Source organism: Mugil cephalus, chromosome 5 (assembly GCF_022458985.1).
Source record: "Mugil cephalus isolate CIBA_MC_2020 chromosome 5, CIBA_Mcephalus_1.1, whole genome shotgun sequence".
Lineage (NCBI taxonomy): Eukaryota > Metazoa > Chordata > Actinopteri > Mugiliformes > Mugilidae > Mugil > Mugil cephalus.
Genome location: NC_061774.1, coordinates 6429932 through 6502020, shown reverse-complemented (window position 1 = coordinate 6502020; position 72089 = coordinate 6429932). Strand labels below are relative to the sequence as shown.

General features: G+C 39.5%; 1 protein-coding gene and 1 long non-coding RNA gene across 4 annotated transcripts; both read right to left on the bottom strand.

The window, feature by feature from the left end:
- Positions 1-23994: 23994 nt before the first annotated feature.
- LOC125008329 lies at positions 23995-26873 on the bottom strand. 2 transcript variants are annotated; one of them, XR_007112875.1, is made up of 3 exons: positions 26285-26873; positions 24414-24679; positions 23995-24271 (listed from the first exon to the last, which is right to left on the bottom strand). It is a non-coding gene; the product is annotated as an uncharacterized LOC125008329 (long non-coding RNA). The 2 variants fall into 2 exon arrangements; XR_007112874.1 differs by having other exon boundaries at positions 26348-26873.
- A 23023-nt stretch (positions 26874-49896) lies between these two features.
- On the bottom strand, positions 49897-71125 carry LOC125008286 (solute carrier family 4 member 11-like). Of its 2 annotated transcripts, none has more exons than XM_047585461.1 (20): positions 70974-71125; positions 62425-62475; positions 61545-61625; positions 61318-61358; positions 60885-61104; positions 60715-60796; positions 60470-60593; positions 59569-59778; positions 58481-58565; positions 58276-58401; positions 58042-58155; positions 55992-56124; positions 55628-55701; positions 54860-55139; positions 53834-53940; positions 53375-53540; positions 52988-53161; positions 51533-51728; positions 50867-51036; positions 49897-50492 (listed from the first exon to the last, which is right to left on the bottom strand). In XM_047585461.1, the coding sequence occupies exons 1-20, from the start codon at positions 71032-71034 to the stop codon at positions 50426-50428; spliced, it is 2562 nt and encodes an 853-aa protein (XP_047441417.1). In that variant the 5' UTR covers positions 71035-71125; the 3' UTR covers positions 49897-50425. The 2 variants fall into 2 exon arrangements, with proteins under 2 accessions (XP_047441417.1, XP_047441418.1); XM_047585462.1 differs by lacking the exon at positions 70974-71125 and adding an exon at positions 66392-67091.
- Between the last annotated feature and the right edge of the window lie 964 nt (positions 71126-72089).

Below are 72089 nucleotides of genomic sequence, written 5' to 3'. Positions count from 1 at the left end.
GGGTGATTGTTCAGATTCCCGTGTTTGTTAGAGTTGAAAAAGCCTGTTGTGTGTAAGTGTGAATCAGCTCTTGGATTATCCTCAGTGCATCAGTTAGGTGTTGTTTACATCACTGTGTCTGTAATAAGACAAACCACTTCACCATCTTTACACAAGACAGATGGCAGCAGAGGCACTTCAATTGAAATCAAATAGCCTCTCCTTGTTTGTGTTTATCTGATTTAATTTCTTTATTGTGCTATTTATTTATGCAAATGCATTTTTATCCATGTTTTCTCTGGAGCAATATATGAGATGTATATGCTACACATTGCATTTATTTTCTTTTAAGGAACCTTTATGACTCTTTGTGAATCCTTCCAAAGATAACTTAACATGATTTAACACGTTAACACATTATTATTATCTGCATACACAGCACCAAACTGAGGTTGGAACTAAAGGGTCTGCTTGAGATACATTTTAATGGTAGGTCTAAATACACATACTTTTAGCCGGCCAATTGTGAACAGGGCTACAAAGGCTATGATGGCACCTGCTAAGTGTCAGCATGTAGGGATTGTCCAAGTTCAGCTGCCCTAGAGTTTTTGTAAGAAGTAGGCAAAATTAGGGTGTGGTGCCTCCACCCCCATAAATATACATTAATACACAAGACGAGATGTTACGATCCCTTGTACCATGATCTGAGGCAAAACTCCTTTAGAAGCCCAGTCCAACTGGAGAACTGACCAGCAGACCAGTGGTCAGCTAGTAACTAGCCTAGCCACGAGCAGTAGGTAAGAAACAATGGGAATGTGACCACACTCCAACCAAACATTTCTTCCTTCTGCCTATATTAGAAATAAGATACAACCAGACACCAGCTACATAGCCTAGTCCACAGCAGGAGGTAATGATGACATGCCTAGCCAACAACGGTAGGCAGTGTGCAGTGTGCAGTGTGCGGCACATCATTGGGGTTTTCAAGTGGCTATTGCACAAATTATATAGATGAAACCTCAGTATATTATACATCATGTAGCATTGTTCTACAGCATCCACGAGCAAATACAACTCCATGTCACATGCAACAAAATATCAAAAAATAAAAACCGTAGTAACCCTTTAACGGTCTATTGGGTGGAGGAAAATGGAGTATTTTCCAAATATAACATTTAATTTATTTGGAGAGGACCAAACACTGTGCTGAAGAATAACAGGAAGAGATGAGCACAGTACGGGTAAGACAGGCAAAAATAACTAGGAGGCTAATTTTACCTGAATGAAATCTCCTTGAGTCATTACTGTTTATTACTATAGACTGTGTACTTTGATATAAAAGCAGCTTTAGGCCTACGCAGAACTTTATCAGAGCTGAATACTTGATAATGACCTGCAATGTTAAACATTTCTTGATATGAGTGTGTACAAGGGTCATTTACATTTTTCCAGTTATTTATCGCACCTGTAATTAGATATTGAGAGCTGAAGACAGACAGGAGATGGAGCAAAGGGCCATGAGCAGGAATCAAACCCATGCTGCAGTGAGGACCATAGCCTGAGTGAGCTATTCGGAGATAAGTTGTAAATGTCGTTCAAGTAAGTAAGTCAGCTTTAATCACTTTAAACAGAATTTCCCAACAACAACATTGCAGCTAGTGAAAATGCTGAGTGGTTAGTAACTTTGGGGAAAAAAAAGTAGTCACAGTGACTGGTGAACAAAAAAGTTAATGTCAAGCCCTGAGGATGATATATGTTAGTTTCTATTATGAGAGACTGCTGACCAGTGGTTTCTTGTTTAAATCTATACCCACTACCAGAGCTGTTACCTTGGTTGTTATTGTGACCGTGACAGTAAAGCTTTAGTCATTTTAATAGAAACCGTAATCTGAAAACTTTCTGTGTCTACTTGAATACATTCAGATAAATATTTACATGGTTTTGAATGTGACACACACTTTTTAGTATTATACATATTACAATACTATACTATATATACATGGTTGGCGTTTTGTTGGATGAAATTAATTGAATTTGCAGATTTGCTGAAAGGCCTAAAGTTCTGAAAAATTAGTAAGGATCATATTAGTGTTCAGGCTGCAGAGAAAATAATCTGCCCAGACAAACATTATGTTGCTCCTCACCAAGGTGAACACAATTATGCATTTTAAGTTTTTTTTTCTTTGACATGGCACAGGAAATTGAAGTGGGCAATAGAAAAGTATAAGGCAAAAGAAAAGAAATGCAGAGCAGTCACCAATATTTTGTCACTGAGTGTCTGTCTTTGTGTTATTCTGCTTCTCTCTTTCATTAAAGCAAAACTGAATGATGTTGCAGTTGTTGCAAAGATATGAAACAACCAGACAAAGACACAGTGTTAATGGCAAGAGGCTGGATTTATGAAGCTTTGTGATGCTTCTTGATCTTTAGCTCTTTAACATTCTCAGTAATCTGTTTTAATTCTGCTGTTTTTCTTTATCTGTTTTATACTTTCACACTGCAATAGACCAAGGAAAAAGACCCTCATCTTGATTTTATTATCCATTCCATTACCCATTGCAATAATTAGCTATCACACTAATTACGATACCAAATGATATTATGTGACACATTATGATACCTGACAATTCAGTATGATGTGAATGAAAATTGAAACGCAATAAAAAAAGTAATGCTTAAGAGCTAAATAAAATGAATTAGTGAGTGAAAAATGCCAACCTTAATCTACATAATGTCTTTAAAAACACAATAAATAGTTTTGCCTCATGTACCCAATTTGTAAAGAGTATATTTTTGACCTAGAGGTAAAAACATTTTCGCTTAACAAACTTACTGAACCATGTGCACTCACTCTGTCACAAGCTGCCTGACATATATACATCCTAGTAACCTCCGAATACAACCTGTATATATCTGACTGGTGACATCTGACAAATAAAATAGTCATTGAATGAGTGAGTTGTGGAAACAATTCTGGAGCGGCTGTCATTTTTGGGGGGAGTTTGCACTGCAGGTGGTTATATTTTTTGGGGACTGATATCATAGCTTTTACCCAGGTACTGCCTCTGAAACTACAAATAATAAATAAAGTGTGTACGTGAGAGGGAGTGATGGTAAGATAAATTATTTATTTATTTACTCCACCCAGTCCAGATGTTTGTGTTTTGCATGTCTGCATGTCAGACCAATATTATCCTTAAACTAAAACCCTGCTGACACTAAACAGATGGCTGTGTGTGGTGATGACTGGTTTGCATATGTCTGAGGAGTGAAAAATAAAACGGTGTTTTAGCAGAACACTCACACCTAGGGTCACCAATTAGCCTAACAAGCATGTCTTTGGAGGTGGGAGGAAGCTGGAGTACCCAGAGAAAACCCACACAGGCACAGGGGGAACATGCAAACTCCACTGAGAACAACGCGAGCTGGACTCAAACCTGGACCGTCGCTGGGAGACATCAGTGCGTACCACTGATCCGCTGTGCCGCCCAAAACACATAATACAATACATTCACTCTTGATGAATGAATAAGCTGTAGACGAGCTATACAACAAAAACACAAACAAGTTTCTGTTGAATTTGAGATAGTAAAAGGAGTTTGGCATGCACAGGATCTGCTGCATTCCAAGGCTTGTGATTTCATAAATGGAAAAATGAATGGTGCTATGGCCCCAAATTGTGTTATGGCTTCAGGAAGTGGGCGTGACTCACACCATCATATCATTCTCCCTGGAGAGACGGTACAGAACATGTAGACAAAGTTAATCAAATTGGTCCCTGTGAGGGACCGAGCAGCAAAGCAAGAGGAGTCGCAGGTGGATTTTGAAAAATACAGGTTTTTCAATTTACAAAAAACAAGCAATTAATTCTAGGCCCATAAAAGAGGTCAAATTAACAAAATCAAGCTCAGGCTATGATGCTAAGGTAATTTGGCAAACCACGTGACGTAACAAAACTCAACTGACCTAATGAACAGAGAACAAAGGGGACTTAGAAAGTGGCTGATCAGGCCAAGTACACAGAAAGGGGACAACACAAAACACTAACACATTATCTAACAATAAAAGAAACAACACAGGACAGTTCTTTACCAGTCAAATAAAAATCATATTAAACCCAACCCAAACTATTCAAAAAACAAATTTAACCTAATGAAATACATCAAAATTGTTCAACCAAATAACCCCAATCCCCCCCTGTTGTAGCAGGCTCTTGGTATGGCCTTATCGGCACTTCCTGTATTTAAACAGACAGTTTCCTGTGGCGCGTCCTTTTGCCAGATGCAAATACTAAATAAACCATAAATATGCTATATGAAATGAGAATGTATGTGTGGTCATTTAAGTGTTTGTGTATGTGCAATATGAGTGTAAAAGTGTTACAAATCTACAAACTAAAGTGTTTTGGCACACAGGGGTTACCAGCTCTGTTGTGGCTGTGGGGCTGTTGGTGTGGCCATCACAGTTCCACGAAAAATAGCATTGTAGCCGTTTGTCACAAACTGCAGAGGTACAAAAAAAAAAAAATAATAATCCTACAACTACAAACACTCACATGCACACAGACTCGGGCATCACTTCTGAAAAGGACCAGTAATCTGATATTAGAAAGACGGAACACAAGAAGAGATAAATAAAGCGTGCAGAACAGGAAATGGAGCTAATCTTTTAATCTATTTTTCTAAAGGAACATTTTGCCCTTTAGGCTTCATATTGCGAGAAGCTTTTTTATTATTACTACAGTGAATCTCTGTACTGATGTATCTGATATGAAGGTGTGTGTGTGTGTGGGGGGGGGGTTATATAATTAAACAGGGAATAACTCTAGTATTACAGCTTGCTTCAATAAAAATATGTCAAATTGGAATTATAGCTGGGTGTACAGTACACGGTGTACACAGGCACAGTAATACAGAAGATGGTGAAAAAGAAATTTCAGATCTTAAGGTGAGGCTGAGAGCTTTCTGTCAGAGCGCGCAGGTTAATGGGAGAATAAACTACCTCCTCCTACCATGGGATGCATGTGAGTGCATGTGTACTGTTAGTAACACTCCTCACCAGGGGAACTTCAGCAAATATGGGGAAAATTGAGCAGAATCTGGGGCGACTGTTGGCTTTCCTTGGGCAGTCAGTTTATAAACTCGATTATCAATACTTCCCTGCCCTCTCGTCTTCACTCTTTGGAAGAGAGTGTTTTGTCTACTGGGAGAAAACAAGGACAGACTATGGCACTATGGCTGAGGACTTAATGTCCTTCTTAAAACTCCCATGAGTTAGTAATAGAATCCTTTTTAGTGTATTTTTTAACACAAAAATATTCATGTGACATTATGGGAGTATTTTCAAATGTACATTTCAAAGTGCAGCAGGAACACATCTTCTCCATCTAATACTGTGTATCACTCATGCAGTATATTTAATGTATATGATAATTTTGCTGTTTTTCCTTCCAGATCATTTCCTACTGGCACCATCTGGACGAAATATTAGACGTCTCATTATTGGGTGTCTGTGTGCTTTGACTGACAGCAGGCTCATATTAAAAAAACAAACTGATTAATAGCAAGAAATGTGAGTGTTGGTAATACATCCCACTCTACTCCGTGTCTGTAGGAATAAACCGTGGCATTTCTATTTTTGTTCTCGTCTAAATCCACAAAAATGCACACTGGGCTTTGTGAAATATTAACTTAGCCTTTACTGAATACAAATTGCGGGTCTTTGAGGCTTTTTATTCACGTTCTGTTGAGAGCACATACAGAAAATATTTATGAAGTGATATGGGAAAGACACCTTACAACATTCAGTAAAGGTGGCTGTAAATGTAAATGTGGGGGCAGTTGACAGAAAATGGTGAAACAATCACTCCCTGGACTGCACTCTGTCAGATTTTGAGAAAGGTTTTGTTTGTTGCGCTGTTTTAGTTTTTCTAAATGTTTTATGCTGCGAGTTTGATTTTTAATAGACAACTATGTGGCAGATAATGTATGGTGGTAACATTTTAATTTTAATAGAAAACTAATGAGCTAAGTTTTATTAACACTTTTAGTATCAACAGCTTTGTACGGAGCCTCTAAAGGGACATGGGGGGAAATAAAAAGAATAAAAACTTATCTCGTGCAAATATGCTCAACTGGCTGAAATCAGGGAAACTGTCAGGCGGGAGTCTGTGTTACAGTTTAATGCAAGAGCACATTGTTGTAATTGTGATTATTTTGTTATACTGTATGTGTGTTCTGGTAAGTTGGGCATGATTAAACATGAACATGATAAAAAAAAAATGTGATAAATTAATCCAGTGTGAATCCACATCTGTCATGGGGGATGATTTGCATCTTTTTCTGTCTCTTGTCACTTAAGAATCACAATGTTCTGTAAATCAAAGTCTGAAATGATGTTAGGGAGCACAGTGGAGACGTCTCTGACCTGTCTACAAGGATGTAATCATTAAATCAAGCATTTATCGGCAAAATGGATTTAAAAAATGACAGGTCTTGGTAATTTCTTCCCCTGCATAAATAGTATTAAAATATATATTTCTTCTTATTAGTTCTTATTATTTATTTTTTCCCCCATGTCCCTTTAGGGTCTCCATAGATTTGTGACTTTTGTATCCCCCAATTTGCTTTAGCACGTCTACAGGTGGACGGCAGCTAGTGTCATTAAACGTATTAAAAAGGAAAACAAAACTATTTCATTCAGGCAGCAGCTGCTAAACTCAGATTTGTTTCAAGTAATATAGATTTTTGGGGGTTTATCTCAACTGCAACTGTGTCCAAGCCTGTTCATGAAAACACAGGCATGATGCTCTGTTTGTTTCAGAGGCTTCATTAAGAGTGATGTAGAGACAACACTTGCTTTCATTACTTTCCTTATCCAGCATACTTCTTAAAATATGCATTCAAAGATCAACACAAACTTACATTATAATTAATATGGAGGAAATCAAATGTCTTGTTCACTGTTGCTTCTCAGGTTAAACCTTTTCCTGTTGTCGAGTGCAGACATATACTTTGAAGCCTCTGTGAATCAGATTCTAGACATTTATTAATATATTGAGTGTGGACTTCTGATCAGAATCAATAAATGTGCTTTGCTTTGAGCCTCACTGAGGTCTGAAAGAAATACAATACAATACAAAAAAAAAGAATAATAAAAGATGAATCCTGTTGAAGTCAAAAGCCCATTTAGAGATAAAAGGCGCTTTTGCCATTTTTTCTAAAGGGATTGTATTTCACTGACTGCATGGGAACATGATTTTTTAAAGGCTCTCATAGCCTTCATTTAGTTCAAAAATGTCAAAAGAGGAGAATTTATTGTTGGTCTAAAACTGTCAGGAGGTGGTCTCTACACTTTTCCTGTTACTCGGGTTAAAAGAAAAAGGTTTGTGGTAATTGTATGAAATAATTATTGGAAGTGCTTCTTTGTGAGGTAAAATAATGAAGAAAGATGATGGAGTTACAGCATAAAGTATTGTCTGACTGCTGCTTCAGTGTTTTTGTCACCAGTGGGTAGCTGTGGAAAATGAATGAATGAAAGCTTTATTTCAAACATGTAATAATAAAAAACAAGAAAACATTTGAACAATTTTTTTATCTAACATGTTCAAAAATGTGTAGGAAGAAGCCTTGTGCTTATTTGATCCTACTCCTTGTCCATTTAACATTTACTTCCTGTTTTTTTTTTTTTTTTTTTTTTTTAATCCCACATGCTCATAAACATGTATTTAGACATATTCAAATCCCCCTTAATCCCTATACTTGGTGAACCATGTGTTTGTACCGCTGCTTAAACTTGCTCATGCTTGGACACAGCTGTAGTTTCCCCGTCAGTCTGTTCCATAATTTCACTCCACATATAGAAATACTAAATGTTTTTAACGTTGTGCGTGCACTAAAAGTTTTAAATTTAGAAAGTGCCTTGGTACTGTAATGCTCTGTGACAATTTGTTTTGTACACGTTTTATATGAGATTTCCAACTTATTTATAAGAAATGTATTTCCTTAAACTCTAATTATGTCAACACCATCTACCTGTATTCATTTTCTTTTCACAGTTCCCAAATAGCATGAGTTTAGTTTTGTTTAGATTTAATGATAACTTGTTTCTATCAAACCACTTTTTAAATTTACACATTTCTGTAGCGATCACCCCTAGAAGCTCCTGTAAGTTCTTCCCTGAACAAAAAATATTTGTGTCATTTGCAAATAAAACCAATTTCAATATATTAGACACTTTACATATGTCATTTATATAGAGAACAAACCGTTCCGGACCCAGTACTGACCCCTGGGGGATGCCACAGGCAATGTCCGAGCATGTGGAAGTACCTTCTCCCAACTTCACAAATAGCCTTAAATAACTCTTCACCCAGTGCATTCCTCCTAATTCTATACCATTGCAACTTATTGATTAATATGTCGTCATACAGGCCTATAATTTGTGAAGCGCTGTCTATCCCCAGCTTTAGCTGTTGTCATTTTTGTTTTGGAAATTTACCAGTTTGGAACGATAAGTTAAAGATGTATGTTAGTGGTTTTGAAATCCCCTCAATGACCCTTTTTTTAAAAAAAAAAAGGTTTGTGAAAATAATTCTCAAATTTGAAAAATCTCAGGTAATTATTTGATTTATTTAACAATCAATAATAATAATAATAAAAAGTGTGATGCATGAATTGTAAACATACAGAGAGGGAATTTATTTTTTTAAGGCACAATAGAGTGTGCAGAACAATAAAGTTTGTCATTTAGACAGAAACCAAAAACTACATTCTCCCAGAGACATAACATGTCATTTTGTGTTTATGTACTGTACGAGTACGGAGGCGTATCCAGAGGAGAAGTCAGACAGGAACAAGGCGATAACAAACAAATCAGGAGTGAGTCATTCATAGCTTCTCAGCTTCCTACGATAAACTCTTCAAGGCATGCAAAGGGCAATGTTTAGCACAGTAACATGTTTACACAGAGTAAGATACAGGACATCTCAAACCAAAGACTTGTAGTTTCTGGGTTGGAGGGAAGATATAAATAGGCAACCCTGATGGTTTTCTGACAATAGAACAGATTCTGGATGAAAACTAGATTTAATGCATTAAATCAATCTGCAAATGTATCGGTTAGTATGAGCATAGACTACAACTTGAGTCATTCATTTGCTTTGACACAGTAAGTTTAAAAAAGACAGTAAATGGAACCTGAAATAGTAAACACACTAGACAAAATCAATACAGTTATAATCTGTAATAATATGCTATATAATATACGATTGTACTAATTTATTCCATACATGAACAAGCTTGGCTTGAGGATTTTCTGTAGTAATAACTAATAAGTGATCACGTCTTGATCATTGAAATGTTAGTTTCATGACAAAATGAGTTGCAGTTAAGATCAAGATCAACCCAAGAGTCTCAACAAAGTCATGCAGTTGTACTTTATTATGTTCTATTAGATCAGAGTTAAATTTGTGTGACTGTCAATGAATTCAATTCAAATCAATTGAGTTTTATTTATATAGCGCCAATAACAATACAAATCGTCTCAAGACGCTTCACAAAAACTAGCCTGCAACCTCCAGAGCAAGCCTGAGGGCAAGGAAAAACTCCCTTTTAACAGGAAGAAACCTTAAGCAGAACCCAGCTCATATGGAGGGACCCATATGCCGAAGGCCAGCCGGGTAGAAACAGAGAAGATAGAGAGGGAAGAAGAACAGCAGAAACAAGATAAACAAACTTCTGTCATAGATACACACATTGAATGAATGAATTGTAACCTCAGTGGAAGTAGAATGGATTTCTTGAATGTGCAGAAACATCTGTGTCCAACATTTTCAGAGAAGCCATTGTTGACACACTTTGTCCACACAGACCATTCAATGTGACGCATTTGGGGTTGTCACAGAAGAAAAGCACAGGTGTAGTTAATAATATGAACAACAGCTGAATACGCTTTGGGGTGGTGTTGAGCATGCTGGCTCACTGTCACACCGTCATGGCTTTTTGGGACTGTTGAAGAATAGGCCCATTGTTAATGTTACTGGTAACACCTGCTTTTTACTCTGTGACAACTCAAAACGTTTCCTGGAAAGAAAAAAAAAAAGCTTTTCAAATCAGCGCCAGTCAAATCAGCACACTTTGACTGAAGTACAGGATAAATCACTTCTTGAACCGCTCCGTCTGGGTAATGTGAGGGATAATGTGCTCTTTTCACAGATAAAGTTCAAATTAGATTAGACTGGAATTCCCAAGATGAAGAAGAACATGTTCCCTTTGCCAGGCAGCCATGAAGATTAAGATCTCTTAGACGCATGTCTCACTAAGGTCAAGGCTTCTCTGAAAAAACTTAAGGATCTCAGTTATATTTTTATGGTTTTCAAGTGATTCAAAAAATAAATATTTTTCTCAGCTAGGTTTGTTGTGTTAGCGCCTTCATATTGGGTGTATTTTCTGGGTTCATAAGCAAATTCCTGTGGACGTTTGGTAAGGTTCAAGTTCAGCAGTTAGATGCGTTGTTGATGTTTTCAGAAATGTCAGAAGCAGATCCTCAGTGAATATATTTAGCCATGTAGCTATTTATTCCTAACTTTACAGTATGTCTGATTAGCCTCATCCTTTCATCAAGTCTTTCCATTTCCTACATTACGTCACCCAGTCGTTCGCTTGCTAAACTTTCCGACACCAAGCAGCGTTGTTCTCATGACTTACAGCTGATGTTACCACTTGAATGTATTTTGTGTACAAGTGTCATAATTCCGAGCCCCCTGAATCCATGTGAAGGCAGCATTAGTGCAAGTATTTGCATGACTTTATGTACCAGTTTGTATTATAAAGATAGTCATGGTACAGATGCAACAAGGCTAACGGACCAAGTAGCTGTCCACAGTGAAACTTTTTTAAAGCTGTATTTTTCGATTGGAAAATGAATATTTTATTAATATTACAATTTAGAGGTGACCATAAAAAGTCAAGAAGCCTTGTGTTGCAAATTGCTGTGCTGTATAAATGTCCAAAGAATGCTCTTAAAATTCAGCATTTCAGTATATCAGTGTTTCCTATGTCTGAATCTGAAAATTGGGAAAAGGTCTGATCTGTATTACTATCATATTCTGAATAACAGTGGAATATTAATGCACATGTAAACCCACCACATGGAGATGGTCAAAATGGTGAAGCTGCTGTTGCAGTTGTTGTTATTATTTGTTATTATGTTGTTGTTATTTTAGCAACTATCTTTAGCAGTTAATGATATGAGCTGAAGCAGACTGTGGTGTTAAAAGAGAGTTGATCAGCTGATTTTCAGTCAGCAGTCGATAACATTGACCACCTTGTGACAGTTCAATGTTCATCTCTTGTCATCTTCTACTACCACTTATCCTCACTAGGGTCCTGGGGGTTGCTGGAGCCTATCCCAGCGGTGGCCTCCAAATTTACTAGATCCTTAACTGATCAAGTATCTGTGGGATGATCCACAGAGGACCCCCCACATACAACATTGTGTTACCAGACACCACAGGACGCCCTCAAAAGGTCCATGTCCATTCTCTGATGAGTCACAACTGTTTTGGAGGCACAAAGGAGACCTACACAGTTTTAGGAAGGTGGTCATAATGTTATGCTTGATCGGTGTAGACATGCTTCCCTATTTCTATTTCTCTATTTCTTGGTTTATACAGTGCTTTTCATCTTTTTATGCATCTTTTCGAAGCAGTGATGTGACACATGTTCAAAATGCTCCCCAGTAAATCATACCGCATTAACATCACCACCACTGGGTCATCTAATAGGTTGGTTTGGTCAGTGGCACTTCTCTGTAACTAACTGTTGATATTTGAAGAGAATTTTGGGTTGTGCCTTTACTTCTAAACATGCAGTAAAAGTTCATGGAGGAGATGTGGTTCAATTTGTAGTTGTTTGAACAAACAAAGTTTGGCATTCAGAGAAAAATTACCCTCTTTAAATGACTAAAATGGAAAAACACAGCGTGTCTTTGTGTCCTGAGGAGCAGCGTTGAGAAGCACGTCTTTAGGCCATATTTAAGAGTATTTAGCCTCAGGAACATTTAGCAATTCACATGAAAAAAGAAAACACATCCTCAGGCGGTGGTCCATTTTTCAGCTCACCTACTGTGTTGTCAAATAGCCCCAGCTTGCAGTTATTCTCTCTTAAGTGAAGAGATGTCATGGCAAATATTGTTTGCAAAGATAAGAGATTTTCTCCACTTCCATCTAATTTCACAAAGTGCATTTTTAATTATCTTCATGAATGTGTCGGCAGCAAACGCGCGCGCTACCTTTTCCCCAGTCAGTTGTTGTCCGGCCTTCAAAATGCTAAGATATTCTCAGGAGATAAATGTGCCCCATCTGCACCCACAGAATGCCACTTGAATGATTTGTGGGAGAGAACTGATGTTCACCTTGAAACTTCAGACACTTATATTGTGTTTGTTTCAGCCTATTGCCAAGTACCTTTAAGGTAATGTCATATGAAGGGAACTCTTCTTTGCCGAAGCCGTTCTCGTACATAAAAAAAATCTGACTTCTGGTTAATTATTGTATAATGGTAATCTGAGGAAGACAAGCATGCAAAAGTTTTTTAAAATCATTTTTACTTACAAAATATAGCCACCATTCGAGCCGAGTGCATCTGTTGTTTTTCTTTCTTGCAGATTCCCACATACGCATTCGGGGAGCTGCAAAGTGCATTCACAGTCTTCTGTTTATCACTGTGACAGGATTCAGTCTCTATGGATTCAGGCAGGAAGCATATGTGGACATTTGCCTCCGGTGTCTAAATTATTACAAATTGTCCACTGGTTCTGCTGTCATTGTTCTGATTTCATTGTTTGGAGGCAAGCCACTGAGTTAATGTTCCACTTTAGGGCCTATGTCTGTTGATGTGCATATCGGTGTCCTCCTTTGATCAGATTTACACCACAATTCTTCACAGTCCTTCTCTCTGGTTCACCAGTTCCGATTCATCCCTATTGTCGATTCTCCACAGCGGACAGAACCACTTTGTGCCTGTCAACACAGATATATTCTTACTGATGTTTCGGCACGTCTAAACACATTTATCTTATTGGATCATTATGTTTAACATTCACATTTACGCTTCCCAGGATGAGCAGTAAATGCAAACTGATAAGATTTGTCAAACCTCCTCCAGAGGTTATCAACGTCTTAATGTTTTGATTTACATATAACATACTCAATTTACTGAACACATTTCAGTTTATTTCTTAGTTGCATTATTTCTATATTTAGATTTCTGCTAATGTGTATGCTGCTGTCTTTTAAAAGCACCACTTTCATGGGTTTTTTACAATTTTGCAATCATAACATGTTTCCTGGACAGTGCACTCTATTTGGCAGCTTTGGAAATATTATGCCGTCATACTTGCTAATTCCAAGGTTCAGCTTCACAACTTAATTAAATTCCAATTACAACAAGGTGCAATTATTGTGTTACCTGATCAGAATTCCAAATGAAAAGCACGTTCGCACAGAACACAAATACACAACTCATTACATGTAATCAGCTTTCAAAGTCATGTTTCAGTTGGTTAGTCTGTAATATGTGGAAATCTACTAATGACCACAGGATTCGTTTACTCCAGTATTCCCACGTATGATAAAAATAATTGTACAGGCAGAACAAAAAATGTTTAATGTAATTACCCCAGTCAGATGGAAAAGTATTTTCTATCGGATTAAGAGGGCTGTTGATACTTGGTCTGATAATTTCTCTCTGGATGGATTAAATACATTCTTTCTGCACGCGTTTGTCTCACATGGGGTAAACAACAGATGACTTGATGAGCTCCCGTGAGGGACAGAAACCTGGAGGTAGCAAAGTGAGTCGTTCGAGCATTGAAGCCGATGACGTCAGAATCAATGGGCAGTGTCGCTGAAAATATGGGGTTGTCTCCAACTCTTTCTAATGAATTTATTCAGTCCTGTCAATACAGCTGGGAAAACAAACAAACACGCTTCTGTTATAATTCTGGCAGATTAAATTTTACACATTGGGAAGAACCACTCTGTGCTCACGCTGTGGTTCATGTAAACCTGTGTATCTTAGCAGATCATTATATTTAGCATTCATTCAAACATTCAGAATGCCTGAGCTATAAATGTGCTAGTTACTCTTTGAAATCTTTAGTTTAACTTTTCCTAAGATAGTGAATTGATTTTCATCAAAAATAGACCAATATATACTCATTAAATTTTTTTCTTATGTGTTTTGCCTCCGTGAGGGATTTGTGCTTTACTCTTGATTTATAAACTCTCAATTTACTTTGCTTTGTTTTTTTGAATATTTTCACTGTGATTTAGTGACACTGGCTGTCATAGTGCTCATAGTGCCAAATAGAATGACTAGATTTGCCCTATTTGTATATGAGGTGCATGGATAGATAGCAAAGTGTATTCTGAATGTAATCCGTAATGTAGACCATAACAATCCTGTAAAATACCATGGAGTAATTAGACCATTCATCTTTCCAGATAGCACTAGGAAACACATTTTTAATACTTGGTATGAATGAGGTCCCAGACATGCAGGGCAGCTCATTATTTCCAGATCTGCTTTACTGACCAGCTGAATCACTCCTGGCTCCGTGTCTCCAAAATCAGTGCTCAGTTTTCACCTCACTTGACACAAACTGCACAGCTCCACTGGAACTGATGAATTGCTCAGCATTGCTGCACCAGACGCTGATGAGGGAGCCCTTGTTTAAGATTTCTCTAACAGGAATTCCTCTTTTTGATTGACCAGAGTTGAGATTCAGGGGGTTATTCTTCAGGTTAAGTGATTCTGCCTTTGCTGGATAAAAGATCGGCACTGGGCAAACTTAGTTCACAGCATCATCACTGGCCAACCACTCTTCTTTATTAAGCAATTGATGAGAATGAGGGATGAGTTTAAAGGAGTCAGAGAGCCATAACCTGGAGGCAGGACTGCACAACTGGAAAAACACACACTACAGGTCTGAAGAAAATAGACTCACACACTTGTGAGTTCTAGCTAAATTAATGAAGAACTTTCTGAGTGCATTTGTGTTAAAATGGAAAAAAAAAACTAAAAATGTGTGCAATTTCCAGTCTAGTTAGAACAAAATTACTTCATAATGAGTTTCTGTGTATGATGAATACTGCACATTTGGAAAATGATTCAACACCCCACTGCTGACATTATTGTGGAGATTTTTGTGCATTTTAAGTGGTGTCTAGCAATTTGTCCCGAGTTCACCCAACACAGTAAATGAAGAATGCAAGTTTGCCCAAAAGGATTTAATACTTACTATGTGAATCAAGATCTGTGAAACAGAGAAAATTATCTTTGATCTGAAGATCAGATCACATTAACTGAAACAATCAGTGGCGTCTTTGCATTAAGGGCCAGTGGGACATAAGTTGACATATTGGTGCTGAAATGGCTGTTTGGCTGTGGTTTATAATGTGTGGTGACTTTGTAAATTGATTGCTGTGTGTTGGGTGTGCGCTGTTCACGCCATGAGCTGTCCATTGTGTTTTTATTGTTGTCACGTTACAGTTTATTTTGAATATTTGATCTAGTGAGATCTTGAACACTGCCGTTTGGTGGCACTATTGATGTGATAATATACAGTATGCCGTCAGATGAGCATTGTATGTGTAATGGCATTATTCAGCTGCAATTCTGTCATCAGGTGCAATTTGGTTGTCACCTGTTTGTTGTCAGATGCTGTGGTCCCCTCTCTCACTTGCTACTGTATTTTTGTTGTGAGGGTATTGATTATGATATTTCTGGACTGCATCATAAGATTTTCCTGCATAACCCCACCAGTCTGTCTAAGCCAAAATCACCAGTGGAAATAATAATTCTATATTCAGACTAGAAAATAAAAAAATTTAAAAAAAGAGAGGAGAGGAGAACATCTGCTTCACAATAAAGTTGTGAATTATAATGTGAACTAGCATTTGTTCTGCTCAAGCATTAACCTCAATGTTGATTAAATTTAAAGGAATGCTATCTTCATATAAAGTCAGTCCTCTTCACAGAGTCACCTAACGACAAACACTTTTCATGTATTTTCAGTCTGTAATTACCTTGCAAAGGTTGTTGCAGAGAAACATAAATGAAACAGGTTTGATTATAAGTCTAAGGTATAAATCATATGTCAACATTAAAAGGGAATTATGGGAATTATCTTACAGGGAATTACCTTAAGAGCCATTTCGAGTGGCAAAATTTGGAAACTGAGATTTCTCTGTGTATAGCAGCCTGGAGGCGATTCCCTCTGTATGTGTGGCAGAAGGCACTTGAGGACACAGGCAATCCATGATTCAACTTTTATACCACAAAAGTTTTACAAGAAATATTTGCATATCTTGGTGAAATTACACCCTTGCTGTCACTGCCATTTCATTCTTTTAACATTATTGTTGATTTTCCATCCTAAAATAAAAGGTGTTTTCCTCCTGGTTTTGTGAGACAGCAGGAAAACAGTGGATTTCAGAGCCAGACCACAAGGTTCAGTAACTGGTTATTTCTGGACCAGTTTTAAAAATTGACAGGGAAATAAAGAGTGTCTGTGCTCTTTGTTTAACAATTGCCATCAAAGTGACAGACAGCTCTAAAGAGGTTGCTCATAAGATAATGATGGGAAAATAAATGTGATTTAACATTGAAGTGGCAGTTTGCTGCCATGTGCTTTCCCTAAATGTGAGCACACACCCAAGCTCTGATGAGACAACTGTCCTGCGTATCACAGGAAACAATTTTGAATTTCAGTGCCTTTCGACTTCATTAGGAGGCAAACTCCTACAGCAGTGTCATTTCATCACAAGTAGCATATTGAAATCTAGCTGTGATGCAGGTGTGCTCCATTATGTCTTATTTTTTTCCATCTATTATTGGCCTGTTAAGGCTCAGCATGGTAAACAGCGGAACAGGTTGATATAAGCATGAACTTCAGGTTCAATCAACTGTGTAATTGGATAATGATAATCCTAAAATGGTACTATCAAGTGTTCCCTGATGACTGTGGTGGCTTGCGTTCTGGTATCAGGTCATCTTTTTGATCCTCACAGCCACTCAATGTGGTTTATTTGCTGACCCCAGAAGCCCTGCAGGGCTGAGTGTTGCCTGATAAGATTTCTTGCCCTTAAGTATCACTTCATTGGACACCTTGGTCCTGAAGTTCAGATGTGCATACTGCAAGTTATCTGTCCTGCAATGGCTGAAGAGGGTGAGACGTGGAATTCCTCGTGTTTAATTATCTTTTGCCCCAAGAAATATATCCAACATTTTTTATGTTACTTTTTTTGACAGGAAGATTTATGTTTTTCTATCAGATGAAAATACAATATGAGATTTTTGCATAAAGACAAAGATGCAATCAAAAAAGAAAAGGGCACATAAGGGGAAAAGGAAAGTTCCAATATTGTAACCGAATGATAAATTGTGTTTCTTACACCGATTAGGCATAACATTATGACCACCTTCCTAATATTGTGTGACCTCTCATGTGCCTCATCAGAGAATCAACATGGTTCTTCTGAGGGTGTCCTGTGGTGTCTGGTAACAGGATGTTGTTAGTGGGGGCTTTGGGTCCTATGAGTTGGGGGGAGGGGCCTCTGTCGATCATCCCACAGATACTTGATCAGTTTGGTGAATTTGGACGCTAGATCCCAAACGCTCTTTAAGGGAAGAACGCATTTTCCACCTCTCTGGTGACAACACACCTGGAGGCATATATGTCATCATCATCATCATCATGTGTTGTCCGTCACTCCCATTCTTATGAACACAATATTACAAGAACACACGGAGGGAATTTCAACAGACTGGCTACAAACATCCACTTGAACTTAATGATGATTACATTTTTGTTGATCAAAGGACAGTGTGAAGGTACGTGGCCATAACTGAAGAATCCATGGTATAATTTCACATAAATATGTCACAGCATAAAATAAACATTTTATATCCACAAGGTCTAAAGTTAACTTCACTGTGGCATCTTATTTTTATGCAGTCTGCGCAGACAAACAGACTCATGGACTGACATACAACCATGGAGCAGTAATTCTAGATGTTTTCTATGAGTCCACAGTTATATTGGCCTCACTTTTCTGCAGCCTTTCCCTCAAATAGCTTATCCATAGATACCACATGACCACCACATTTTTTTTTTTAATGTTTGCATTGGCAGCTATTTTTGGCGCATGCACAGGAATCTGGCAAAATAAATCTAATTTCTGCTCATTATTCCCTTTCCTTCTGGTTAAGATTTCTCTTTTTTATTTTTATTATCAATCTTATTATCTTATGAGATAACCTCTCAATTCAAGCAGGGCTATATCATAGAAGAGGTAGCAGGCCTTATGCTCAACTATTCTTGGACTTTCCCACGCAGATCATCATCCAACCATGAGCCGCTTATGTCACAGGAGAAAACGTCACAACCCTCCCTCTTAGTTTAAAACGTTTTCCAGACTACATGCAAACAACTGTTTGCTGCACCACCACTTTCATTTTGTGTTGTTTTCTAACTACCCTGCAGTGATAATGTGGACACTGTGCTAAACACTGCAGCAGATGTTTACATTTATTCAGCACTGTGCCACTCCTTCACTGACCTCTGTGAGCCCTGTCAGTGGCTGTAAAAGCAACATGGACAAACAGTCAGTTCAGCAGCTAATCATGATGACAGGTGATAAAAGTTTCATGCAGCGAGCGAGTGTCTTCATTTAAGCTTTAAATAATACATAGGAACACAGTGTCATGTTGGTGCACAAAGATTTTCTGTGTTTGTCGTTCATATTTATTAGTGCTGAAGACAAGAAGAATGAGTGAAAGGTGTGTATAGGCTCTTCTATCCAGTAAAGAGGAAAAGGTAGCAGCTGAACTCTGTGAGTGCTATTTCAGTGAGAACCAGATGCTTCACTCCTCCACTCCTGTTTTCTGCAGTAAGAACCCCGCCCTTAAGAAAGCCTCTACTACACATGTACAGCACACATTCCTTCACCATGCTGCGCAACCTCATCTGTCAACCCTGAACATCACACCACACTAAGAGCAGCTTCTTCATCCAGCACAACATTTTAAACCAGGACAAATAATCCATAAGTTCTCTCTGTTATCCACTTAAACGTGTCCCAGCCACCGCCGCCACTGAAAAGGTTAAAGTGTTTAACCCTCCTGATAAATGTCTCCTCTTGGAAATGTCATTTCTTCCCTAAATGGAGCCTTGTAATGTGCCTTTGAAGACTTGTCGCGTCTTAGCACGTTTCCCACAGCTAAGACTCTCTTCCAACAAGGAGTGTGTTTTAAAGTAGACGTCTCAAAACCATGCATTCATGTGCTCGTAGTTTGCACTGTATTTGGGTGCAAAGTTTGAATATGATTGTTTATAACAATCTTACAACCATCCTCAAACTCTTTCAGTCTCCTCATTAGTCGGCCCTGCTCTCTGTTGTTGTGTAATGTATTTTCACAGGTGCATTGTCTCCCAGGTGTTTTGTGCTGTCTGTATTATATTGTTTGTCTGTGCATTGTTTCTCGTTCTTGCAACGTTTGCTCTGTTTGTAATGTTTTGTATTGTCTGCAAAAGATTGCACGTGCACACTTCATGCCCTGTCCTTTGTATTGTACTTAGTCCTATGTCATCTCACTATAGACTGCATATGCTATACTTGGCTGAAATGATAATCAAAACCTCAAAAGACAGAATGAAATGGACAAAAGTGGAATATCCATTCATTGTTTCTTCATCAAGCTAAAGACAACAGAGAAGATATGTAAACATATATGGACATAACAGTAGAGTATGAATAAAGCATGAATGAGTAATTACCCAGATATTTAGAGCACACCACCTTTGTTTTGAATGTCAGATTACTGGAATGAATGTTCCCTCCATCCAAAAGGAAGCTTTTAAAACATCACTTCACCTGATCTCTGATCTCTGTCCCTGCCTTCAGGAAATGGACTGTATCTACATTAGCTCAGGCCACAGTGACTTGATTAGCCTCATTATATTCAGAATACACATCATTAAAAAGATCCCTTTGTGTGTCGCAGTTTGCTGATTTGAGAAGCAAATGTATGAGGCTACAGCAAATGACTTGAAATAAATGCTGAAATGGCCCAAATTTATACGATTAAAGCATCAAAAATACTCGTTAACGCTATAAATAAATAAATGTCTGCTGCTGAAAATGTGTCAGGCATGTGAAAGACTTTTTATTATTATTTAACAATATTGTTTTGCCTGAATGAGGATAATTATACTCAACATCAAGTGTGAAGAAACCAGTGGGAATTTTCTTTTCTGTGACACAGATACATGAAAGCATATTAACTCTCGTGCAACCACATGTTCGGGGGCATCAGCTCCTCTCCTGCAATGTGACAGTTAAGACTGGTGGATGCACTGGAAGGCAGATTACACATAATACCAGACAGAAATTCATTCACTGTGTGCATTCATGCTTCAGTGCTGCCGTAACATAGCATTATTTCTTAATAATAGGTATTTGTTTAATACCACACTTACAATATTAGTTCTATGGTAAATCCTCTGTCAAGATGTCATCTTTCATCATACTCCGGTCAGTGTGTTGTCATGTTATCACCACCTTCAGCCATGAAAGAGAATCCTCTTTAATAGTATTAAACTGTGTCATCTTGAACAGCATGTTTGTATTCCAGTGTACAACACAAAGCATCCTATGGGCATAGAAACTCTTCCTGAGCCCTGACACTTTTGGCCTTGACCCCTAGCCCTTTCCACTGCTCCGACCCCCCCAGCCTCCCCCGATTCCTCTCTTCTCACACCCTTTAAAAATTTATATGCATGATCTTCAAGCAGTGTTTACATGGTGAATGGTGAAGGACACATACCTGAGTCTTTAAAGGAAGAACAAGGAAGGAAGAAAAACAAAAAGGAAGGCAGGAGGATCTCTTTGCATTAAAGTAAATATAATGAAAGGTCATTATTTGCAAATGTATACATTATGTGTTCATATGTAACCCTGCTAAAATCCCTATCCATAAAAATAACTCATGAATAGTTTGTTTATCTTTGGTTAAAACTGTTAAAAGTGACAAAATAACATTTCATAAAAGAGTAAAAATGTAATAAATAATTTAAAATTTTTAAAAAGACACAAAGGTGCATTGTTAACTATTTCATTTTATTTTGAAAAGCTCATGGTGATGGAAAGGTGTAATCTTGATCCTTGATTGGTTAAGGTGTATGATTGATGAGTGAGTAGCTGAGTACGAAGAGTATCAGGGCCACCCATGAGAAAAAAAAATTAGGAGGTTGTTTTTTTTTTCTATCGTGCACTTTGAGAAAAAGTTGAAATTTTGAGAAATAAGTCGAAAGTAGAAAGTAGGTCCTTAAACCGACAGTACGGTACGTGTATGTGACCATGTCCTATGCCAGGAAGTCACATGCAGCCAAAACACAAACACTGCTCATGGTACACTCCCTGTAGGTCACAACAAGCGCACAGTTTATCCATCCTGCCAAAGACCTCGTGTTCGCCATGAGTACAGATGGTACCGCCAGTTTGTATAAACTGTGTGCGCTTGTTGCGACTTCCCTGACCACAGTGCGTCTGTGCCCGGCTTTGGGACTCTGTGGGCGGATACAGACACGCTCATGAGCCTTGGAGTTTGCATCTCTCCCTCAGCCGACAAGGCAATAGTGTGTGACAATATCCAGGCCACTGTTAGCATGCAACCTTCCAATACAATATATCACCAATAAAACTGAAAAAATAATCAAAATACAATTACAAATTTGTAAAATTAATTATTAATTAAGCCCCAATACTCTTCCCTGACCATACACATGGTCAGGGCCTGACATTAACAACCTGCTAGTGTTGAATCTTTTGAGTGAACAAACTGAATGGAATCACTTCACAAACTGATTCATTCTTTTCTCAGTTAAGTTGAACAGAGCTCAGGTGCGAGCATGTGGCCTTCGCGTGCATTCTCTGACTCGTGACTCTTTGTGAATTTTTGGCCAATGGCGCAGCTAGCAGGCAGATAGCGCCGGGGGACGGTGTGTGTGTACGTGTGCGGAGGTGGGGGGTGGAATCACTACATCTGGGTTCTCTGCTTCCTCCTCAGTGAAGCCAGGCAGTGCGTTTACATGCATGTGAGAAAAAACAAAACAAATTATTGCCTTAATCGGACTATAACTGGAGAACTTAAGTGCATGTAAACATGTTGCTCTGACTAAAATTGGACAACCGCTGCGCTGGCGTGTGATCCCAGAACAAAAGCATCCAAGAAAGCCGGATACAAAAGTAGAAGGTAAACAGAGCAGGCGGAAGAAGCAACAAGATGGCAGAAGCTCCGAGAAATGTACATTTTTGAAAAGATGATGAGACTGCCGTCATGCTTAACTTACTTAAAGAGTTGAACATTTTGCGTTATATAGACAGGAGGAATACAAGAAATGGAGACCTATTCAAAAAAGTTGTGGAACAGATGAAGGATTCTGGCTTTGCACAAACCCCAGAACAGACACGCATTCCCTGGAAGCATTTAAAGAAAACATAATACCAAGTGAGGGAAAAAAAAAAAAAAAACGGTAGAATGACCACAATCCGGTTGCTTGTCCGTTTGGGAAGGCTCTAGAGGAGCTGCTCGTGCCCTGACCTTTGTCCCAAGTTGACTGCCACACCATGGACATCAGACTTGAGAGTCCATTAGGTGAGTTGGAAACAAGAAGCCAGCGTTAGCATTTGTCAATTCTAGCTATATGGAGTAACACTGGTCCATTTGTTGTGGCCATTGAGGGATCAACGGATATGAGCAGACCTCAAACTCCACATTTACCAAGTGAGTTCACTTGTATTATAGCAGTATAACACACCAAGTGACTGTGCCTGCATGATTTGGTTTTAACTTGTTTCATAGCCTAGGACCCAATAATATAAGCAATTGCAACTCATGCGTGAATTCTTCTTGCAGGACCATCACAAAGGACAGCAGGAAGGAGACGTCATGTTGCCAGCATAGACAGTGTGTTAGAGCGGATGGAAGTGATTCAGGCAACATGGACGCAGCAACTCCACCAAAGCCAGAAAAGGAAAGGGAGGAACGCCTGGTTAACATTATACTGGACTGTAATTCCAGGATGGTCACTGCAGTGATGGAGGGAATCAGAAGCATTCAGTGCTTACTGACGCCACCAAACAGACACATGGGGTATGGTGACCAGGGACGAGGGAACTATACCCCTTCTTACCATAATATGTAGGGACTCATTTGCTCAGATTCCAGCACACCGTTGTAATGTAGCATTGTTTGCTGTGCAAAAGTACTTAAAGTGTATAATTTTTTTATGTACGTTTTCTTTTCTTTTTTTTACATAGTGTTTGCTGTGCAAGTGTTTCAGTACTTCATTTTTGATATACATTTTAGTTGTTTTTTATTTTATATTCTTAAGTTTGTAAATAAATACTAAAGAGCACAGTACATTACTTTAAACTATACACAACCAAATTGTCCTCAAAATCAGACACAAAATTATAAAGGGACACGCCACGCCTTGGCATAGTATTGAGTACCACTTCTGTGCAGATTTTTTGCAGACTTTAGTAGCTACTTTGCACAAAGTAATTGCCCTATCCGCTGGCTTTTGTCTTTTGGATGATATGAATAGCTTTCTGGTCGGACTGGAATGCATGCTTTACATTGTCCTCTCTTTGTAAAGATCTGAAATAGCAATGACAAACGCTAAAAGAGACGATTAGACCTTTTTGTCCTGGCTTTATTGAACAAAAAACTTGCCCATGAAACAGGTATGACATAGATTGGCTAAAACAGTGCCACAGAGACACATCCACCCATCCACTCACACAAGCACACACACATTCACATACACCAGCGCCAGTTGCACTGGGAGCAACTGGGGGTTCAGTATCTTGCTCAAGGACACTTCGGCATATGGCACACTCAGGGGATCGAACCGCTAACCCTTCGGTTCATGGACAATCCGCTCTACCTACTGAGCCATAGCCGCCGGCTGGTAGGTTGTGTTGAAGACTGAGAATGTGTAGTGGAAGTTCTTTTGAGTAGGACTCTCCAGCATGACTTTAGTTTTCCGAAGGCTTTTTCCACCGTGGTCCTTGCAGAGCTCAGACAGACATTAAATGACTCTTGTTGTCGATCAGACTGGATGAATGGGTGTATCCTTTGATGAGTCAGTCCATGAGATGGTAGGCTGGGTCTCCAAGAAGAAAGAGCCTGCCTAAAGTGCCATTTATGTCCTGTGGCTCCTACAAAAAGTAAGAGAGAAGGCTACGGTTAAGATGATAACTACAGAAATACACACAAAATAATAATATGTGGTTAAATCAACATTTGCCATGCAACAACACTTTATGTACTGAAATGAAATGCTATTAGGACATCACTAACCGTTCAACAGTTCATGTGCCTGGCCTAATAACGCTGACTGGCGTAGTACATTCGCGTTGTGGGTTCCATCGATGCACCCCGTGACTTCTGGCATGCTGAACTTCTGCTGGAACCGGCTTGCAAAGGCACAAGCTTCTTCCACAGTTGGCTCTTTTATGAGGTTGTGCCCAACTGAGAACACCATTCCTTCACAGAAACAGTAGACTGGCCAGTTTGTAAAGAACAATGGTGGTTCTCATCTTGAGTGGGATTGGTGTCCGTGTAGCCTGGGTGCTCAAAACACTTTCAATCAGTCCACACAATTTTTTGAATGATCTGCGCGTCACTCGGAAATTGTCTCTCCATTCTGTGTCTGAGAACCCTTTCATAAGGACCCTCTCCCACCAGTCTGTGCATGTAGCCCGCATCCAACAAGAACGAGAGGTCTGGGACAGTAACAACGGCACCAGGCGTAGCATTGTAGACATGCTATTGTTGAAGCCCTCTAACAGCATACGCCCTTCTTGTCTGCCTTTTGAAGTCACCATGACCACGAGTATAGCGCGCATCTCTGCACTATAAGTACCGCTTACACTACGTATGAGATTAAAGAAAGCTGCAGTTATTCATCTTGTTGTTGTTTGCAATGCCAGTCTGCCGCATGAACGACCTGCTGAAAAATTACACTTAGTGCCACCTAGTGTTGAAGAGGAAGACGTGTTTCCGTCAGTTATCCGATTTTCTCCATTGCATGTAAACTGGGACAAGGACTGCGTTCATAAATTAAAATTTTGAGCATAGCTCGATTAAGCTCTGCATGTAAACGCACTGAGGGATACACTCTCATAACTTCTGTTTATCCACGTTAACGGTTAATGTTGAGTCAGTCCACATGAAAACAAATGCACACACGCAGTCCCCTTTATTTTAAGAGACTTAGGAACACTTAAAGTAATGAGTGGACGACACAGAAGAGCGAGTGAGATTTACCGGTGAGTGTGGCAAGCTGCAGGAGCAGTGACATGCAGGGGGTGGTATCGAGAAGATTTTAATGTAGGCTGCAGAACTCTTGTTTATGGTATTTTCTCGATTTTGATACAGTATATATTTTGCAATAAACTAAATGAGACCCATTTTTAATTTTGATTGAATTTAAGTTGATATTTCATTCATATCTTAAAATGTACAGAGTTTACAAACACTATTTTGATTTTCATTTATTTTCCTGCTTTAGTAATTTCTTGTTTTCATTTCAATGCAGTAAAACACAGTTGACAACCAGACAGTCACATAGGCTACAGTTGTTTATCTGAAAGGCTGGAAATGCATACTCTTAGTGTTGGGTCTTCAGCCTTTATTGCACCAAATGGAGCAATATATTTAGTGATTGAGGAGAATGATCCAGTCAATGAACTGACTTGGAACTTTGGAAAACAACTAGCCACAGTGGCTGGTGAACAACTTTTTTGTCGAAATTTCTACTTTTTCCTCAAGTGCATGATGGAGAAAAAAAAAAAAGAAAAGAAGTTGTCTAATTTTGTTTCTCACGGATGGCCCTAATACTATAACGTATGTGAGAGTGGTAATGGAATGAAACCGCGACAGAGACACCTGGGGCGAGTGTACTAATTCTACTGAGAGAAAGTTGTACAGTATGTAGTTTTTAGTATCTAGCGACTGTCTCCTCGACATTATGGAAGTGGATATTTGAGCTACACGTGCTTCATGTGCCATCGGGGATGTTTCTGCTCTAACGTTCTACAGTAGCTGCGCATGGTTTAGCCTAGCCTAGCTTCAGAGCTAAGTTCGAGTGTGCAATAAGCATTCGCTAGCACAGGGAACGGACTTTTTAGCCGCTAAGTAGCTAAATCGGCTTCTGCTATTGGCTGTACCTTATTGCTTCAACGCGTGGCTGTGAAGAGTCATTCGGATCGCTGCCAGTGTGTGTGACTCACTATCGTCGGGACGTTGTCGCGGCCTGAGAGAGACTCCATCGGCCTGTAGACACACATCTATGGCTCCGCCGCGCTGAACCAGGTAAATCGCCGCTTTTTGCAGTTGATCTACACTTGAGATAACACGTTTCCCTGTGCTGTTCGTGGATCGTTTGGATAAAAACTGGATTTCCTTGCACTCCGACATCACAGTGTAAGGCCTGCAACGGGGTTATTTTGCTTTTGCTGGCTGTGTGTGCGAAGTGTGGACCCTGTGGAGTTGTTGTACTGTTGTGTAACCAGAAGTTAACCAGAAGGTTGAATTGAGCTATTTAAAAGGTTTTTAGGCTGGAGGAGTTTTTGGAACTTGGGAAGTATTTTATTTTACCTACAAGGTATATTTTTGTTAAACGGCAAATATTTTTGATAACTGAACCTGTTTTTTTTTTGTTTTGTTTTTTTTGAGAAATGTATTTTTGTTTTTCTAAAACTGGGTGTTGTGATATTTACTTGGTCTTGTGTCATTGAGTTGAAAGGTGAGCTTACAATCTACTGTCATTTAAGTTAATCATAAATATTATTTGGTTTTATGAGGGAAATATTAAAGAAACACAAATCAACATTACAACATTAAATTAGAGTCAGATATATTGTTGAGAGAAGTGGGCTACACATATATACAATTATATGTGTAGCGACCCTGCATTAATGTTGTGTTATATTGTTCAAGAAAATCCCAAAAACAAAAATCAAAGAAAGAATCATGGATGTGGCGCGGCGACAAAGAGCGAGGGAAGGATGAGGTAACATTAACAACGCGACAGAGCCAGAACTAAACAAAATAAAACAGGAAATACAAAACATGGCACAAAAAAAAAGACAGAACTATGACAGTCAAATCTCATGAAGACAGCAGATCTGGAAAAAACATCCCCATGCACAGAAACGAGTGGCCTAGTAGCAGTAGAAATAGCATGAAATAGCACAGAACACTCTTACTAGCCTTTCTTCATTAATGCCGTTTAATGCTGCTATTTACATTATACATATATCACAGTATAGTGATATTAACAATTAATAAAACAGTGGCAAGATTAGCAGGCAACAAACAACAGTCATTAAACAAAATAACAAAAATTCACATTTTGGACATTTTATCAATAAATATTTACGTAAGGAACTATACTAAACGCATAATAACTATATACATATCTTAGTCATGCTACTTTGGCATCCATGGATAACTTCAGATGTTCAAGAATCATCTGAAGTGAATCAAAGATGTTTTGAAGCAGTATAGAGTTTCCCTCTGCACTGAGATGCACCCTATCCCCACAAGTGTTTCAGTTTTATGTCCCCGTGGTGGATGGACATTATGTTGTTTTCTGAACCAAATCCAGACATCGCTCTATTAATCCACCTGGTCCACATGGTCCTCTCCAGTCCATAGCCGGATCAGGCTGCATGACCACTCCACTCCCAGCGGGGGACAGGAGGATCAGTGACCCGGGAAGATGCCGTTGGACCTTCAGTACATCCTCCTTCATCGTTTCAAGTAGGCGAACTGGTGTGCCCCCTCCCCCCCAAACACACCAATGTTATTTCCACCCAGGTGTATTATCAAAATGTCTGGGGGAGCAACACCGGAGGCTATCTTGGACTGAATCACTGGGAGTAAGTGGGCCCATCTCCTGCCTCCTCTGCCATCCCAGGCCACTGTGCAGGGCGGCGTGAAGTTTAAGTCCAGGCCCTGGGTTTGTACATATTTGCGTAGCCTGGCAATTATGGAACTGCTGATTTTCCATACAGCTGATTTGCGTATTGGCGAGTTTCTGTCCAACCAGAAAAAGATGAATTGATCTGCAAACACACAGTCAGACTGTCATTCTACTGTTAATTACATTAAACATGGAGCTAAGCTAGTGTACAGTTATTCACACACCATGAAACCACATGAGTCAATGGTAAGCAATGTTACCCCACATAGAGTAATAGAGGAATTTCCACATTTCCACATAGAGGAAATAGTAAGTAAGTGAGTAATTTCATAATACCTTCATATCATTGTCACGCAGGAAAAAATCACAAATGTAGTGTTACTGCTTCATCATGTTAAAAAGGTTCATCAAACAGATAGTAGGGCTGGACGATTAATCGAATTTTGATCGTGATGTCGATTTTGGCTTCTCACGATCATAAAAAGACTGTAGTCAAAAAAAAACGATTATTGTGCCGTGCGACGTATTTGCAAGTTCCTGTGCTGTAAAAGTACTGCGAACGCACCTCTGTCACCTGCAGCTGCAGCAAGCGTGTGACGTGTGGTGTGACGTGTGTGGATCAATTGTGGAACGAGTGATTGACAACACGGCAGAAAGCCAGCCTGAGCCTTTAGTTGAATAGAAAGGTAGGACAACTTCGGTCATTTGGAGACATTTTGGATTCAAATTGTCGGATGTGGAGCAGAAGGAGATTGTTTGCAAAGTTTGTTGCACCGTCGTGTCTGCACCCCAAACCATTTTAAGTTCTGCCATAAAGTGGTCTATGACATAGTATTGAAGGAGCAAAAGACCCAAAAAAGCGCATCAACTTCAGCCACCGCAACACAGTCCTCCACTGAAAACACTCTTTACAATGCCACTCCATATCCCACCGGCTCCCGGCGACATGGTAGTCGACATGGAAAATATTTAAAACTGAGTTTTGGTGGTTCAATAAATACTTTTTTTTTTTTGAAGTCGATGAATAATCGTGTTTATTAATCGTGTTTATTAATCGTGATTTCAATATCAATCAAAATAATCGTGACTATTATTTTTTTCCATAATTGTCCAGCTGTGCCCCTGACCCTGTTTTGTAAAGAGAGAACAATTTCTGTTCGATTAATTAGACTAACATTAAACCTAAAGCATTTGGCAGAGGATGGTGTCCATCTAAATGATAAGAGGAACACATTATTCTTAGGCCACATCTATTATCTCTTCAGATGACACTCTAGCAGTGAAGGTAGTCACAGTCACAGTCATATGATGTATTTCTGTCATTTTTATAGTTATTATCAAAATCGTTTTTTAGATAATTGTTGATTGCACAAAATCTTGAAAAAATATATACATTTTTAACATTTTATTGTGTATCTGTTGTTGTGTGTTAAGCAGCGGATGCTAGATATGTGACCTAGCCTAGGCCGCTTTAATGCACGCGCTTACCTGGGCTGAAGCCCAGGGGCCTATCGATGAGCTGGCAAAGTCACATAGTTTTGTCACTTGTCAGATTTTCTGTCAGTCACAAATACTGCTGGCTGCTGATTGATCCAAATTAACCCTTCACTAAGACCCGCCCCCCAGCCCCTGCTCCCCTTGGTTACTGTTACTACGTGTACTAAGCCTCTAGTGACAGTTGGAAAATGATGGGGAAAAAGAAATTTGAGAGTGGTGCGCATAAAAGAAAAGTGGTTCGCGAGAAAGAATCTAGGGAAAAGGAGTTACTGAAGAGCATCCCAAAGCTCACAGGATTCTTTAAACAACCTGCCACGGATGATGGTGGACCCACAAAAACCTAAGTATCTCACTCACTGGAGGCAGAAGACGAGGCGGGGCTCGCGCAGCAGGTAGAAGTAACGGGAGAGGAAAAGAGAAAAGGAGCGGAGGCTGAGGAAGAGGGTGAAGAGGAGAAGATGGAGAAGGAGGAAGAGTAGGCAACAAGCAGTGACCCGGGCCTCTGGGGAAACAATATTTACCGGCAGTTGCGCGCTTACTGTGCGAAATCGGAACGAAGGCGTGTCAAAATAAAAGTGCCAACTTCTGTGCATCGGAGCGCATATACAAACACCACAGAAGATTTTTCTCAAGAACATATTTCAACCGCAAACTGACTCAGATCAAGCATGCAACAAGAGAGAGTCAGTAACATTGCACTTATGTCCATTGAGCATAACACCCGTCATGATTTGGATTTCAAGGATATAATAACCAGGGCATTCTCTGCAAAGAAGACCAGACGAAAGCACTTCTAAAAGGACAATGCTCGGCCCTCTGCAGGTTTTCAGTTGTTGTGGACGGCTGCTAATTGTTTAAAAAAGAATGTTGAAAAGTTTAGATATCAGTTTTATCTTGTGGAACACAGCATTAAAGGCTATGTTACTATCCATAGTGCTGAGTGTGTGTGCAAGTGTGTGTCTGTGTGCTTGTGTGTTTATGCATTCACCAAAGCCAGTAGAAGCTCATTTTGTTCTGATGGTGTTTTTCAAACTTTCACCCATCTTGGTTTTAAATAACTAGCATAAGTTCTTATGTATTGCTTTTATACAAAGTGCTTTTTGTGTTTCTGTAGGTTAATTACTGAAGGTATGCTGGTGTTTTCTGGCTAAAGAAGCAAAACTCACAGTTGTATGTGTTAATGTGTACGTAGATTGGGACGATGGAGTAGGGCCTACAAAACCTCTCAGCCCTCATCCTAGCCTATACCTGTTAGTCTTGCCACTGTCACGTTTCAATCAGTTCTATTGCATTCACGCTCATTAGGCCTTTTATACAAGCAAATATTAAAGTAATACATACAAATAAATCACCAGTCATGATCATTTTAATAGCAAAGATGACAAAATGAACATATTCAGGATTATGCAAAATGAATACCCCAGGGTTGCAGTAAAGAATCAAAATTCTTAGTCTAGATTAAAGATCCAGTTCTTCATTTCATGTAGAACATTTGGGTCACCTTGAGGAAAACTGTACACAGACAAATACACATCATAGTAATCTGTGTTAAATGTACAGAATGTGTATGTGAACAGAGTATTATTATAAATATTCACAATTATTATCTAAGGTTAGATGATCGTCTAACTTCAACCACTAAGATATAACCTCATTTCAAGTCCTACACTAACGTTACATGTGGATGTATACTGTAATACATATTAATATTAATGTTTGAATATAGGTTGAATATAGGGTGATCAAATTTCAATAATGAAATCAGTTTAGATAAAGATGAAAAGAAGAATTAAATGTTGTGTTTTATTTGAATATATGTATTCATATGTGTGAATTGTCAATAGCAGTGTAACCGGGGGGGCAAGCTGTAGATAATATACATATATATTGAACTGTATTCAGACAAAAAAGCAAAGAACCTATGTGCAAAAATTAATAAAATAAAATTGAAATGATTCACACTCGTGCCTTCATGTAAATTGTGGCTAATATGTATGAAAACACTTATTATACTTATGTATACTTAGTATACACTTAAACAAGAGATTCATATAAATAAAAAATTAATAAGTATAGTCTACATGGCATGAAATGTGAAATGAAATTCCCTCTGTAAGTATGTTCATTTGTACATTTTTTCAAATAACACAATTGATGGAAAACAAAGAATTCCCTCTGCAGCCAAACAAATGTACCCTCTAGAAAGAGACTCAATAGGTCCCAAAAACATCTCAGAATGACTTGCAGCCATCGTATATTGGCTGAGAACAGCACAGATAGCAGGTGAGTGCACAGTCCACCTTGTGTGACATAAAGGCCTGATGGACACTGCTGTCCCCCTTTAGCTGCTGCAATGGCTTTAAACATGTCTTTAAGTTTGCCAGACTGCCCAAAAAATGTGCCAAGGTCATGTGTCCAGTCAAGTGCATTTCGCACAACATTGGGGGCTGAGCAAACTTCTTGTGTGACTAAATTGACACTGTGTTCCACAATGTACATATGGTGCTAGTGACTGTGTTTTCCAGTCATATTTGAAGCCCCATCGTATGCCTGACCTCTGAGGCTCGATATTGGTAAATTCAGCCTCAGCAGAACATCCAAAATGATCTTGGCAAGGGTTTCACCTGTTGTACAAGTTGTTTCATTCAACCCTATGAAGTCTTAGTGCACCAACAAATCAACGTCAACATAACATGGGCACAGTGCCTCCTGCTCAACACCAGAGACATCCCATGTTCCATCCATAATAATGGAATATTGCAACACTGGTAAGGACCAGATGTCATCTGCAATTTGCCTGATAAATGATTAACTCGTCAAATTTATCTGCTCATTTCGACAGTCCCTATATGTATGCATGCCTCTCTTTCCAGATAACCCCCATGTGAATGTCTGATCTTCTTCAGCTTTGTATTTTAAAAGCTGGTCAGGGTTACTTTGATGATGTTCATGACCCCTAAAGGACAATCCCTGCCTCGCCAGAAACATCTCAGCTCCTATTATTTTTTACAGGCTAGCTCTGTTTTCTGCTGACTGTGTACTGACTGCAATGCTCAGCTGTGTAGTAACAGGCCTGGTTTCATATGCAGCAGTTGTAACAGCCACTTTGTGACCCTCTCATTTTTCATGCATTGAAAATTTTTCAAGTCCTTTTGAAATAGTACTGACAAAAGCTGGGTCTATATTCTTGTCTTGTGCTGGTTTCCCTGTCTTAAAGTATTTTGAGCAGTGAAAACACAGAACACCCTCAGTACCCATACTACCATGTAGCCAGGGATACTTCTCATACCATGCTTTCTGGAATGTCAGTGTCTGCTCTTTGAGCACTTGTTTTCGCAAAACTTTAGGGTCAGGTTGATTTGGCCTTATATATTGCATCATCATGTCACAGTCCTCTCCCTCTGTGTCACCTTTTGTCCCTCCTTGTTCTCTCCCTGCTTCTTCTGTCTGTCTTCTTCATGCTGTCTTTTTCTATTGTGGCTGCCACTGCCCCCTGGCAGATCTTCTCTTGCCTGACTAGGGCCTGCCTCACTGTCATCAGGAATTGCCTGCAGGCCATGTGGACAGTGTTAACATTTAAAATTTTGTAATTTAAGCTAAAGGTTGTTTACAGAAATAACATTAATAATAATATTAATGACAGCCTAAAAAGCTTGTTATTTTACATTTAGTCTTCCTCAGGTAAGTTCAAATGCCTTCTTATTATTGTCAAAGTCTGTTTACCTACTCAACATTACAAAATGAATATCTGCCACATCTGGGGAAGTTAACAGGCAACGGGCATACGATACTTACATTGTTTGGTTAAAAAACAAAACGCTGTTTTTTTGTTGTTTGTTTGTTTGTTTCTTCATTGCTACAGCCTAGGCAAGACCAGTAAGACAATGCTAACATTTTACATCTTATAATTTCAGTTAACAGTGACTACTTACTAAAATAATATTATACATAAAAATAGCATTATAGATAGCCTATTCACCTACAGCACTACAGCAGCCACAGACACAGCAGCTACCAGCTCCTTAGGACCCTAGAGTTGAGATGATGCTTTACATTTACATTAGAAGCCCGAACTCAGAGTTCCGAACAACATAACCTCCAAACTGAGCGCTTCCCAGTTTAAAAACTGAGACATTATGGAACACGAAAAAATGTACAGTTAATGAAATGAAAAGAAACGAAAAACCCAACCTTTATGCTTGTAGATGCTAGATTGCAATGCTTTTCTGACGTAAAAATTCTGATTTATGCCCAGCAAGGCAGCACAAACACTGGGTTATTAATGGATCAGTTGTGCAGTGTTACTAACCAAGATTACGTGGAAAATTGAACACCTTGCTTTCCCAACTCAGCAAGGTTCTGCTCCAGGCTCCAGCCTTCCCCCTTCTTGAATTGGTGTAATCGGTATTGTTGATCAATTTGGGGGGGACGAATCGGGGTCACTATAAATCTGGATTAATACACCAACACACAAGACTTGAGTCTACAGTTTAAAGTTTAAATGAAGTCTCTAGGGGAAAGTATGCATGAGCAGCAGATGTTTTTTACTTTTTTCCACCCATCGCACTCATTTCAGTGCAAAAAACTTATTTTGTAGAGAAAAGTAATAGCACACCGATCCCAATCAAACCGCATGTTTTGATATACAACTCAGAAGACTTGTAGGACAAGTTAAGGGACGAAAAAAGGGAGAAAGAATAAAAAATAAGAAGAAACACGCAGTATAACAATAGTGCCTCGGTGCGTTGCCCCGTGGCCCTAATGAAAAATAAGAGGAAGAAACGCGCAGTATGGTGTGGCCCCTACAGCTATGAAATAGCTGTAGGGGCGGAGGTGACTGACAGCCCCTGTGGAGAACTCTAAATTGTTTCTTAGGTTCTGGTGAGTAAAATTAATAACATACACTCTGTTCCAAGTGAGTTGCCTATATGAGATGCCAAACTACAGGGTTCCTACACATTTGAAATTTCAAAATTTCACTTTTTCCAGACCCTTATGGAGGGCGTGCGTGTGATATAGCGCCACGTGGACATCTCCATGGTTACGGCCACTGAGTGGCAAAAATTGACAGCTGAGCATGGAGATTAACTGCATTAGTTTGAATCACAGGCTTTAATAACATCTAAACTGTAAAAAGATTGACTATACCAACAGATTTGAAAAGCAGTCAGGGATATATTTTCACAAAGAAAAGAGAAGTGGTAAATGGATCACTGCATTACAAAGAAACCACTGGAATCCTGGTACCAAAACCTGGTGTTGTGGTTTACATTTTGTGTCAGGTAATATCAATTTATGCTTAAATCATACCTTAAGTTATGTACCTTATGTTACGTTCTTGAGGGCTGTCAGAGAAATTTGTCCAAGTTCATGTTTTGACATAGTTACGGTCAACAGTGACTATTTCATTTCCAATAATAAAACAATAGTATTTTTGATTGGAACAAAAATATTTGTGATCGGTATGGCTAACGGTATTTCTCAGTAAAGCTCTTAGCATTAGCATCTTTTATTTAGCAGTTATCATAATTGAAATTACCTTAAACTAACTGAAACTGAGGCTAATCCACTTTTCCAAATCCATACGTTTGTATGGATCATTGGCGAGTCCATTTGTCCTTAATTTGACTTGATAATCCACATTCTTCCCGATCTCGCTGTATTTACTGTGACATTTCACCATGTTTTTTGCCACTCAGTGAGGTGTGGCCCCGGGCAGCAGTGATGTCAATGCATACCCTCTGTTTCCACACTTAAAAATAAAAAAATTTGGCATTTGAGTAAATATCATGTAAATATATTATGGAATTAATCATTTGTTTTCATTAATCTGAATATATATATGCAGTTTTGTCATCAAATAATTTACAAAAGACTATTATTTATTGGTAATGTAATTAATTTTTTTTACAAACCCAGATATAGTCAGTGCACGTTTTTTATTGTTGCACATGAACAGCTCAACTACTTGATATTACAAAAGATTTGCCCTCACTGGAATGCTTCGATATCAAATGCTGTTAAAAAAGTAACTAAGTTAATAAAAATACAAAACTAAATTAATAAATCATGAATTAACAAAGTGACATGAAGTTGTATGTTGTAAATTGAGTGAGCCACCTGCGTGGGCCTTAAAATGGGGTGAAGGAGGACAGGAGCAGAGGACTGGGAATTCAACTTGTCATCTCCCCAAAGTTTTTTTGGACCCATAGCCTAACATGTGCTTGCACAGAAACTATGTAGTTGTACTGCCAAGCTCCTTAAGAAAAAAAAAACTTCATTAATTTCATTCATTTTTCAGATATTCATAATTTTGTGTTTTGGTTAATAGAACAGTGGTAACAATCTTACAAATATGAATATTTTCCCATATACTAGTCCATACTTTTCCAGACCTGGAAATTTATAAAATCAAATTCCATACTTTTCATCTTGCGTAGGAACCCTGTGTCTATGATGCAATGTTGTTTCTACAGCAGTGGCTTCGAGATATATGTTTTCATATGTCAGATATATGAGAGATGTATTGATCTTGACTGCCACAGTAGGAGCCTGCTGGTTTGTCACCTGGAATTCACAAAAATAAAAAAGGGAAGGAAGACATTTACAACCGATAGTAATCATTAATGTAGAGATTGACATATCATAGATGTCAGCTCAAGTTAGAAACTTCAAGCTAAATGTCTTGTCCAGTCATTTAGAGCAGTCTCAACAAGTCTCACAATAACCTATAGATCTTTACAATGGACAACATTAATTTTTAAAAATGCAACAGCAGGATATTTTATTATGACATTAATTGTAAACATTGAGTGTATTTTAATGTAATTTACTTGTGCTAATTGCAATTGGACATGTATCTGTATTATCATGCATCAGAGAGTCACCATTCATACTAACATTAATGCATGTCTATTTTAAAGCCAACAGAAAAGACAAAGGGAAAATATGGATAGAAAAAAAAATCTTCATACTGTGATACTAACCTCAGGTAAAGGTTACTTCCTCCCACATAAAGCAGAATATTATTTAGTTTTAGGAGTCAACATGCACTGAAACATTCTGCTCATTACTTGTGAATGTGCTGGAAATTAGTGTGACCAAGCTAGCGTTAGCATCTTGGTTAGCATCTGCTCTTGAGTGTCTGTTTAGTTCTTTTCTGAAAAACGGGATGACACTGACTGTGTTGGTAACTGTTTGTGTTACACATATACCAAGACACAGATAATGGTAAATTCATGTATGTCAATAGATGCATATAGAGTCCACTACATAGCAGTCTGAACACCTGTATCCACCTCTGCTAATAGATAGCCACCAGCAATAAAATTATAAACTCATCCCCACAGGAAAACTGTTGCACTAGAATGGTAATAAAACAAACTAAAGATAAAACATGATCAAATGAAGAAGATAACCCTAAAAGATTAGTAAGTTAAACATTAACTTACCTTTTGCTCATAGCAATAAGTTGTCCAGTTGGCACCGCTTAACACTCAGTTGATTTTGACCATGCATGACCCTCGGGTCTCGTGAGATTTCTAGGCGATCGCTGATTGGCTAGAATGTTACACACTTTCCAGAGTGTGTATCGGCTGCAGTACCAAACTTCCACCACTAGTATACAGTAGAGAGCACAACATGTCGTACACACCTTTCCATATTTTGTCACCTTGTGGGCCAAGCGAGAAAAAAACATTAGGCATATCAGGGGAGCCTCCCCAGCTCATTTTAAATGAAATTCATGTGGGGCCCCACACAGTAGTTGGGCCCCACACTGTTAGTGTGCTCCCAGCAACAGAGCCCCACTAAGTAGTAAATACTAGTACACACACACACACACACACACACACATGTAACTTTATGTGATTACAGTTACAGACACACACAGGTGACTTATGTGATTACACCTCCTCAATGTCAGTGCACAGTGAAAGATGATCATAGGTCTGTCTGATTAGCTCTTATCGTTTGATTCACATGTTGACAGAGATGGCACCCCCAGCAGAAGTCCCCCCGTGGCCCTTTCAAAATTTCTCAGAGTGAATTTTTTAACTGCATTTCCTTCTCCTGTCAGTGGTTTTAATGTTGTGGATTAGCTCTGTGCTCTTTTAAAATGTTTACGATGGTGGAGCTGTATAGAGCTGATTATGAGTAAAAGCTGAGCTAGCTAGCTATAGGGTGCTGGCAAGCTAAATTCAGTTTTGCATTTGGCACGAGGACTTGCACAAAACCCTCTCAAGGGCTCAGTGTGGTGCCTCTAGCAACCCAAAAACTGGCAAAGAGGTGGAGAAGGGAAGCTACTTAAACAATATACAATTGCCATGAAAGGGTAAAGGGATATAAAAGTATGAACCCCTACCCAGTTAGAAAGATTTGAAAGTTTTTTTGTTGTGATGTTATTTTAGCTCCTTAAATCCGTAACGTCCAGTGCAGCAGTTGCTATTCTGAGACGTGTAGCCATATATTCACATTACTCACACAACTTTTCTTTTTTTTTTATAGATGACTTTGTCTCCAAACCTTGAACAGAAAGGTCCATTTGAAACTAGGCCTTCTTTGTGCTAGTGCTGCTTCTGCTGCCATTTGTGTGTATGTGTCAGTGTGCGTGTGAGAGACTCGGAGAGGGATGGAGAGGGAGATTTAGTGTGTCTGATTGCATTAGTGGGTGACTTGTTTCTCTCTGACGTTTCCTCTCATTTTTCTAATTGACTCTAGCTGGAGATTTTAAAGCAAGATGACAGAGGGAGCAAACAGAGTGCTAATCAAGTCAGTGTAAGTGGGGGAAAGAAAAACGTGAGCTCTGCTAAATGTTTGTCTGCCAGTTTTCCTTTACTTATTTTTTCCTCTCCTCTTCTCCCTTTAATGCTCCACTGAAATTACATCATTATAGACCAATCTTCACACAAAACGTATTTGTCATTGAATAAATCACCCGGGCACAACTGGGTTAGAAAATGTGCTCTGGCATATCAGGATACATATCCTGTTAATGTTCACACTCAACTACAAACCGTCAGAGCAGAGAAGAACATCAGGACAGAAGGGGAAAGAGAACACCTGTCGTCATCTTCATTTTTTTCCCACAGACATGTATGTAGCAATTTTTGTGCTACATACGCACTTGTCTAATTTTGCACTTCTGTGTGTCAGGCTGCTACAGGCTCACAGTAAACAACAGCTTGATCATTAGCACTTGCTTGTTTTGCCTTGCCCCCAGAACTGGAGCTGCTGGCCTAGTTCTACATTTCTGGATCATTGTCTTGGTCCTTGTTTTTATGTAAATTATTTTGCTTTTATTTTCTATTTTTGCATCTGCTTACAGTGCAAACATTATGCTCATTAATACATTTCTGTGCATTTGCAGTGCCAAGTAGATTACAGCATTTAATGGGAGACTGTTATTGCCCTCTATAGAGTTTAACTGAATTGCTCTGCAGGTCCATTGGTAGTGTGAAACAGAAGGCTTTTTTCAGGACATAACAGCATCATCAGCTGTGTCCTGTAGTCATGAATGGGTATGCTGTCTTACTCTATGTCCTTGTCATCGCTACGGTGACAAATGCAATTTTTATTCACAATTATTGATAATAAGATGTAACACTCTGAAGCATGAAAGGTTAATGACCATCAAAAACATCAAATCTGAGTCAACAATGAATTTATCACAACACTTTAGCCATTTAACTTATGCACACATCCAGGATGTGGTGGCAGGCCCTGGCAGGTCAGCATTCATCTGCTTTAGCAGTTAATGCACTGTTCTCCTTGATAGATACATGCTATATCTGTATCTGCAGTGACCCAGACAGTGCTACAACCAAAACAAAGAATAAAGCTATTAACATTCTGACAGTTTTCATCTGCTTTCATCTTCCAACAGCAGGTGCTATCAGACTCTGACCTTGATTGTAGTCATTTTATTCTAATTTATTCAATGTATAGTCAGGAGCTTTAGCAGCTCAGCTCCATTGATGTCAGTGTCAACTGGTCCGTCTATGAATAATAATCAGTAGGGATGCACTTTTTTTTTTTAAACCGATACTGATAACCGATATTTTTCTGCTTCCAAAGGCGGATACTGATAACTGATAACATACCTGGAAATAAGAAAGACTAATGAACAAACAGTTTTGACTCTTAAAAGGAAGATATTTATTTTTTCAGATGAAAAACTATTAGCAAGCAAACATTTGCTAAAAGATCAGGGTCAAACTAAACTATTTGATATTTCAAATTAATATCACCAAATAAAGGCCTCTGGACCTGAAATATTTGCATCAGTTTACAAGTAAATGAAGTGATACAGTGCATTCCACAAGTTCTAAAAAATAAAAAATGCAATGACACAAGTTAGAATCAAACAGTTCAATGCTAGTTATATGCTATTTGTCCCTCCCCGTGGTATTTTCTTTAAACATTTATAGCACTCAGTTAGGGATGTAACTACTACCGGTATGACGATAAACCGTGGTAAAATTCCCAACAGTTAGTACTACCGTAAAAAAACAAGATCCGAAGTCTGGGCATATGTTGGGTTTACAAAGGATGTTGACGGTAAATTAATTGAAGACAGCCAACCCTTGTGCAGAATAAAAATCTCCGTGAAGGGGGGGTACCACTTCCAATTTGATGAGCCATCTCCGTGACCACCACCCACAGCTTTTCAGCGAGTGTAAGGTAAGTCAATAAAAACGGGATTTCTGAATAGTGGTAACATGTCATGGTTTGTCTGTAAAACGTTTCTATTGTTTACTCAATAAAAGGACACCAAAATAAGTGACCTAACTTAGGTTTCAGAACACTGAATGTGAAGAAAAGTATATTTAGCTACATGCCCAAAGTGCAGTTACCTCTTATGGCCACAAGGTGCCAACTTGCACAATTTTCACATTTATTTTTATTTATTTATAGTATTATTTTAATGTTTCTGCCACATTACTTTGTTTAAAATGGTGTTGCTTTCATATGCAAATTTGATTTCTACTTAAGGTACATAAAACAGTGAGGCGAGTCGACCCGGGTCTAAAAATGCCGGGTCAACGCTGGTCGGCCCGGGGGTTACGATGTGAAAGCGGTAAGAGTTGACAAGTTGTTTTCTGACATGAGGGAGTAATGCATTTTTTTCAGTCAGAAGGTTGTTTTTTCGATTATACTGACACCACTTGAACGCAGCATTCACTGCAGGCCGTGCAGGTCTCATGTAGGAGAGGGAGTGCCTGATTAAAACGATGACTCAGAACGCAGTGCTGACAAAAATATATACATATTATATGTTATCGAGCCGATAACTCATGATATCGGACTTATCGGAATGACATCATATTTTCCTGATATCGGGCCGATAATTATCAGGCGTGTGCAATTATTGGGCGTGCGCAATCAATTGCTAACTGGTATGTGAGGAACAAAAAAGTTACAAAAAAATGTTGCGATGGGTCATCGGCACTGTTCCCTATAATTTTTCATGTGTCTGGGCATACACACAAGCTCCCTGAGCACACCGAGGACCATTGTGAGCAACATCAGATGTGCACGCTATGGCCACACACCAGTATTAGACCTGTTCAACACCTAGGATCATAGCAAGTTACATGGCTTATTAAAAGAATCAAATTACAGCAGCAATTTCCATTCGTTTACTTTTAATATAAGTGATTTGGCCCACTTAAAATGAAGAAGACAAAAATCTTGTTGTTCATGAGATGTGTAGTATGTTATTTGTGAGGGTCCAGTTGTGGCCTGGGTGAGAGTCCTGCTCTGGAAGAAATGAGACATTACTTTCAGACGTAACATTTTGTTCACATTAAAATTCGCTTGCTACTTTGCCTTCGCTGCATGTTTTGCAGAGCAGACCTTTCTCAGTCGTAAAAGAAAAAATCTCACCCAGTTTCACTGCTTGTTCTTCTGCCTGCACATACTCCGACAGCCATTCTATCTTAAAAGAAGTGTATTTCTTTTCTTCTTTGGCTTGGTGAGTAGATGTGTCACTGCCCGTTCATTTCGCAATGATAAGGGGTTAGCATCTCTTATCTCCACCACACTGTTGTTAGCTAGCTAACTTGCACGGCACCACAGCGCGTATGGGAAGGGCACCTATGTAAGCAATGTTAGTGCTATGATTGGCTGCGTAGCGTAAGTGAACCGCATCGTATCATTGGCTGGACATCTGTCACTCATCGTGTTCAATGCAAAAAGTTACAGGGAACATTAGTCATCGGTCGTTTCATTCATGCATTCATTCATTCGTTTCTATTTTATACCAAGAATGAGCCGTGAGTCAACATGGGGCACAGAAGAGACGCACTGTCTCCTCGATATATTGTCGGAGGAGACACCATATATCTGCTGCTTGACGCACAAAAATGCTGATGTCTACGGCCAAATCGCAGAGAGAATGTGCGAAGCAGACTTTACCTGGACTTCAACGCAGTGTCGACTTAAAGTGAAGAAACTTCGCCAAAGATCCCGCCAATAATTTTTATCCAGTGATTGAGCGGCTACGGGACACATGGGTTTGTTAACAACTTTGGCCCGCTTGTCAAAAAAACGGTCTGGACCAAAGCAATGAACTGGTGTGAATACGCCCTAAATGTCACATATGCACGTGAAGATTTATATTCAGTTCCTTCCTCTGAGTCTTTGGAACAGTCAAATGTATGTCCAGATGTCCAGTTCTTAGAACAAAGCAGTTATTAACTTAAAATTAGTATATGTATTTTTATGGATGCAGGGTGCTCGTGCAAATGAAAGGTTGAAAGATTTAAGACTGTTTGCATGAAAACATTCCAGTTACCTCTCAGCCCACTGACACTGTTATATTCAAATACCACAACATAACATCAACACCTGCCATTATGAAGAAATCCACACAGCAAGGCTAACATTTTTTAATTCTTAATAGATCATTAATTCATTAGCTTATGAATGTAATGTTATTAGTTTCACAAAAAGTGTACATAGTCCATAGAATGGATGGCATTGCATTGCACTCCTTTATCCTTTTTATAATACAACCACTGCATGCACTAGCAATGCCACCTCGAACACAGATGGATTTTCCTGATTTGTTTCAGTCGCTTTGAGGTAATAGCTATGCATAATTACACTGCCATTAGAGCAAGGGGAAGACGTGAAGAGAGAAAGAGTCTAATTTACTCATTAGATTACATAACACAATGTGACTTTATGATAATGGAAAATATGGCCAATGTCTATCTGCTCCGTGAATAATAAGCCAAATTATTTATAGATGTAAACAAAGCCATGTCCTATTTTGCTGCTCGATTTTTCAGCACGCTGCATTTTCACATAATTTTCAAAGATGTCCATTTTTTTCTCAAAGTATGGGCCACAAAACCTGCTGTCTCTTGTTACGGATGAAAAAGACAGTGCGGATTGTGCTGGATTTGTATTTTTGGGTCCATTTTTACCGCTCTTCCAGAAATATCTACATCCACTGAGTCACAGAAGAGTGACTGTGATTGGATCACAGGTAGTTAGGTAGTCAATGGTGCTTGTCTTCTGTTCCTGCCCTCTGCAGTTGTTTGCTAAGGCAGAGGCAGCCAACAGTTAAAGATCCTGGCACTTTCTTGTGCAAGTATCACTCTTCTTTACGTCTTGTTTGATGCCGAAGTGAAGTGAGCACCGCAGGGGAAGAAAAGGGGACACTCGTCTCTTGAGGGAAAATGTTTCATCAGAAAAATGAAGGGTTGACGCTCTTTGCCTCGTCTTTCCCTCCATTCGGTGAATGCAGATGAACACAGCTGCATAATCTTTGAACTGTTCCTTTCAAGAAAAATGAGAAGCGAAAGTATACAAGATGAAAGAACATTTGGTTGTATTGTAAAGGTCTTTTCTAAGCATGCTGTGTTTCTTTCAGTAGGAATTGCTGTACATCTGAAAACACTATTCAAATGAAATTTTACACAAAGTTACATTCTGATATATTCCATTTGTACCAGGGCAACACCCAAACAGTTCAAAGATTCAAACTACTCTTCATGTCAAGAGTGGAAAGAAATCACACTAAACAGCCCTAAACAAACTTTTAAAAGTATAGTTTCAACAGTAGTTCTCTTTACTTCTAAATTGTCCTGTCTAAACGTCTATTACAGTCTTTTGACAAACATCCAGGTGGCACTGCTACATTTCAGAGAAGGATCAGAATGTCTTTATTTTCATTGCATGCCCACATAAAGCGAATCATAATGGATCTCCTAGAAAAGACTACAAACATTAACATATAAATTACACTCCCACCCACCCTCCTTCCCTGAACCCACGTAGTAATACCACATCCACATACCCTTACAGTCTCTGTCTTACCTGCGTACACACACCCACTCACTCATCGGGAATATAAGTGCTATGACATTCAGTCTAAATTCTGATGATGGGGATGGGGGGAGAGTGCAATGCAATGATGGTTATGGATGTTGGATAAAAACTATTCTTGAGTGTGGCTGTGTATGTCTTTAGTGACCTATACCGTCTTACAGATGGTAGCGGAGTGAACAAGCGATGGAAGGGATGCGTAATATCTTTTACAATGTGATAGGCCCTAAAAAGGTTTTCATCACCCTCCAATTTCCACATTCAACCGTACATCATCAAAGAGGCTTTCGGTGTTCAGAATCAGCTTTATTGTTCACACATGAAGTAACATAAATCCAGTTCTCCACAGGCCATGTTAATCCTAATAAGGGACTGTATACAATATAGAAGCAATGCACAAACCGTATCCTGTATAGACACTAGAATATAATATACAGGTTATATAAGGTGAGCTATATACAGTACAAGTGTGTGTGGTGCAAACAGCAATGATGCGCACCGTGCATTGAAGTGAGACTGAGACGCTTGACAGCTGTTTAAGAGAGTGTTTGCTCCTGTGTCTGGTGGTTGTGCTTGTACAGAGATCTGTATCACCTGACAGAGGGGAGGAGTTGGAGAAGATTATGTCAAGTGTGTGCAGGATCTGTAATGAAAGGGGTGCAAACATACTGGTAGGCTGAGGCCTCTAATCATTTTCTACCAGGCAATGGGAAATTATGATGTGACGCAACATAACAAGGTAAATTATGATGATACGACTTATAATTATCGTGGATTTATAGCCCATTTTTCCAGTAATTACACTGAACTTGCTGTGGCCTGTGTTGTATTTTTCCTCATCACTCTGTCACGACTCCAACAGCTTTCCTTTTTTTTTTTTAACCACTCCATTATCTCTTTCTTTTAGCATTCAGGAGCTAAAATGAAATCTGTACACCAAATCAATAAGTGAAACAAGGAGCGTTGCTGAGAAATCTATTTTTCATCAAGTGAATAACTACAATGAATCACAGAGTAACAGACCACTCTATTTCTCTCTCTCTCTGTCACTTTAGAGCTTAGGGAGGTAGGCAATTAGCAAACATCACACCTGAACCAAAGACATGCATGTTGTTCCCAGATTCCCTCGGTTACTTTGAGGAGAACAACAAAATCCATCAAAGTGACGGTCAGAGCTGCCAAAATAAGACACCAAGCGAATTATCCTTCAGTTTCATCTGTTGCTTCAGTGTAAAAGTCTCATCTTTAGTCTCTCATCATCGTCATAAGGCATTGCCGTCAGTATCTCAGCTGGGTCCACCTTTTTTGATATCTTGGTGCTCTAATAACAGGAAGCAGCAGAGGATTAAGTCTCTTCAGGCTCAGCAGAGAGTCAAGTGATGGTTAGGTTGGACTTTCGCTGAGTGGTTGTGGCAGTGACAATGGCATCAAAGCTGCCACTGAACACTGCCTCTAATCTGGAGTCGCATTATACAAGAGGCTCTTAATAGCGTTGGGAGTCGGAGGAAAGCCACTCGATGCATCCTTGATTGTTTTTTCAGTCAGGAAAGAAGAAGAAGTCGAACACAAACTGATTTCTTGATTATTCTGTAATGGTTTGATGCCACGTTCAAGGTGGCCGAGACTCAAAAGACGAGAGGTTTGCGACCAGGTTTGCCTTTGACAGCTTAATTAACATGCGTTCTGGACCTATTTGTTCATCCTCAGGGACCATGCCAGCCTTCCTGCACATGCACCGATTTGGAGCCAGCCTCACGTACATCTGTTTGTACCCACAACATTTGGACACCAAGGTAACACACACACACACACACACGTCCTAGACATAGTGACATAGATTAAATTTCCCTGCAGGGCTGACATATGGGCCTGCTGTATGCCAGGGTCCTGCTGCGCCATTTTAGATTCCTGGCACATAAACAAGCCTGAAGTGCAGGTGAGAGCCATCAGTTAAGTGAGATTTTGTTTTCAGCCTTTATTCACCACAGCACACTCGCACAAAAAGTCTGCTTACCACCGATGTACCTGCACTTACTGGGTGTATGAAAACAAATAAGCTAAACAGTCTTCATATGTTTAATTCAATACTCAGATGTTCAACAGTCATCCTAAATGACCTCGTATCGATTTCCACCACTTTGCCTTTTCGGTAGGGAATAAAGCAAGTGTAATTTTTACTTTATGATCCAACGTCGAAGCTATTTTAGAAAATTGTGTAAAATGGCCTGATGCAATTTTGTATGTTTTCATTTTGTTTACACGATCGATTTCAGCAGCCATTATCAGATAATAGTTTTTAACAAGCGTGGACTGTGTTTATTTTCTTGAGGTGAGGTTCAGATACACTGATGCTTTATTACTGTGATTAATTCAGTTCAGGTCCTGTTTTGCTGGCAGCTAAACGTAGAGATGACCACATTATGCACGAGGAGTATACATGGCAGTGGCAAACTATTTAATGCACAAAATTAAACAAACACTGTTTCTGATCATTTACACTTGTGGTGTAATTCTACTACAGATATTCGTGTGAAATAAACAAATAAAGACAGTGACTCTGCTTTAGTTACACCTCTACACTGCAGAGTACCCTGATTATACCACTTTATTTAGCATGTCCAGCTGAGCTGTAGCTGAAGGAGGGGTATGGGAGGTTTTCTCTACTGATGTAGGTTGTAGCACTGCTGACCTTCCCCGTAGTCAATGTGTTGTTTGTCTCAACCTCTCTGGACCTCAGCTGCTGCTAGTCAGAGCCTTAATATACTGCAAGTTTAGTTAGTAGCTCTCTGCCTCTGTCCTTTTGCTGTTGTCGCCTTCTAATTCCATCGTGAGTCCCCACTCGTGCAATTTTTTGATCAATATATTCATGTTCAGCATCTGTCTGCTGCTGCCTGCCGCTGCCAGCTTAGGCTGTTACTCAGCCTCATCTCTTTGAACAAGGCAAACACAGTTGAGTTCATTCTTGGTTTATCGCCGACCTGAGCTTTGTCATCGCCGTCCCTCCAAGATTGATTTCTTAATGTCTGTCGCTACACTCAACTGTCACATTTACACTTTTTTTTTTTTTGAAAGCAATGGCAGACGAATGCTTTTCACACGTGTTTTGTTTGTGTGCAGCATGTTTCATAGATGACTTGAGAGACCTTTCGAGTTTCTGTTGAAGTCAGTGTGCAGCTGCGTATGTGTTGTTTCCGCATTGACTCTGCACATCAAGCCGCCCACAGAGTTCTGTCAGTACCTCTGGCTGGACTCTCCAAAAACAAGCTCAATCCTCTCCTCTTATCTACCGACCACACACACGGCTCCATTGTCTGTAATGATACACTAGTCCTATCTCCACAATGAACCTTAATGCGTCCTGACACCTGCACCAGCCTTGAACAGCCTTGGTATTAAGGCAAGAAAGTATGGGCTGTCTACGGCACCTCATACTGTACATTTCTGTCTTCGCTGTCACCTGAGCCGTCCTGATTCTCCTCAGCCCACCCAGCACCTCCTGTCATGTTGCTCATTGTCCCGATGCGTGTTCTCCCCCGCCCAATTTAAGCGAAGGTGCGAGAGCCGAGTGTGAGCAAAATGAAAATGAAGAGAAGAGGCGTGAATATCAGAGGTGAGAGAATGTGTGAGAATGTCTCTGCTAATTTGTGCGTGACAGCAGTTTTTGGGACATGTAACTGTGTGATGTGATGCGGTGGCCGGCCAGTAGGGGGCTGGAACGTGTCACCTCAAAATTTGACTCGGAGACAGCAGAGTCGGCTTAATAAGTACTAATTAAATATCCAAAATGAAACACAGAGTAAGTTAATAATTTTAGCTTTGCTAAAAAGTTACAATAGTTGAGTATGGTCTTCCCACAGGAATGCCACCCAGGTCACCTACACTACCTGAAAGCAAGTTAAGCTTTGTTTCTTATGGTAACAATGATTGTAGTTTCTCATTAGAGAAATTGTGGTGGAATGGCGGTGCAGTGCTCAGCTCCGTCACCTCACCGCATGATGTTTCTGGGTTTGGGGCCTCAGCTCCTTGACCGTAGCAAAGATCACCCCAACCTGGGCGGAGAGGCCTCACACCTTAGTGCAGAGGAGTATGCAACCACCCAGGCTGAAGGGACCCAAGGACCGCAAGCATGACACAAGGAAACACTGGAGAACTAAAAGACTAAAACAGTAAGATATGGTAAGATATTCAAATAAGTAGATAAAATAAATAAAGTAATAAGTTCAAATACTCTTTATCCAGTAAGAATAGGTTATAAAATTACATAAATGGCCATGTTAAAACAAGCCATTTGAAACACTAATAATGTAAATATAAATCAACTGGGGAAAAAATAAAAAAATAAATTCCTCCAGCAATGAGAAGTTAATATGATCAAACTATAAGCTGCTTCATGCTTCTTTGCTGTAACTATCACAATAGCAAATTACAAAACAGCATGTGACAATTATGTGAAGGCAGCACTAAAAGAAAATGGTTTCCTGGATGGTGTGTGTTTTCTTTTTTTCCAAACCGTTCCTGAGCTGCTCGTGTTGTTAGCAGGGTTGTAGCCCCATCCAGGAAAACAATCAGGCACTGCCACTTTGTATGTGCTTGTGTGTGCAGATTAACCCCATCGAGGTGGACGTCCTTCTTTCTCGGTTGGCCTCAAATTCAGACGGGAGCTGACTGGTGTCTGATCCAGTCTGGAGAAATTCCCCCAGCTTCAAGAGAACGTGAGCTCTGCTGATGACACTTCTGGGGCGTGGAAGAGACAGGAGGTAAGGCAACACAGGTGCATGGAGGACACTCAGGATATGCAGGAAACCCAACTAATGGAGACACTGGTCTCTACCTGTCTGGACCCCAGCACACCAACATTTTTGTGATGGGAAATTAATTGGCATCATCTCTGTGGTGACCAACAGGAGAATATATCTCTGTGGAGACAGTTGCACCATCTCAGTCCCTCTTGTTTTTCTTTACATGGTTCAGATCCCATCATAGAACCAAGCTGGGTTCATCGTTGTGGTCGACATGTACTACACAGAGAGGTGATCAGGGTCTGTACAGTCATGTAAAACTATATTATCAGTTTGTTCTATTTTCTGCTTAAGCCATTAAAAGTGCACACACGATGGATGCAGTTGTCAGTTTGCTGATGGCCAAGCAACAACCAAGAAACAAACCAAATTGTGTTTAGTTTCTGCGGCTGAATTGCCTGACAGATGTGTTTTTAATTTTCCATTCAAAATCTGATCCTATTTGTAATTTTACAGTCACAAGGTGCTTACCAGACCTGGTTGGTTTTACTGACTATTGTATTTGCACAACTGAATTCTGTCTCAATGTCTGAACAATTCTCATTTTCTGCTGCATTCATGTTTTATGTTTTCAGCCTCGTATGCACAGACAGTAATTGTGCTCGCTGCTTTTATTGTGGCCCCATTTGAAAAGAAGCTTCATTTTGTTTGTCAGTGAGCTCAAACAAGCAATTCGGTATTTACTTTACCTGGCGTGTACATGTTTATTCCCGTCCATACAGTACAGTTAATTCATCCGGAGAAAACAGGCGTCATGAATTAGTCGATGCATTAATGAAAGGATAATTTCCAAAGGTAGCAAAATGCATCTAAAACCAGTCAAATGGTTTGCTGCCTGATAAAAGCGGCCTTGCAGCGAGTTAATGATGATGCATAATTACACGTGGAAGCATCTAAAGGTGGTGACTTTTGGGAAAACTGCTTCATATCGGTTCAATCTTAACTTCATTATCCCAGGCTCTTTTACAGGATGATATGAATCCGTGGCTCATTCTGTTGGGTGCACAGCTGTTGTCAGGACACACCTGAACATAGCCAGAGCATAAGGTGAAACTCTACTGCCATCTATTGGAGGGATTTAATATCCATTGCATTAACTGTCAGTCCTCGTTTTAATAATACAGGGCATTGTCCTGATGTGTATTTGAGGTACGGGCCTTGTACCTGCAGGGTCAGTGGCTGTTCTGGAGTGTGGTGCAATGACAAATGTCCATTCAGGTCCTCTAAAGGGTTTTATTATGTTTGATTTAAACCCAACATTACCAGTTGTCTTCTATAATAACATACAGTACATGCTATGTGCCTCTTCAAAGTGAAAAGAGAAGAAAATAGAACTTGTGTTCGGAAACGTGGCCTCAGTGTTATTGATTAAAAACTAATGTGCTGTGACACTTCTCTCTGCGGTGTGATATTCTTTTTCACGCTGGATTTTTTCACACTTTAAATGCTGGCATTGAAATTATTTCCTTTTTTTCTTAAATATTACATAGAATGTACGTGAAACCCTTAATTACGATAGTGTTATGTACACTATAAAGATGTGAGAATGTTACACATTGAAGCCAGCAACATTTATGGCAATTCAATAATGAACACAGAGAGAAAGCAAATGAAGGCTGTAAATGGTCATCAGTCACCAACAAGTGCTTGGATTGAAATCTTGCAGTCCACGTGCAGTTTTTAACACCATTCTGAGTCTGTTCCCGTCCAGGAGAATAATAATCTTTTTAATAGGTTGGTCTGTTGCGTTACATGTGCTGGGAGTCCATGATGTCCAGGTACTTGGCGTCGATCATTCTGGGAAGCAGAGTGGTCCTGAGATAAAAAAAACAACACGCTTAGGAAAACTTTCAGGGAAATATCCAAATATAATTCTGTCAAGTGGGACAGTGATAGTACGGAATTAGCATTTGTGAATTATTGATGAGGTGAGTGAGCAAAGCAACACCAGTTTAGTATTTCACATCCTCCATCACATCCACTCACGTCTCGTGGCATTATCACTGGAGACCTCAAAAAGGTTGGTTCCTACATTTTCACTTCGATGCAGTTTCATAGCACCTTCCAGTTGAGCATTATAACTGATTAAAATGCTGCATTTGTCATGTGCAAAATCAGCTGATGTGTGAAACGACGTGTTCAGGTTTCCACGGTCCCACTCTGCCCCCTGTTGACCAGGGTTATCTCACCTCACAGGGACCAGCAGGATCATCAGGAGGGGGAAGACCATCTTCATGTAGGGTAGAGGATACATCCCAAATGCACACAGGATGATCAGCTGGATCATCTGCAGCCCTGTGAAGTAGTGGACCTTCCTCTGTGGCACACGGCGAATGTAGTGGGTGGGAGGATAGGAGGTCTAGACAGAGACGTGCGAGAGTAAAACAGACAGCACAAATTACCAGAAGAAAATAAGAAAATGTGTCAGTCCTTTCTAGTAAGCTTGTTAATTAAACTATGTGCTGAAATAAGATATTTTCACAGAATTATTTTGATATTCTGCCAGGATTTCTCATGGTTCCTGACATAAGAGCATACCGCTATGTTTTATTACATCATGACATTCTGCAGAAAATCAACTAACTCAACAAGTTCAGGTATGTAACAACATATTGTAACAAGCAGAGTTTCTTTTCCTTATTCTTTTTGTAAAACAAAGAAGAAAATGGCAATGTCCTAGCTGTAACAAGAGACTGATGATTTGTTTATCGTGCAGGACGAACAGTTATTTTTTAAGTGAACATTTGTGGCTGTCGTTGCGTGATGTTTTGTCATTAAACGGGAAGAAGACGTACAGTTATGAACGGGCTTTCCGGCGAACAAGCCATCAAATCAAACCCCAGTTTCTTGCTCACCTGTTCCTTTAGCAGCAAGGCCATGCGGTCCACCATCTGATTCCCATCAAGTGAAGTGGCCGCGATGTAGAGGAAGAGTCCGTAGAGGACGGGCTTGGGGATCCACTGCAGAGGAATGGGCAGCATGAACGCTGACAGGCCGATCAGGATGTTGGCAGCCAATGAGGTCAGACGTGTCTCCTTCACACTTACGATACTATTGGGACAGAAAAGCACTTTAATAAACTCAGTAAGGTGTCTTATCTGGTTACAGAACAATACCCAGAAATGATTTGTTTTTGGCTATTAAACCTTTTCCCTCTAAATTATAATAAAAAAGGTGAATCTCAAGATAGAGTCCATCTATCTACAGCATCTGAACCAAACAAAATATGTTAACAAAGCCAAAAGCTATACTTATGATCTCATTCATTGAATATAGAGAGGGATGGTTTTGAATTGGAGAATATTCTGCATAGAAAATATTCAAAACATTAATGGATTTTCAGACAAGTCCTGACAGTAGACAACAAGAACCCAATCAAACAAATGAAACAGAAATAATTTGCTTTGGTAATTATTTTTCTTTTAAGGAGAATTATCTACCAGCAAAGATCACTCTAAAAGCAAGACACATAATAGTCTGAGAGGATGAGGTGTCTGGCTACAGGATGTTGGTAGTGGGGGTCTTTGGGTCCTGTGGGTTGAGGGGAGGGGGCTCTGTGGATCATCCCACAGATACTTGATCAGTTTGGGATCAGGTCACCATCTTGTGCTGTTCTTCATGTTTTTGGAGTTCTTCCTAAACTGTTTTTGTGTGTGTCTGTGTCAGGCTGCATCCTGCTGGGGTGTGTCATTGCTATGGGGTGGGGTTTGTCTGGTCTGGTCTAGGTGGGTGCTACATGTCTAAGTAACATCCACATGAATGCCAGGTCCAAAAGTTTCACAGCAGAACATTAGATTGTCACAATATGGTCAGTTTTATTTACTTATGCTCATCAGTGATTGTGCATAATAGAAATTTAGTAATTCAAGGTCAGGTTACATGTTACTAAAATGATTAAATAAATCTGTCATGTGTATCTGTGTTCTCAACTCTACCTGAACATGTTTCATGTGTTCATCAAGGTTTTCTGTCAAACTCAAATTTTAATTCAGCGTGATCAAACAGGAAAAGGAGTGGGTCTTGACTTGTCAACTGTTTCAAGGATCAGCCCTGAACTGCCAAACTCAACTTTCTATTTGTTTGGTAAATTCTATGTTTTGAAATAATTGCAGCAGATTTTCCCTTAACCAAACAGCTGGTTATATTTGTCAGTATTTAACCTGACTCCAATCTGCACCAACCTGTAAGGCCTTCAAAAGACAGAGGCTTAGAAGGATTAAGGCTGGTGTTTTTATCCAGTCACATGCTGGATGTCTTTCAGAGCGCTGCTTGACTTTGTCTTTTTTTTTTTTTTTTTTAACCTTACTCACGTCGTGTAGAGGTGTCCGTTCTCTACATGCTGTTCTACTTTGGCAAGCTGACGGGCGTGCAGGGAGGAATGTGGGAAAGCGGCGTGCATCCATGGCAACCCCAGGCAGGACATGAGGATGTTGATGAAGCCGGTCAGCATTAAGTCCCAGTGGAACGCTGTGCCTTTTAGCAACCTGGTACAGACGTTCACACGCACAAGTTTCAACTGGTTAGTCAGTGACAGAGCAGTAGCGCGTCTCTTCTTATTCATGTGCCGCTACTGCAACTGTTTCCCATAAAACGCGACCGTACAACATGACCTCATGGACAATAAATAGAAATATGATACAGCACACGTTCTGTGAAATGTCTCATTTTAGTATTCAAACACAAAATGGGGATCTTACTTGTGCTCTGGTACATGTGTGAGCGAGATGACGATGTTTTGGTCGATAAAGATGAGCAATGCAAGGAGAAAACCAAGCCCGACTGCACTCAGAGCATTCATTCCCGTCAACTTGTCAAATGGGGGGAACTTGAAGATCGGGCCATCATGCACGCTGAATACAGGAACTAACGCGAGCAAAAGATTTAGAGGAAATACATTAAACACATCCGCGACGTTCAGAAACATTGACACTGACAGAAATGGCTGAGCAGCAACCTTTTCTGGCAGTAACCTTTGGTTTAAACGCACTGCTTAAATCCTGATACACACTGAGTTGAAAGTACCCTCCCAGCAAATATTTACTTTCCTTCCGACGGTGGGGTTATGAAAGGAAAAAGCTGTTATGTGCCAAGGTTATGACTTTAGGTCTCAAGGGTACTCTTCTATCACTCCTTTCATATGAAACATTCGTACTCACGCTGTATGTCAAGGAAAAGGTAGGAGCCAATGAAGGAGAATATCACCACAGAGATAGGCAAGGCACAGTCGGAAACCACCTCTCTGATGCTGTTATTCAGATACGGGCTGTAGGAGGAAACAAGCAATACATATTTGGATTACGCAACTCTGATGTAATAGATTGTACAAGTAGCTTTACAACCCTATATACTGTAGTTACTCTTTTATTTTGAATAATCATTCATGTCAAATCCCGAAAGTTTAGGGGTAAGAACAAGGACAATCTCTGAGAGTCAGAAATGGAAATATAGTCCACGTGGCAAACGTGCATCTACCTCATGTATTATATCATCTCATGTATTACATTACAGCTGAAGGGTAAAATTTATTGCGTGTGACTTGTGGGTGTGACTCTTGCCCCTCATTCAGGTTCTAGATGAGTCATGTGAAGCCATCTGCAGCTACTAAAAGCAGCATGCATGAACTGTACTATACGCACTATGGAAACTGTAACTCAGTGTTAGAATCGATGCATAGTTCCTTTGACAAAATAAAAATAGCAACAACGTGTGAAACGCACACATACATGTAAAAGTCCAAAACATCTGCTAAACCATATTTACTGTATCTAGCCATATTTATAAAAAATGACAAAATGTGCTCTGTTGGAGTTATATTGTAACGTCATAATACTGCATAATTATTGCTGATATGTCGACATGGGCAATGGTGCAAGTAATGTTGTAGCTGGACAAAGTGGAGCCATTTTAATATTTGAATTAATTTTTGTTTGTAGTTTCTGCTTCACTTTTAACAACAGCGACTGAAACCAAAATTCAAACAAACATTTCACGTCATACAAATGTTTACGTCGCCAAACCTCCTCAGGTAACCTTTCCTCGCCGTGTTCCACAGAAGCATAAGGTCACTTGTTTTGTACTTTCTGGGACTGTGACTTGAACTCAGTGAAGGATTTAATCCAGAAAATGTAAAATGAAATGGTTCAGACCTCCTGAATGGGAACCAATCAGTGAACCAACTGTACCTCCTCTTGATGAGGTAGAGGGCGTAACCCAGCCACAAGGTCCCCAGCATGAGCAGCAGACAGAGGATGGGCCTCTCTCTTGTGCATAGCACCAAAGTCTCCGGCAGGAAGACTGTCGCGTGCCCTTCAGTATGTTCCAGCAGGGACACCGTCTCATTATGATGCTCAAGCCGGTTTGCTGTCTGATTCTGTGTTTTCTCCAATAATTCACTAATCTGCTGCAGCACAACCGTGCTGTTTGTGGTAGCCAGAATGGGCCCGTGGTAGAAATGCTCAAAAACTAGGAAAGACAGGGGGAAAAGGGAGAAAAAGAATTACATAGAGGACAAACTAAAGGAGTAAACATGCCTATTTCAATGCTTTTTATTTTTTTAAATCAAAAACCACTCTCAACAACAGCTATTAAAAGCTTAGAAGATAATTTTCGCATTTATTATAATTCCCTTGTCCTTCTCCGTACAGTTCCAAGCATTCAAGCATTGTTCCGTTTTGTGTTGTTTACAACTGCAGCCGCCTGGGGCTTAGTGGAGAGAAGAAAGCTCCAAAGAACCCACCATATGCTCATACATTTATTACCTGACTTGTGATGAAGAAATATATGAACATTGTGAAGGCTGCAATTTGCTATGTTTCTCACAATACCTGCCATTTTCTGTTGGCTTTTTCTGATAAAGACTCCGTCAAGGTTATGCATATTTGCAGGGCCGCATTAACTTTAACAGGCATATTCAATTCTTGCTCATGTAGCCTGACCTCGGCTGGACTCACTTTTGACGGTGCCTTTCACTGCATCCCCAACAAAGGCTATGGAGATGAACAATGCAATGACTTCTTCTGTTGAGCTGGGAGGTGGGGGGAACAAAAGAAACATGGCATGATCATTTATGTTTTATCAAGTCTGTGGTTTTGTTTTGCATTTTGCGCACACTCAGACGTAACACTATTCAAGGCAAAATTAATGATTAGGACTGAAAACAGGAAGTCAGTTTCTTATCTGTGATTTCACGTCAGTGCATGGCTACACAGGCTGGGAGTTGAGTTACATATACTACAACTATGGGCCTTGGTCCACAAAGCATGGTGTGCAATATGTAATAGTAAGCAATGTGTGAGCGTGCTGTTGTGTGTTTACCGTTTGAAGAGTTTCATCAGCAGGCTGACATTGAATAAGCCTCCGAGGATGAGGAACAAACTGTTCCATAAACCGATGCAGGCGTAGAAAGCATCAAAGTCGAGGTCGTAGTCATCACAGATTCCCCTGATAACTATAAATAACACAGGCAGACACAAACGCATACATATTTTTCAATTGCACCACAGCTATTTATCTGCTTATAAAACATGCTGTTTAATGAGTTGGTCCGTGTCAGTTCTCATTCCTGTTGACTGCACAGCTTTGACATTACGTAGAAACCATATCTATAAAAGAGGGATGCAGTTAGTTTCAGCATTAGTTTGTTTACTACCGTTTGAAGCCTTAAGTTTGGCATTTGACTGTTACCATCTCTGGAGCCAGAAGTGACTATGTTTAGATGTTGGGAGGAGCTGGTGCCGAGTGAGGGGGTTTATCCAACTAAGAGTCACATGTATCAATCATACCTCTCTTTGAAATCTAATATCTCTAAAAGAAGAGCAGCAAAGAAGTAAGGAGAGCAAAGGACTTCGATATGACTTGTGGGAAAAAAAACTGTCTGTGTTCACACTACCAATGAAAAAGCAACTGGCTGCATCTTATTTTTAATGTAAGTCTGCTATATAATATACTGATGTCCATCCCTTGCCACTGCATAATACAGAACGAATCGAAGCTGAAATGGCCCCAGTGTTTTTCATTCGCTGACGCATGTACAATATTCCTCCTAACTACATGTACATATATTTTTTATACCTGCCGTTTTGCACGTCTGCGTCCTTGCCAATGATCGATGTGTGAATATACAGTATACATATATTTATATATACAGGCATACTCATTGTCCATATCCATATCCTTACTTTAACAGTGCTGTTAGTTAGTTTGTTCGTTAGTAATATATTTTTTTATATATTTTTTATATTCTCACATTCTGTTCTTGTCTGTGATTGCTGAATGTCTCTGCTGCTGGTAACAGTGAGAATTTCCCCACTGTGGGATGAATAAAGGCATCTCATCTTATTGAAGCATCAGCTAGTCATATGTACTTCACTCTTATCAAATTGTCTTTCCGCTGTCTGAGAAACGGAAGGAAAAAAACGTATTCTAAGTCAGTCCCCAGTGCTTCTTTGCTGGGACTTTAACAAAAAGAATGCAGGTGGCAGCATGTGGTATTTTTTGTGGAATTATAAGGTCTGTACGGACAAAGTGCTTCAGCAACACTTGGCGTCTAGTGACAATGTAGATTGTATCTTAATAACTGATTCATATAAACATAGTGTTAGCATTAGTTTTGCGCTTTATGTATTGCACTTCTGCAGTGACTTCACATGGAAACATTCAGTGTTTATAGATAAACCATACCAACATGGACTCAATCAAAAGGTACCTGATGCTGTTTTCATTCAATTGACAGGCTGCATGTAACGTGCTCATTACTGGTGTTTTTAGCTATAGAGCACCGACTGTCTCCACATGTCTCCACGTCTAGTTTCCCAGTGATATGGGCGGCACCATATTGGAGTCTAAAGCCAGAGAATGTGCAGTACAGTGACAGTGGAGCCACGTTATTGATGAACCCAGCCACACTTCAACTAGACTCACTCACTAACTGCTCTCTGTACTTATTTTTTTTCTCCAACTCTCATGGTCCTATGGGACTGCTTCGCCGAGTGGTTAGCATGGCAGCTTATAGTCATCATATTAAATAGTTAAAACGAAATGGACAGAGCAGGGCAGGGCAGAGTATGCATTAGTATTATATTAACTACCCGAAATATCTGACATCTACTTTAGTGTTTTGGTTTGGCCCAAGTCCCATTTACTAACATGGAGGAGGTGGAGCTTATGACCTGTAGTGCAGCCAGTCACTAGGGGGGGCTCTACTTGCTTTGGCTTCACTTATAGTGGTTGTTCCGCTTCATCTTTATACTGTCTATACTATGGACACATGTTAAAATAATATATGTATTAAGTGGAAGAGATAAATGGCCCCACTTTAAAAATGTTTCATCCAGTCTTTTCTTAAATAGTAAGATACAATACACACCACTTATGAAGATGGCCAGTGGTGCAGTGGTCAGTGGAATGACGAGAGGTGAGCCAGCAAACAAAGAATAGATCACTCCTCCAATGCTCTGACCAACAATGGTCTTCTGAACATCTGTCAACAAACAACCACAGATTGGCATTTTTAAACAATTTTTATTAATATAGTTTTTTTTTTGTTTGCTCTTCAATATAAAAACTAATAATATAGATATACATAAATACTAGTTCATACCTATCTCTCCTCTTGTACTTTCATCATTCAGTGATCCAAAGGCAATAGCAGGCAGCAGAATGGCGATGTAGAGGAAAATGGCAGTGGTGGTGTACTTCAAGAGACAGCGGTCCTTCCCAGTTATACCTGCACAGAGTTATTCAAAGGGTTGTTAAAGAACATTAACAGAAGAGATAAACAAATGTCTAAAGATGCTGTTTCGTACCATCTGTGAAGTCTGAGGGGTAAAGAGGCAGTCTGCGACGGAGGTCATCATAAACGCCTTTACCAGCTTTGAAGAAATCTCCGCACTGTGAAGAACAAGCAGGACACCGTCAGCCTCAGTCAAACCAACATTTACGAAAGTGAACTGATTTCAAAACATCAACTCATGATTGTACAAATGTTACACACCGTTCTTCAAGATAGACATAGTGGGTACTAAGTTAGAAAATGACTGTGGCAGTGCAGACTTTTGCTTGCATGTACTTTTTTGTTTGGCCTGCAAAGCAATTTGGATATTTTTTTGCAGCATGACCCATTGCTCTTTACTGTAGTGAAGTTGCTGTGATGTGTTTTTTTTTTGGTTTTTTTTTGTTTTTAAATATTTAGTTCTTGAATAACTGAGTGTGCTTCACTGTTTTGTATTTTAAAGCTGCAGAACAGGTTAAAGGTTGATTTGGCAGCAAAAAGCCACAACTGAAAAGCTGCTCTCGGCTGAGTTCAGACATCAGGTGTAACCACAACCTGTTGTAAACTTAAGCCTTTTACAGCCCGCTCTCAGCAGTGTTGGATGTTCCCTCTTCTTCAGCCCCTTGCTGAACACACATATTTCCTCTTAATTTAAAAACTGGACATAATGAAGTACTTTACTGTTACATGGAGCTGCACACATTCTGCTGCCAGCTCCATGGAAGGCTTGGCAGCCTCCTCAGCCTGTTGCCCAGCTGCTTCTCATTCCTCAGGCTTCGCTAATAGAGTGTGGAAACAGGATACTCAGATAATCTGGCTCAACTGCTTTATTGCACCACATCTTTATACGGCTATGTAGAAAGGGAAAACGTGAGGGTGGTCTACACATCTGGAGAAGCATTACAGGCTGTAGAGAATGTAAATGTTTTTGCGCACTGTATGGTCCCATATCACTGTTTAATGTCTTTTTTTGATTAATGTTGCCATTGTTCACTCGTATCCTTTAACCCAATACTGTACGTGACCCACATTACTCATACGGCCACTTGTTATTACATTGTGCACTGATACTAGCACAGAACCGGCGTGTCACTCTCTGTTTTACATCTTGCTCTCTCACACCTTCAATGATTTGCCTTTACGTGGATCTGACTCATCCACTTCCTCTACAACCGCCTTCTCTCTGACTATAGAGAGCTGTTGTCGCTGATGGACCAGCTCCTGTTTGAACTCCTCCTGGGTCCTGGTCTCCAGAAGCTTCTGTCTGAAGTTGATGTCGGAGAACATGGTAGCAAACGTTCTGCCCAGTTCAATGGCCGTCTTGGTGCTTTTCTGAAGAAACATGACAAGAAAATGTACATGAATAGTTTTTAACCTACATTCTGCAAAATATCACACTTGTCGTTCATATTCAAGTACCTATTGCAGAAGACAAATATTTCATGAGACACACAGTATGTACATGTATATGACATTGTTTAAATCTGACCTACAGTAGGAACCTTTAACTTGACAATCTCACAACCTTTTAATATTTAATGGCCGTTTTGAGTAGTGTTAATTGAAGAATAGTATAGTATAAAGAATCACAGGGATTACTGGAGTACAGCTAACTATATTAATATCTATTATATTACTAATCTATTAATCTATTATATTACTGTATAATATTATATCAAAGTAAATTTCTGTTTTCAGATTATAACCAGATACTATTTTTTGGTTGTTTTAAGAGGATTTCAAAAGAAGACTACCCAATGTGCATTCCCAAACATCATAAAATTTAGTATGAGAAAGAATATTCAGTTTACCATCATGCAAGACTAGGAAAAGCATTTGAGTGGCTGGAGATAGTGGATTTACTTCATATTTCTTTTCTTCTTCTTTTTTTTTTAAGCATTGATTGTTGATATATTCGTTACTAATCAGTGGCTGTTTTATCTGAAACTATCTTTTAGGCCAAACTAGCCTCCAGAATGCCTAAACAATTCCAATAGATATAGAGATTTGTATTTGACCATACCGTTCTAGGCGGAGCGAGAATGAGGATGACGTAGCGAGCCTCGCAGCAGTTGACTCCCCAGTTTTGTGGCCTTTCTAGACGGGCAACGCAAACATGGCGTCTCTGGAGGCTCCTCACGTTGGAGCTGGATTGATAGAAATTTAAATCGGTTATATTTAAACAGTATTTGTACTGGCAGGTGTAAGTTAGTGAGAGACATTCACTGGAAAACTTTTGAAGTGTGTTATTATTACAGATGAACTTACAGAATGCAAAGCCAGGATTGCTGGTAATGGATGCCAGTAGACGTAGCACTCACACCCTGAATGGTTTCTGACAGAAGATGAACTGTGGACGGATAAAACACAATGAATATACGAAACAGATTTAAGGCTGATCGTTCAAGCCAAGTGCTTTTTAAATATGCTTTCCACACCATTAATTTCTTTTCCTCCTGCATCTGTGAACAGTGAGGCCATGACCTCGTTTACATCGCAGCTCTCGTGGCCGTCATCCACTACGTGAGTTAACATTCGCCTCAGGACCCCGTCCAGAGTGGAAGCTTTCTCGTCCAGAAGGATGCTCGCCTGGGCCAGGAAGCTGTCCAGATCTCTGTGGGCACGCACTTCCTCCTGGAAGTTCATGGGCTTTATGTACTGGTGGGAGGAAGAACAAGTCAGATGTGACTGACTGGTACAGACTGACAACAAATGATTCACGGTCAGTTCAGTGGTTATTTAAGTGTATATTTAGGGCCGTAACACAGTTTCATATATGCCTTTTGAAACTTCTTTTGTCTGTGCTGCATATTCACTACTAAAAATATAAAATGTGAATGAATGTGAGACACTGTAGAAACTAAATCTTACTTTTCTTGTTGTGTTCAAAAGCCCACATCCAGATCCTCCATCTGCAACACAAGCAACACAAAGTCATGCCCATTATTTTACTAATCCCTCTATACTGTTGCTTTGTGTTTCTGATATATCAATTTCAACAACTAAAGTATTAGATGTATCTAATTCTATGATAGAAAACCTATAGTCTAAATCCATGTTATGTATTTATAGTGTATAACAGTTGACTTTAAACACACTTGAAACACTGATCTGGACGTCATTGTCATAGATGTGGTCCTTGTCGGAGGCAGGTGAATCCTGCTCCCCATCCTGCAGCTCTGTGGATGAAGCACGGAAGTCAAGTAAGCAAAGAGTATTCACGTTCAACGTTCATTTTTATGTTAAATACAGTTCTAGCGATCCAGTAGAGGACACAGGGTGCCTGGGTCAGATTTAAATCACATTAAAATTGAGCGAATCACATAAAATAGGAAGTAACAGTAAAGGCCATCACACGGAGTTGCTGCATTACCATGGTAAGTCACACTGTGATAAATCTGTTCTCTGAATCAAGTTTAAGATGCTATGGTAGCCACACCAACAGTGTCTCCAGTAAGGGACAATTTATTTTGCTCTCCCACCACTCTGCCATCTGTTGACAAGCACGCAGCAAGAGAGAGCGGGAGAGCCAATAAAAAATCCCCCTTAAACCAGACATGCAGCAATATAACAACAGCAGCCCCTCATAAATTCCTTCATTGAATAGAAGATAAATATGGCTTCTCGATTGCGGGTTTTATGTGGGAAGAAAGAAACTGCCACAGAATTAGATAATTAACCTTAACCCTTCACGAGCAAAGCTTTGAGCTATGATTATTCCCCCCTTCCCATCATCGACTCGGAGATTATCTGCCTCGTTATTTACCCATTAATTAACCTCCCAACACTCCGCGAAGGGACTGTCTGTGCTCACCGGCATGTGAAATGGGTCATCAGCGAGCAGCGAGACGCATTGGCATTAGCATAAATAACTGAATAGAATAAAGTTTGGCGCCTCATGCATCATATCAACACATAAAAGAACAGAGAGAAGTTGAGAAAACGGGAAACATGATGGGTTTTACTGCCGGTACACACCCATCTCTTGGAAAACATAGCCATTCTTAGACCTCCCAGTGGATGGAGCCTCTGTGGGGGAGAAAAAGAAAGTATGATATTTACAAAAGTTTAAACACAAACTCTTTCATATTAAATATTTGCATTATTGCTTGCATAACCTTCCAACCTGCTCTTCTATTGCATTATTGTAAAGGTTACTCGCATATGAAATACAAGCATTGCAGACTTTTTGGCAATAAAGAATTTAAACTTTAAAGGAGTATTACATTCATTTTAAGATGAGTTTTTGCCCGTTGCCGTTTTTGTCAAGTTGTTATCAGACCATTTCTAATTTACACATAATCAAGATTCATATTTGGAGATTTGAATTTGGCTAATGGACAGTAATGTACCTGGGGAATGTATAGTACAATAAGTCCTGAGGAAATTATCAGGCTCTTTATCCGCCATATGTTTCTCTATGTTCACCAGCTGGTGGTTAACTAAGAGCACTTCTATGCCGACCACTGCACAGTAAGAAAAAATACTGTATTTTTTTCCCTTCTTTTTTTTTTTCAAGCTGTGACCTTCAGTAATAATCGACACATGGCAAGACGAGGTGAGATAAACTGAATTAAAATCTTAAATCAAATATGAAAAATCCGAATGGCGTCACTTTTTTAGACAATTTAATCACTGGCACTTGAACATTTTTCGATACGCACTCACAAATGTGTTTTGGCGGCGGTGTTTGGCGCGGTTGCCCTAACGAGAACAGGATGATAAAACTGTGTGAAACTGGATTCCGTGTGGACTGACAGTTTGACCCCGGGGCTTCAGTAGCTCTCACTTCATAAGTCATTGAGCACCAGCAGGTTTCTAGACTGCAACACTCTCAGGGTACGTGGTGACATATTTTATAGACATCGTCTCTGACCATGGCATGCTATTATTTCTAGTGTAACGCGTAGTCAATCACACCTTAAAGAGCTGCAAAGAAAATTAAGGGGTGGATTTCAGCTATGGCAATGTTGAAGAAGATAATACAAAGGACACGCTGAGAAACTGAAAAGAGAGCCCTTCGCTCTAAGTTACAGACGTAATCGGCTGCCAGCTGCGTCTGATGTTTGCACAGGTCGCGTATCTGAGAGGTTGCTGCGGCTGCACAGATGAGCGTCTCATTGCCTAAGGCAGAGCTAGGCTGCAGGGGCTCCGGAGCGAGGTGATATCTCAAAGCAGATTAGACAGAACATTCCCAGGCCTCCTCCACTTCACAGGAGTCTGCACAGACAACAGGGTGCCTCAAAGCTCACAGCTCACAGCTTACGCAACGAGCTGCCAGGCCCAGGGATGTAAGCGTGGAAGACAGTGGCTGACGCATTCTGAATCTGGTCTCACAAAGATAAAGGTCAGATTTAATGTGAATGTTTATCTTATCAGTGGTTTGATCAACAATAGCAAGCCATTAAACAGTAGGAACACGTTGTTTCTCATTATCCTCAACATTAAATGACACTCATGCTTCATAAGACAGCCGGTGTGAGAACCATCACCTGTTCGTTTTCTCTACCTGTCACTCATCAGTCAGTGCAGGACTGGTGTGGTCAGACATAATATATTATTTTACACTAACCACACGCTTTCAATGGCTTACAGTGCAGTCCGGGGGTATTGACAGTGAATATACGGGGTATACGTTACACCTGGGGTTTTTCCAAATGAGGCACGGCAACCATGAAACTGAAGCCACTTCTCAAAATAGCCCGATTTCTGACCTTCTAACCCCTCCTGAGCTGTTTTGTGAACAGTTTCAAAGTAGGGTAGGCCGTCCCTGACTGACGCTTGATTGTTATCGGTTGAATTCAAACACCATAAGATTTAATTCAGACATGGACCTCCTCTTTATGTTTTCACATTTTATGTCAGATGTAAACTTTTTCCCACCAGCTAAACCTCGGAGCGGTAACGGTAACAAATGTAAACCAGCAAAAGAATCTGTGTGAATATTGGTGCAAGATAAACTGAAGTCACTATAAATTCATAAATTCGCACACAAAAATGTGTTTTTTAATTTTTTTGTCTGATTCGTCTGAATATTTTTTTATGTTGAAAGCGGTATGAGATGTAACTCAAGTTATGTTAATATCAACATGACAAGTGTGTGTGTGTGTGTGTGTGTATATATATATATACACATATATAATGGTAATCCTACAGCTCCTTAAAAAGTGTGATACCGAAACACCACTTATTAAAGCAAAATAGTGGCTGTCTGTGATGTCACTGCGCCAAAATACTAAACACAAAGTGTAAGACAAGTTGTGTTAGTCCCCGCCACCCTGCTATCTGTGGGCACACGATGTCCTTGAGCAAAAGGAGACAGAAGAATCCTTGTTGGGTCTCTGGAACCAAGTGCACAAAGCTACACAGCTGAAAGATGTGCTGAAGGTCGAACCATTAAAGCAGGGACATGGTGTTCATAAATGTAAGGCATTATAGCGGTCTGTCTTTCTAACGTGAAGGCCACCTATTCTGTTTTGTGCTTTGCAGAAAGATATATTATTCTATAACTCTAATATGTTGTGCTAAAGCGCAGTCAGCCTTGTCAGGACTTCATTTGAACGAGGTGGCCGTGCGCACCTGAACCGTGAACTGAAGTGTGTGCTCTGTATGTCACAATGTACACGAACATGTGCTTCGTTAGAATACAAAAGACAGGAAAGAGGAACTGCAGCTCATTCCACCTCAGCACCTCAAAGGATGACGATAAGAGCAACCTAATATTTGTTCAGCAGCGCGGTGAATATGACCACTAGACCAACAGTAATCGCACTCAAACAAGTTCTAACTTCATGCTGCTTTATCAAAGACATGTATGTGACTAGTGGCTCTAAAGCCCCGGAGACTGTAAAAGACTATACTTGTAAATTCCATTCTTGTGTGAATGAAAATAAAACCAGCGATCTAAAAAAAAAAAAAAAAGCACAACAAGGGGGAGTTACAGCTAAAATGACATATTATCAACCAGAGAACGCTTAAAACAAGAGTGGGAAACCTTGAATGTGCCAGATTAGAACATTGGACACATTTTTGCTGCTAGATAATCTTCTTAATCTTTGACCTGAGAAAGCTACAGTAGGACATTTTAACTCTTTGATTGCACTGAACAGAATATATTTTTTAACTCAATATTTTCCTGAACACTTTGGTTTTTAAAATGTCACAGAAATAACGCGTTTGCATGAGCATTTGGCCAGTACTCAGCAGACACGTTTAAACAGACAAAATTATCAGCATGCTAAATGGAAAATGAACGTGATGCTGCATAATGTTTGGCATCTGTCTCTAGAGATCCCCCTCCCACGCTTAATTATTAATAAGTGAGCATAGTTTACAAGTGGTCTTTGGTTGATTAATTATTTCAGCTCTGGTGAGTTAGATATGTGGCGTGTGCTGTATTTTTTCTAACGTAAAGAACTGTGATCGTGAATTACTATACCACTATACTTCGATCTGGACATTTGCACAGCCGAAATGTAGTTAGATAAATGTAGACAAAACAAATTGAATTTACTTTTCTGTTAGTGTTTGTCTACCAGCGTAGCTCTGTATGCAGGTTAAATTAAATGCAGGAAATCTTCACGGGTGTCTTATGAAAACCTTCCGTGACTGACATGTGTGCCATTTATTGCCATATTGTAAATATTGACCCATACTCTTTGCTTTTCTTTAAATAGCTCTCCTAGCAATGAATGCGTCTTTCTCATATTCTCTAGGCTTTAAAATCGAGAAAACTAAAACCGAGAGGAGTCAAATAAAAGAAAACAGTAGTGTTATTTGACTCCCTATGCATGTGACACACACACACACACACACACACACATACACACACACACACATATACACACACACATTGTGAAGAGGGTTTCTCCACGTGTCTGACACGTTTGGCTCAGGTTTCACCATGAAAGACCTTCTTACCCCACTTCACCCTTGCAAAACTCACCAGATGGCACAAAATGGAGGACCTTTTTGGCTTCCATGTTCTCCAGTTTTTTTTTTTTAGGTTAGATGATTTCCAAAGGTCAACCCATCATCTTTTTCTTTGCTCTGCGTCCACTGCACTCACTACTATTACTTTCCCAGTATATTTCACCCACCCGCCCATACACAGTCACAGGAGAGGTAAAATCACCTCGCTGCACCTCCTCCAGGAGCACATGGGCTTGGGGGAGGAAGGGGGAGGGCAGGAAGGAAGAGAAAGCATGTGGGTGAGAGTTTCTGCTGGGTCCTTGTGCCTAGAACCTAGAATTAACTGGAAGTAACTTCTAATAAATAATGTTTGGGGTTTGGTTGTGGACCTTTTTGGTTGCCTTGTCCTTTAATTTTGCTCCGTCTGATAAAAACTTGATAGAATTTTGTTTTTACGTTTACGTTTTTTTTTTTTTTTTGTAGTACGTTTTTGTAGAAAATCAGCACTGTATTGGAGTATCCAAATGAACAGAATACTTTAAAAGTACCAGGTAGAGCTTTTCTACGCAAATCAAATCAATTTTATACAAACCTTTAACAACATACTTTGCATACGTCCTTTACGTCTACAATACATTTCCTACAATATATAACATTGCTTTATAAGGTAGTAATAAGAAATCGTTTGAATCGTTCCTCATGCTGTGCTGCATTTTTGGCACATTACTGCCACTAATTGTCAATGAATGAAATTGCATGAAACCCTTCACTACACTACGTATTCCAATACACAATGTGTGTATGAACGTCACTATGTTGAGAAAAGGGGAACTGTCTTTTTCTTGCTTTTTTTTTTTTTTAAACTGAATGTTAAGTATGACTTTCACAGGTTTCATCAGTGAGAGTAGCACTGGAACGATTGTAACATAGTAGACGGAGCGAACACAGTCCGACCTAAGAGAAGAACAGTTTGTCTTTGATAATGAAACATAGTAGAATAGCAAACACGGTATAGCAAAATGTTGTATGATTTTGTACTAAACTACACATCAAATAATGAGCATGTGCTCAAGACGTGTAAGTTGCTCAATAAATAGATCATGTGCTGTTCATGAGAGATGAAGTAATAGGTTAATGTGAAATCCCAACGATAAAATCTATCGTTCTTCCTCATCAAATAGCAGCAAAATATATATCTTTTTATATCTTTCCACTCATATCATTTTCAGAATGAGAAGCACTGAAAATGATGGTCAGAATGATGAACAGGTTTGTCAGATGATAAGGTACCTTAAAAATAATGGCAAAAGAGGAACAACAGCGTCCATCTTATTTCTTTTCACAAGCACTTATAAAGTGGACGTGACAAACAGCGGACTGACAGGGCATCTTTTACTCCTTTTTTATTCCTTGATTAAATTTTGATCCAGGGGAGCTTTCGGTTTAGCTTCAAGCAGTGAACCCCGTCATAACTTTTTATACGTTGATGATAACATAAACAGCAATATATAACCAAGAGATGTCCTCTCAGGGAGAAAGTGATTTTCTCAGGAATAACTTTCACCCAAAGCAAACAGTCTTCTCTTAAGATGGTGTCTTTCTTGCTGTGGATTCCTTCCACTGACTTCCTAACTGCATGATGTAATTATACCTGCTTGTTATTGTTCTAGACGTTATAAGCCTCGTAAAATTTTACAGGTTCTTTTTAATTGACATCAAAGGTTGTTATGAGGTACACCTCAGGAGATCTGTAAAGTTTTTATTTTTAGACAGGGCAGCGTGAGTTTTGATGAGTAGGTGAATGCAAACAAAACAAATCAATGACGGGAAAAGCTATTGCACGCTGATGGTAGGTGTTAAAGAACCGGGACACTTGGTTAGCTGGCAGCTTTAAAGTAATTGTAACTTGGCAAAAATATAATAAAAAGTAATCAAAAAATAAAAGTTTAAGGGCAGTCATGACTGTTCTGTTGTTTTCCATGAGATGGCAGCAGAGTCTGGAATTCAAAAGCAGCACGGCCCCAGCAACAGTGGGTTTCATATTCCACTACAGTCCTCTTTATTTCTTCTTTGTGTTCTTTTTAAAAGCTGAAAAACTATTTTTAAAAGTCACATACCTCAGAGTCTCTGTTTAAGAGTGGGAGATAGAGATCAATTAAACATTTTGATTTTCTTTTGTTCTGGACCGTAGTTGTGTAACCACATTATTATCACATGGAAATAGTCCATCAGGATATTATAAAATATATACTGCTGACCAAAATAACATTCACACACATTCTAATATTTGTTGGACCGCCAACAGCTTAGCTTTGATTACAGCACACATTCACTGTGACATTGTTTCAATAAGCTTCTGTAATGTCACAAGATTTATTTCCATCCAGTGTTGCATTAATTTTTCACCAAGATTTTGTTTTGACCACTGCACAAAGTCTTCTCCAGCACATCCCAAAGATTCTCAATGGGGTTCAGGTCTGGACTCTGTGGTGGCCAAACAATGAGTGAAAATGATGTCTCATGCTCCCTGAACCACTGTCTCCCAAATTGAGCCCGATTAATCCTGACACTGTCATCTTGGAATATGCCCACACTAGACATGATGGGTGCATCACTTCATCTGCCTCTCTTCTTACCCTGATGCCCCATCACTCTGGAACAGGGTAAATCTGGACTCCTTAGACCACATGACCTTCCTCCATTGCTCCAGAGTCCAATCTTTATGCTCCCTAGTAAATTTAAGCCTTTTTGTCCTGGTTAGCCTCACCGATTATTGGTTTTCTTAAGGCTACAGAGCTGCTCAATCCCAATCCCCCGAGTTTCCTTCATGCTGTATGTGTGGAAATGTGCTCACTTCCATTATTATGCTGTTATTTTCCTTTGATTTGATTTCACCAAACGTTTAAGTGATCACCAATCCCCCTCAATCAGGATTTTTTTCCAACCACATTTCTTCCTGAATGGTTCTCGACTATCCTTTCAGTTTCTAATAATGCGTTGGACAGTTCTTAACCCAGTTTTAGTAGTTTCTGCTTCAGTCTCCTTTGATGTTTTCTCTTCCTGATGCATGCCAATGATTTGACCCTTCTCAAACAGACGAACATCTTTTCCATGACCACAGGATGTGTCTTTCCACATGGTTGTTTAAGAACAGGCTCGTACCTATTTGCATAGTTAAAGTAAGGTGGCAACTTCTTTTTTGGCCAGGCAAAATATATATAATATATACTTATAATTGTACACTGAAGTACAATGGTCACACATACCATAGTATTATATTTTAATATACTATATATTCTAAGAGAAAATGAATACTGCAAACCTCCTGGTTAACCGCCTTGATTCTTTTGTTTCATACCAAAACTATATATACATCTTTGCAATTCTTATTCTAATTCATTTGTATTTAAAGCTAAATTGAATATCTCGTGACTTTAAAATTGTAGTTCTTCCATGACAAGCCATAACCAGTATTTAAGAAATTATGAATATGATACAAAAAAAACAAAAAAACAACAACAGACGACTACAGATACGGATACAGAAATAAAAACACCATATTAACAGTTCAGGTGTGGTCTCGCTAAGCTTATTTGCAATTTAAAGTATTTGCTTATGACACTCCACACATTATCCTCAACACTGGATGGTTCTGCATATGCACAACAATATACACTGGACTTTCATCACCAGTTTAACAGTCACTAACTGCTGACTGCATTAAAAATCTAATGTTCTGTGATCAAAGCGTTCATTGCGAGCACAGACTGAGTTTGTGGTAAGTCTACTGTGAAACATTAATCAAACTCCACTAGGCCCTGAGGGGCAAAACTTGGCCAATTTGCATGGTTGGTTATAACAAAAACAAAAATATTATAAATCTTTGTTTGCACTTGCAGAGGACCTGCTATCAACGGCAGCTTTAATCGTTCATTCAGTTTCGTACTGGATGACATATAAGGGCTAATGAATGCATTTGATAATATTTTACTCTCCGGGAGCTATGAATGTGTAACAGAGTGCATGTCAAAGCTTCCGTGATCTCTTCTCTTCGTCAAACATCAAACAGGTATAGACATACATGTGCAGTGCAATTTTACATTCACAGCCGTTAGACATTTAAGGTCTGCTGAAATATAAGAATCATTCTGATCCTCCGTATGCCTTAGTCTTACTTTACAACAATCCACTAAATAATAGTGATGCATCATTCATTCATTTCAATATAAATGATTTTAATCTAAAAATATTAATTTATTTCCACAGTTTGACCTCTCTCCATGAAGGTCAGCATATCCACACACAGCAGCTTTTGTCTCATTTCATTCCAAATAAGGAAAAATAAATAAAAAATTCCCCCCAGTATTATTAACCGGATCAAATAGTATTTTTACTAAGTTCAGGCTGAGTTTAAGATGTTGCAGATTAGCACACAATTAAAGTTATAAAGTCATATCGGTATGATTTCATGTGAGAACACAAGACAAACTTTACCTGACACTGTGCCATGCTACCATCTGATACGCCAACAAAGAAATAAAAATAACTAAGTTGAATGCTTCATCACAGGTGAGATCTAGAATAGTCTCAATTTAAAACACTTTTGTGATCCTTACCTTCAGAAAATTGATTCACAGTGACTCCCGACATCTGCTCGTCTTCCTCTTTGGTCTTCATCTTGCACTGCAGGCAAGAAATCTGTTATATTTTTTTATATGGCAATGAAAACTTTACACAGAGCAAACTGTGATTCTGGTGCGTGAGCTGCAGCAGGAGTGGTCTTGCAGGCAGCCCTGCAGGTAGAAAGAAATGGGTCACCACCAATGAATAACACTGTAATGTCCTCTCTGCCAATCACAAAAGAGCTGACTTTAAGTGTAAAAGGTAATGTTGAAGGTGAAGGTGGGCTTTTAGGCAAAGTAAAGACAAAGAGATCGGGGGAGGACAAAGGAGACATGGAAATAAGGTGTAAGGAAGCTACCATAGTGTGAATCTTTGATATTCAAATGTGGCCGTCTGTGAGTTGCTCCCCAATTTACTGTTATGCTAAACCGTGGTTGCAGCTACTGTTTACATGCATGAGTATCTCTTAATGGGCTACTGTGATTGCAGATGCCTAGGCACTGAATGAAGGAGTTTTACAAGTTGTCCAGGCAAACAAGGGTCCACGATTTTCAGACTCCTTTGGAAGGCATATTAACGTTTGTGCACATCAAAACTGAGTGAGCACACATCCTCGTGGACATCCAGGTTTTTGAACACAGAGAATTTGTCATATGCGCTCATAATATGCACTTATTTCAGTTCTGATGATAGGACATGGTGAAGGTTTCTAAAAAGCACTGTACGGAATATTCTGACACCTCTGAAGCTGGAAATATGGTTAGATGGTCTCAGTCCACTGAATAGAGATCTATCATGCATTATCATCTAGTATCATGTACTCTTGTTATTATCATGTGTACATATATATACACACTTCACCAAGACGAGATAATCCATCCCACCTCATGGGTGTGGCATATCAAGATACTGATTAGACAGCATGAATATTGCATAAGTGTGCCTGAGGCTGGCCACAATAAAAGGCCACTCTAAAATGTTCAGTTTTATCACACAGCCCAAGGTCACAGATGTTGCAAGTTTCGAGGGAGCGTGCAAGTGGCATGCTGACTGCAGGAACGTCCACCAGAGCTGTTGCCCGTGAATTGAATGTTCATTTCTCTACCATA

Coding starts and splice junctions, on each gene's coding strand:
- LOC125008286 (XM_047585461.1), bottom strand. CDS start 71,034: ATGAAGACCAAAGAGGAAGACGAGCAGATGTCGGGAGTCACTGTGAAT. Junction 59,779..60,469: donor TTCTCGCTCCGCCTAGAACG/GTATGGTCAAAT, acceptor ATGTTTCTTCAG/AAAAGCACCAAGACGGCCAT. Junction 55,140..55,627: donor AGTGAAAGGCACCGTCAAAA/GTGAGTCCAGCC, acceptor TGTCTTTCCTAG/TTTTTGAGCATTTCTACCAC.